Genomic DNA, 60967 nt, shown 5'->3' with positions numbered 1-60967 from the left:
TTCTTTAGCTAAATGCCAAATTGGATCAAAGCAAGGGAGATGGAAGCTTCCCAGGTGGCACCAGTGGTAAAGAATCCACCTGCCAAGGCAGGAGACTTAAGAGATGTGGGTTTGATCCCTGGGTTGGGAAGATCCCCTGGAGGAGGGCATGGCAACCCACTCCAGTATCCTTGCCTGGAGAATCCCATGGACAGGGAAGCCTGGCGGGCTATAGTCCACAGGGTCGCACAGAGTTGGACGCAAGTGAAGCGACTTAGCACGCATTCACGCATGCGTGCAAGGGAGACGGGGGAAGCCCCCACATCGTATAGACTTTTGAAGAGGACTTTCAAACAGAGGTTAAAGTAGGTATCGATGGGCCATGTCTTTGGTTGGCTCCATAGCTGTGGTTCAGCCTGTCCTCTAAGAAAAACCAGTAACACGGGCAACGTGCATGGTCCCCCAAGAGAGGGGCCAGGCAGAGAGGCGCCGGCATCTCCTTTCCCCTCCTCTATTTTTCAGATCAAAGAACTGGGGATAGCCAAAATATAAACTGGAAACAAAACAACAGGAAAACCCATTCATACCTCTCTTTGTTCTCCAAATAATTGTTTGTAAAATCTACAGATGGATTCACTAAACCAGGGTGCAGAGGAAGGGTGATGTGGGGGGCTCTGACTTAAATGAGCCCCGCTGCAGTGTGGGACCCGGACCCCTGAAGCACAGTGAGGGCGCAGGTCAAGCCAACCAGATGGGCCACCCACAACCCTGGCTGGCGGAGCCCCGCCTGAGGACAGGTGAGTGTCCGGTGGGTGACGGAGGATTCAGGACGGCTACTTTGACTTCCTGGCCTTTCCTGTAAGAACCGGGGTCTGCTTTCATGCCGGCATGTGCTTAAGGCCAAGGGATCTCAGAGAACTGTTGGGGTCCAGAGAGTGAGGTTAGAAAGTTTGGACCCAGCTCTCTTCAAAGCTGATAGTTATGCAGATCTTGAGGAAATGGCAACCCACTCCAGTGCGCTGGCCTGGAGAATTCCATGGACAGAGGAGCCTGGCGGGCTGCAGCCCACAGGGTTGCAAAGAGGTGGACACGACTGAGCAACGAAAACTCTCACATTCATGTGCCCTAGAGCCAAACTCTACCTTCCAGCCCATGACCTTCCTTTCCCAGGCCAGGCCCACATGTCCCCAAGAGAGCAGGAGGGAAACCCAGGCCCAGGTGAGGCACTTCCATAGTTCTGTGTCTCCAAGGAAAAGGACATCCACTGGCACAAGCATTGAGTAAAAACCCTTTAATAACAAAATAACATTCACGATGTAGCTACTTCAGTTGTCTGGAAAACTCAGCTTACACTTGATTCAACATATCACTTTCCACAAAGTTTTTTTTTTTTTAAAAAAAAAAAGGACATAAAATGGCATAACAAAATATACCTCGAGTTTCATAAGACAAGTCTTCTTGGCAAATCCTAGTTAATAAGCCAGACCCATGCGTCTCTCGTAATAAAAACTGTTGGGCACACTCATGTCTCAGACACTCCTCTGTTTACTTTGGATTGAAAACACATTTGAACTTCGTAGATTCTACAACACCTGCTTCGAGAGGATTCGTGTGTGGGTTTGTGAGGGTGAGGAGAACTTGACTGAAACATCCATTTGATTTTATGGTAGAAGAACATAGAAAGCTTTCTGGAAGATTAAACACGATTACAATCATAAACGGTCAACAAAAATCGACTTAAAATTCTTGTATCCATTCCTGTCTTTGGCAGATTAATAAGGGAAGAAATCAAGACTATCTATTACAAAACTTTCATTATCACGATCTACTTTATAAGGCCAAATAAAATGTTTCTTGGCATTATTAATGAAAGCACATTTTCAGTATATTCTCATGGACGGTCATATAAATGTGCTACCGTGGGTGATTTCCAACATTTTGCAGAGTGGGCTGTGGCCTTCCCACTGCTGTTTCCTAAGCTGCACTCCTATGCAAAATAAAGTGTGCTTGGCAACTGATTTGGTTTTATGTCAAGCATGTTGATTGGGGGAATAGGTATGAAACTTGAGAATGGGCCTCGGGACCTAAAATAAGAAAGAACGAGTTTGCCCAATCCACTGCAAGTGAAAAATACTTTTTGAGATATATAGGGGCCTCCGATAATTAGGGAGTTTATACAAAGAAGGTTTTACTAAACTAGGTTTCAAAACTTCTTATACCCGCTTTAGGATAGATGCAACATTGTTGGGCAGAAAAGAGTAAGCTAGACTCATCTCTCACTCTAGGGAGGAAAATCCATGATATGGGTGCACAGGTGAAGCTTTGAGGAATGGCCATCTATCTTTGCCCCCCAAAAACTGGAACAGCTGGTGGCGTTGTCCAGGAAAAGGGACAGAGAACCCAGAGAACAATGAATGATACTGACGCCATCTGAACTGCCCTGACAGAATACTCCAGTATTCTTCCAGGAAATTGAGCTCAAAGTGGCCATCTCCAAGCAAAGACCCAGGAGAGGCGAGTCCTGGGTTGATCTGCATCTCCATACAGGTGGCCAGTTATGTCTGAGGTCAGGAACAGAAAGTCAAAAGGACTCTCTTGTGGGAACTTAAGATGCAGAGCTGTTTTTCAGTGCTTGTTTCCAAGCTCCTCTCGCATGGCGTGAGATAGCTGGGTTATGAGAATCTGACTGGGGGACGCGAGGTGGCGAACTCAAACTCGGAATGACCCTTCTCCTCGCACGTGAACTCGATTTAGTCTGACTCGGTTTGAAATCCCAACAGAGGTCAAGGTATTTTCGAGGTGAGACAGCTCCCAAAAAACCAATATTACCACTGTCTGAGGCTGAACTGTGTACATTTTCACAGTTTAATGTATACACAACCGTTCCACAACCGCTAACAATTTGGCGCCCATGCATAAACAAAGTCCATTGAACCAAAGGGGAAGATCTAGTTCAAAATGAAAAACGTTGCTATTTAAGACCACAATGCATCACACTGCTAAATTTTTCGCCTCATGCATAAAATTATAGCACTGATTGGCAGTTGCTAATTATAATACTACACTGTTAACACAGAACAATTAATTGTTCAGACCAAGTAGCACAAATGTAGAAAATAATAAATTTTTTTTTTCAACAGAGCAAATGAACACAGATTGTTTCTTCAGCAAAATATGAAACTGTAAACTTTGGGCTCATTCTGCAACTTTCCCCAATCCAGAATAAATAAAATTCAAAGGGGGGGGAAAACCGTACATTTTTTTTTAAGCTCACCTTTTCGTCTATTACAAAAGCACAACCTAAAACGTATAAAGCTTTTTTTTTTCTTTTTTCTTTTTTTAAATCACAGTTACCAAAAGAAACAGTGAATAATTTATTACATACGCTATAATAACATTACTCTAAACACTATTATCTATGAGGTATATCTGAGAAAATTCGGTAAGGAATTGCGCGGTCTGCATTGCCAACATGCCCAGGTTCATATTAAAGCTTTGGAACCGTGAAGAACTAGAAAAGGGAGAAGAACAGGGGAGGCAGAGGAGAGACAGAGAAAGAACCTTTGGTATTAGTACAAATCTCGTTGTTTGCAGGGTTGCATTGCAAAGCACCACAGTACAATAAGCCCACCAATTTACTGTATGGAGGCCCAGTGGAAGCTGAGGTATTCACAGGAAGGATTAAAAAAAACACACAGAGAAGTCCAGACTGGCTAAATCGTTGCTTTGGTTCAAGCAAGGCACTCGTCCCGTGGTTACATCACACTTTGCAAGTGAAGCATGAGGCTGAGGGGGGAATTGCTGAGGAAGGGTCTGCCAACCGGGGCTGTTTTCTGTGTTCAGGCTGCCATCCGTCTCCCTGCACTCCCTCTTCTAGGGGCTTGGTGGTCGGAAGGCTGGGGAAGGCGGTGTTGGCTTACAGAGTACTTCGCTGCTCAACCACCAGATCGTCTTGGTCTGGGAGAACACCTGTCTCCCGGGTATTCGGAGAATGCTACTTCCAATAGGAATTTGGGAAGAAAACCAAAGCAATTTGCTGTCTGAAAGTCAGGCCTTACACCTTTGCCTGGTATGGGGGGGCAGATGGCGCTTGGAGCCTGTTTGGACCGGAAAGAAGATTCACATGGGTCAGTACGCTGCTTGGAAACTACAGGAAGGGATAACTGAGTGTTCCTTCAAGTCTGTCAGTCTAGCTTCTAATTTCCTCTACTAGCTATACTCACATCAATGCGTGGATTGGAGGAATTGACTGGTCTTTTCCCTCCTTAGCTTCTTTGTGTAAATGGTCATTTAAAAAGCTGAAAGAGAACTACGTTAGTTGAAATGCAAAATACTAGTATCCAATAAACAACCAGACTGGAGGCTGATCTTCACATATGTCTGAAACTCATTTGGTCAACAGTTGAGAATGATTTCACCTTGCTCATGTACAAATCACTCTGGTGACTGAATCTTAGTGGTGAATTAATCAGTTAATTGACTCAAAAGAAACTTAAGACCAATTCACTTCATGAGTAAGAAGGGAAAAGAGAAGTAACTTTAAGCACTTGTTTCCTAAACAGGCAAATTGATTCCTCTGAAATTTTGTGGTCATCTTTTGTTCCTAATGAGTAATGTTTCAGCATCCGATGATACACAGCTTAAACTTCTCTCATAAGTACAGAGGTGCCCTCGAAATGATGTATTGTGTCAAGAGGAAAAGGGAAAAGCTGAACAGCTTAAATGTCACATGTATATGTGGTGATTGAATTCCCCTCTCTGACAAATACTGACAAATGCAAATTTTATGCATTTTTTATTTTTATGCAAATAAAAATATGCATAACAATTCAACTCAGCCGACCAAGAATGAATTTTCTCTTCTCACTGAATCAGAAGCTTGTCTCTACAACACTCTGGAGGCGGGAGGTTCAACAGTGATCTCAATGGAACAGCGTGTACTTCCAGGGCAAACACCCCTCTGTGAGCTCTAATAGATCAAGCCTAACCACATTTACAAGCAACTGATCTCATGTGACTTTATGTTGAGATTCTAGCTAGACAGATACCAAAATACCTGTGCCTATTTCTACCGGGTAAAAATGTCCACGACAAGCTCCAAGCCCTCCTCCTCTTGCCAACGTGTGGCCCGTCTCAGGCAGAGACGCTCAAGGCGCGAACAGTAGTGACCCAGAGGCTTGACTGGGCTTCGCCTCTGGGTCAGTTACTTGCGTTGGGTAACTATTTCACTCCTCTGGGCCTCCAGGGGCTGGACTAAAAACTTCTTAAGGTCCCTTCCAGCTCTACCGTTCAATGATTAGGATTCTTATCATTGGAAATCTCAACTGTGGCAGCTCCAAAGCAGGGGACAGAGGTCGTGGCTGGGACCGAAGGCCACTTTCAACCAGGCTTCTTCATCAATTTGGAATTTCAGGAACCCAATGACGGCAACATCTGAACGTGCATCCTGAACACGCATCCTGAACACGTGGAGGGGACAGCGAACGCATGAAGAAAAACACAGAAAACATCCCTTTCCCGATCAGCAGCCACTGTCGCATAGATTAACTATTTCTTTGGGGTATCTGAGCTGTGGCCATACATGCCATACATCAGAGAGAAGAGTTAAAATTATAAAAGAGCACAAGCAAAATGCAGACCGCACAGAGAAAGAAATCTTTGGTATCTTTGGTGTCATCAACACGATTAAAATTACAAATGGAAAAAGTCAGTGAGGTAGCCTTCTTTGGTTCTCACTAGAAATAGAAAGTTTTTCCTTTTTTTTTTTTCTTTTTTCTGCTTTTTTTTTTTTTCCTTTTTTGTTTGTTGTTTTACACACACACAGAGTTCATTCTTGGAAGCAGCTAGTGTAAGGGTTTCTTTTTGCTGTTCTGATTTTTTTTTTTAATTTATTATTCCAGTTTCTGTACAGAAGCCCCGAAATCCAGGCTGGTGAAGCAGGGTCTCAGCATGCGTTTTCTGAATGCACAGGTTCGGGTTGAATAGTCATTGCTTGTCCACAAACTTTGCTCTGTTGTCCATCTGACAGCAAACAAACTGCAGTGCTTTCTGTTGTTTTAAATAAAAAATATAAACTATATCGTGCACCTTTTGCAGATGCTGAATAAGTTAAATAAATAAGTTACAATATGAAGGCTCTGAGGGCCCCAATAATTAAAAGGTGAAGTTCGCTTGGTACCAGGTGGGGCTGCGAACTTAAATAATTTAATCACTGTTACTTAAACTATTTTCAAAGTTAATTCAAGAAAGAAAAATACCTCATTTTTTTTTTTTTGTAACCTGTATTTCTTCCCTGTCTGTAACAGAATTTCTCTGCTTTATAAAGCAGACCTTCGATTCTAAAAGGGATCGCGCATCTCTGATGCACCATTGGTTTAGGTTCTGATAAATAAGCACAAAGAGTAAAATCAGAGTAAGGAAAGATTAAGTAATTATCAAAATCCTATACATATAGTGTTCTAAAAACTAATTTAAATAAATTAATTACATTAATGGTACTTAGCTTGTTGGATTATAACCCAAAGAGATAACGGGAAAAAAAAGAAGGTTTCTTTTGTCTTCATTTTTCAATGGACAAAACATATAGCCTCTTTCCACAGTCTAAATGAAAATAAAGCAGAAAATTATAACCTCTGAACTTTCTCACATTCAAAAAGACCATTTAAATGTGACAAGCACGAAAAAAAAATCACCATGTCCCTCCCTCTAGCTGACACAGCCCCCCCCACGACCATATCACCATTTTCTCAACCCTGGAAACCAGAGCCCACTTTTTTCTTCATTAGTTCGTACTTTGCTACTTTTTCCTTCCTCTTCCTTTTTTTTTGGGGTGTGTGTTCTTTTTTCAGGTCTTTGGATTTAGCTTTAGTTAATGAAAGATCCAGAATAAAGCTATTCAACCGAAGTCATCAAGCACGTGTGTCGTTCTTACACAGATGATTAAATAAAATGTAAGTTTTCTTGAAAGCTGAGTTTACCTTGGATGTGACCAAATGAGTGGAATTCCAAGTGTAGGGAATGAAGATGCTGGAATGTTTCCCCCCCCTGCATTTTGGTTTTCAATGTTACAATAAATAATAAAAACAGTGTACACTGTAGAAGTACCACATACATGTGAAACGACCATTGAAAATGTATTTATTGTAACGGGGACAGTATGTATGGACATATGGAAGTGTCTGTGCAGTGTGGACACTCACAGGCGATGGGTGTTGCTATAAGATGCCTTTGAGAATACATGGTGAAAGAGGCGTCTAAATCTGTATACATTCAAGCTGAAGATGGTACAAGGATTAGGCAATTGTGTCTACCAAGGTTTATGCGGTGGGAAATATCTCTGCTAAGGCTGGAGCAGAGTGGAAGACTTCTGTGGAATGAACAGATCTGTAGCCATGTGTGTTTTTCCTCCATTAAAAGGGAATGAACTGGTTAATTCCAGGCAACTAAACTCAACACCAGTAAGGAAAGCTTAGACTCCAGCTTTCACTTGCCTCTGGCTGTCAGAGCCTTTTTGGTATCTGAGAACAGGAAGACTTCCGGTCCCCGTGGGGTTCACGGAACAGCCCATCAGCCTCAACTCTAAGTTCAGGGCCTAAGGGAGGCTCTATGTCATTTTAATACATTAAAAATTTTTTATAACCAATTCTGAGACTTTCTAAAACAAATAAACCAACCCTCCCTCCCCTTGGCCCTTGGAAAGAAAAAGAAAATCATAGGTAGAAAATAGGCATTGGGACAGCCATATTTAAAGCCAACGTCATTAACTAGATAAGATTTATACAGTGAACTCCGGTACACTTGCTTCTTTTAGTATGGATTTTGTGGCCTTATTTGAAAACTAGAATCTGCTGTTGCTGTAGAGGCGACTTGGTCTTTGCTAAATGTATAAAAGCTCTCCAACCTTACAAGTAAACATCAGAATGGTATAGGCAAACCAACTGTATCCCTTTTCTGTCTGCCATGTTTCACTTGCTCTTACTGGTCAGGCTGACTAGTCTGAACCAAAAGGCATTGGCAGCAGCAGCAACAAAAAATCAGCTCTGATTGGTTAGGAAGCGTGACGGTTACTGTCATAGTACTTGGGTTTGGGCTTTGGGGTCAACCTTGCTTGACCACATGGATCATCTTTTTCTCTACTTTTTAATATACTCCATTCTTCTTCAATAAGACTGGAACCCAGCCTGCTCTTTTTCTATTTTTAAGACATTCCTATTCCTACTATGCAACCTCCTGAAAATCAGAGTTCACCACAAAGGTCTATTGTCACGATGCTTCAGGAACAGTAATCAATGGACATGTGTATGATTCTACCAGCACTTTCAAGGCTGGGAAAGATTCCCCTGCACCCACGTGGCAGCCCTACCTTTCAAAAAGCTGTTTAGCTTTAATATATCAGCATGAATAGGTGGACACCCAGCATAAAGAAAAATGGCTGATCGTCTAAAAGGCATTTATGTTTGGCTCTGAAATACACTGTCTGACTTAACAAAAATGTGCCTGTGTGTGTATCAGATTTACTCCTAATTTTATTTTAGCTAGAAATGAAAATGAGCTTGAATTTCCAGAGCCCTCAGGAAAAGAGACCCTGCAGAGGCGATTTCTCCCAAGTGTCAGGGTACCTGCCTTATTCCCACCTGTACTGTTAAGTGTTACAACCTACATGCTATTTTACATTTTGGAAAGGCCTTTAAATATTGTGGATGAGTTTTTATTGTTGTTGCTGTTTTCTTTTTCTTTTCTTTTTTTTTTTCAGAAATATATTGGCTCTTTTTAAAATAAAAGTTTCCTGGAATGAAAGAACTACATCCTCAGAACAAAAATCACATTGAAAACAAAAACGGAGGCAAGCCTATTTCCCTAAAGAAATAAAGAATTTTCCAGCCAATAGCTTTTGGATTTCCATTGTCTCAAGAATGTGAATTTGGTTTGGAACTGTCCCTTCACTCTGCCCTGCCCTTTTCATTGCTAATGCCTGGAATTTTTCTTGGATTGAGGAAATGGATCCTAAACTATAACTAAGTCCAAAGAGTTTTTTTTTCTAAAATTGTTAACCTAAAATAAGTTTTTAAATGCTTGAGGAAAGACATAGTGGGTCAAATTCCATTATAATTCAGTTTGCAGGGTTTTTTCTTCTTTCTTTCACATTTTTAACAAATTGAAATTCTGTAGGACTTAACTTTTCAATACACAAATATATAGACACACACATGTATTTATATATGTACGTAAATAATTTTTCAGAAGCAAGCACTTCTCTCTGGTATGGCATTATTTGCTATGAGACATTTATCAAAACCCCGGAGGGAAGTTCTTGCCTTTTTTTTACATTATGATATCTCCCTCTGGTCCCCAGGAACACTGAGGGTGTATGTGTCTACACTTGCTTGGACCAGAGTTGAAATCTCAGGCCACGAAGGCAGCCTCTTTCAGTGTAGACATCTTCAGAGGACACCAGAGACCCAAATGCTGAGACTGGCATGCCAAAGAATCACTAACCAAACCAAGCAGGCTTCGCTCCTCAGCCCAGTCTCGGGAAGAACAAGCATTTCCATTGGCCATGAGTCACAAAGTTTCATTAAGAAATGCCCAAGTTGAAATTTGCTTTTATCAACCCAATAGGAGCACTCCCCTGCTGAAATATGCTCTTTTCTTGGTCATTTGACAAAGGAGACATGGAGAATGAGCAAGAGACAAAGCAACACAGGGCAAAGTCAAGGAACATCCCCGGGTAGGATGAATTATAAAAGCCACGGAAAGTCACTTTCTTTTCATGGCTCCAGGCTGCTGCCTCTGCAAAGGGAGACTGATGTGGAGGGGGCAAGGAGCTGGCACCACAGACAACAGGTCTTCCAAGCAAGAATCGGGGATCCTCCCTACTCCTTGCCTTGTGTTTGCTCTCCAGGACTGAGACACCCCTACCCCCCAACACCTCTGCCTCACCCCAGTGCCAGCCGTGGCTGCACACGGGCTTGTCTAAACAAACTGGTCATTACCACCCTGAGGAAACCTGATGAACCCACTGCAGCAGGAGCTAGACTTTTGCAAGAAGTCCCTTCGGTGGATCTACTCATTGAGGGGCATCTCGAACACCCCAGTGGGACAGGGCTCCTGAAGAAGACGTGTCTGGGCTGGCCTCATCTCTGTAACTGGTGGGAACGGACCACTGAGCTTCCCCAGCAGTTAGAGAAGACGAATACCCACCTCCCTGGCCATGGTGGATGGACGTCACTCACCACCCTGATCATGGCTGAGACAGAGAACAGAGATGACTCGAAATACAAATAACACTCATTTGTCCCATGGACCCATTTATCAACACGTTAAAACATTGAAATGCTTGAACTTGACTTTCAACCTTTCCCAGGAATTTTCACAGAAATCAGAATACTCTAAATCATCCACACTCTGGGATGGCATGAGAAATGAGCAAAGCTCTGAACTGAGTACTTAAGTGATGAAGCACTTGACAAAAACAAGACGTGAATTTGAACAGCAATAACTTTGGGTTATCACCAATGTCAAGTTGAATCTATATATGTATTCATATATTATATATATCTCTTTCTTTAGAAATGCAACTTTACAGCTGATTTTTTAAAAAGCTAATAGAAAAGTAGAAACTGACAATCGTTTTTACATGTCTCCCCCCACCCCCAAATGAAGCCCTGTTAGGATGTAGCAATCACATGAAGATGAGGCTTGTCAATTCCTCTACAAATTCTTTGGTTCTGTGGCTCGGGAGAGGATGCGTCCCCAAGACCCCTACTCCTGACCCTCACTCTCCTTCCCTCCCTTGATGATGAGACTCTGAACACAGAAGGAACCAAGAGTAAGGGAGGGTTAAGCAAAGAACATTCAAGTGACAGTAAGATTCCCCACGCTCTGCTGAGCAGAGAGAACTGCTCAGTACCCCCAACATCTTAAAGTGGAGTTCCATGGAATCTTCTGAGAGATTCCATGTTGGGTAGAAAGCCGTAAAACAAAATGATAGGGAAACAATAAAATCAAATAAATGACCCTTTCCTCTCGTTGCTCAGAAACAAAATTGATTACCTTTACACACAGATCAATGGCGCTATTAGTATTTAAGCCAGGCAAGAGGGGATAATGAACTGAAACAAAGGTGTGAGAAATCCTCATCTTTGGTATTGTAGCTGTTGAGGTTTCTGTTGCTCTGTTCCGTGTTCTTTTGAAAAACTGCATAGGCACAAATTAAAGACAATCTTCACCTTTAAGATTACCGCGTGAGTCGTCGGATGGAGCAGCAGCCACGGAGGCTCTTCCTTATTTCTCTTCCTGTCTCAAACCCTTTTTAAAAATCTGCTTCCAAAAAATGTCCCAAGAGGTCCATTCGAACACAGTGTGTCTTGATGTTTTTTGTTTCTGTTTTTTTTTTCCTTTCTGGCGTGCTTCCATCTTGGTGGTGGTGGATTTTCATGGACGTCCGTTTTTCTTTATTCATTTCAATGGGACAGTTTTGTTTGTTGCAGAAGTAGGTGCAGAAAAAGTTTCTTTGGTTTCGATTAAGTAATTCATAAAAAAAGTCAGTCTCAAGTGTCTGTAAAGCATCATTGCAGCGTTTGGCTTGCTTTGAACACCCCTGTGGTGCCCACCTGGGGCCATTCACTGGTAAATATGCACATGGTGACTGTCGCAATCTCCTGGGGTCCTGTGGGCCCTCCTCCACTTGCTGTGGGAAGGTGACAGCCAGGAACTGGAAAGCCACTTGCTCGGTGGCTTGGCTAACATCCTTGGCGGAGCCGGTCCACTCGGCCCAGGGATGAGCCAAATGCGAGCGCTGAAAGCTATTTGGAGTTGCACAGGTTTTCTGACTTCTAAAAGTAATCACAGTATTTTTTTCAGGCTAGAAAATGGCAAGTAATAAATGTCTTTGGTTTGCAATATTCTGCTTCTTTGGTGTGCTGTGTTTTTCTCCAGATTTATTCAGCTGTTCTGCTAGGATGATTCAACAATGAAAGAGATTCAGGACTAGATGATGGTTATGAGCAACATGTTTGGTGGTTTGAATTCTTTTTTTTCCTTGCTAGGAAACACTGAAAACATCCCTATTGATGGGATGGACAAGGGAACAACCCAAATCTGAAAGCGTGAGAATGTATTATGTGGTGGTCATAATGCACAATAGGAGGAACCAGGTGATGGATAACCAAGAAGGATACATTTATGATCTAAAAAAATCTAGATCTTTTAAAATGCTGCATTTGGTCTGTATACCGTAACAGTTAAATTGGCCTCCTGAGTGTGCGTTTTCATTATGTACAAACAGAATTTGTAGCAAACTGCAAAATGTGCTTGAAGCCATATTCCCAATGATTCCCTCTTGACTTCCCAATTGGTGTCTTGAAAATCCAGATGCAGTGAATCCAGAACCTCCCTCACTTGTCTGTTTATCTTCGTTGTGCTTGATACTTGGCGCTCAAGTGAACTGACTTGGTTTGTTTTATTTTTTGATGGATCTAAGACCACGTGAGATTTCCAGGAGGTAAGGAAAAGAAAACTGTGAACTGGATCAACTTAAAGCTTTCTAAACCATTCAATGAAAACGATGCCTGAGTTGGGAAAAAATAGGTCCTTGGATTTTTTTTTTTGTTTTTAAACTTCCATATTTAAAATTTGTGCTCAGTAATTGTCATTCGGATGGTTTTTTATGTTATGGCTGTGAATGTTGGTGAACTACGGTTTGATGAAGCTAAGCACTTAGAAAGCAAATGAGGTCATTCTTGTTGCTAGATTCTTCTCTTACTGTAGCATCTTGGGAACCCAAACTCAAGAGTCCTTATACAAGCCAGAGTCCTACTATTAACTCATGGGAACGCTGACTGCAAGAGGCTGACGGGATCCAAACTGGGATGCTGACATTCTAAGCAATCCTGATTGGCTGACACTACGCTGGAATGGACTTGCTCTAGGAAGGCCCCATTTGGGTTCCTGGGGTGCTTAGCACGCTCGCTCAGAGGACAATGTCCGGTTCAAAGAGATTAGTTTTCAGCTTGCATGTGGATTCCATAGCCATTAAAAATAAATGAACAAAAAAGAACACCTGGCCTATGATTACAGCTAGAATAGAAAAGTTTCAAGAGAATTGTGCTTTCAAATCACCAGTGAAGGGCCCCAGCTAAGAATCCGGTGTCTCTTTCCTCTGCGTTTTCTTTGGGTATCGGTTGTCCTCGTCGGGAGGCGACTTGTGCCCAGCTGAGAGTCCTTCCGTCACGCTTTGGTGCAAGTGCCGGAGGTGGACGAGGCGCCGCCCGCGCTCAGGTCATCCTGCCACTTCTCCAGGCTGCGGCGCCGGGCGTTCATGAAGAAGTTGCTGACGGTAGTGAGCTCCAGGCCCAGCTGCTGGGAAATGGTGATCTGCATCTCTTTGGATGGGCGCTTGTTCTCCTTGAAGATGGCGAAGAGCGTTCGGCGTTGGAGGTCGGTGAACACCAGGCGGGATTTCTTCTGGGAATTGTTCCTGTCCTTGTTGGGCTCTTGCTCTTTGCGTTTGCACGCTGGAAGGGGGAGAGAAGTAGCAGAGAGTCAGGGTGAGGCTGAGACCCGGCCCTCCCCCCGAGCTGATGCACCAAGAAACAGGGACAGACTCGCAGAGGGGATGTAGACCGTTAAACTTTATTCTGCGAATTGCCTGGCTGTCAGTAACCAGCCTTCCCAGTTCATCTCTGCGTGATGGAGGGCATCTGTTAGTCGGGGGACGGAGAGAGGAGAAAAGAACAGAGCTGTTCTACACACTCGGGTTTTTGAACCAAACGCCTGTTGCTTTCTTTTTCACCCCTGACCGCCCACCCCCACCCTCTTAAAACTCTTCATCTGTGAAATCAGGTATTCTGAAGAAAAGGACCCCTTCCCCTGGGGGAAGCCTGGTTACCCGGTTCCTCTTTCACAGTCTCCCTCTAGAACTGCTGAGAGCTGAGCCACAACGACTTTCTGGAGTCAAAACTTAAAAGTGGTGTCATTTCTCGAAATCAAACCTTCCACCCACATGACTCAAAAAGTTGTGAACAGAATGAAAGGAGTGATGGCATCATCCCAACCCCAAATCCCCTTCCTCTAGACTTTCGAAAAAATTAAAAAAAAAAAAAACACAAACATAAAATCAAACAGGAAGGGGAAGTCCATGAAAAACTTGGTTTAACCAGTTGTAATTTGGCTGGTCTGATGTGAAGCCAGTACATGAAGACCAGGGCTGAGGTTGGCAGAAGAACCCACATTTACAGAGGATCAGATTAGAGCCCTAGATATGTGAATAAGTAGATGGAGCGTGTCTGATTCAGTAGCTAGGTCTCCACAGCTGGGCTGCCAGCACACTTTAATATGTGTCACTGCCTCGCCTTACCCTACACGTTCCTGGAAGGCGGGCATCAGGTCTGTGTGACGCTCCCCACTGGCTTTTTGGAACCACGGACATAACTGAATGCTTGGGATACTGAGGACAAGTGGTGTCTTGACTCTTTCAGGAATGTGCACATTTCACAGACAGAGTGGGTCCCAGAAAAGTAACCTCTAAGAGCTAGTACAGAGCATATAAGTCACAAATTTAAACACGAGAACACGCGCTAAAATCACTGGACAGAAACCTCAGCTCATTCAAGGTTTTTGTGTAGCCTCAAGAGCCGACTCATTGGAAAAGACTGATGCTGGGAAAGATTGACGGCAAAAGCTGAAGAGGGTGGCAGAGGATGAGATGGTTAGATTAGACGGCATCACCGACTCAACAGACGTGAGTTTGAGCAAACTCTGGGAGATAGTGAAGAACAGGGAAGCCTGGTGTGCTGCAGTCCATGGGGTCGCAGAGAGTCGGACACAACTTAGTCTGTCTGAACAACAGACACAGCTGATCCAGGAAAGGTGAGGAGGGAGCAGAAGTCTAGCTTTGAGCATCCTTCTCTGAACCAACTCCTACTGGACATTCTGGCCCCAGCTGAGCTCTCCTTGTACTCTTCTGACGTTCCCCCCAAGGCGAGCTGTCTGGAGTACTGTCTGGAAGCCTTTTCAGACTTCTCAAAGCCCTGATTTGTGAGTCTTGCTTCTGAGCTTTGGGTCAGGCCATTTTTGTCTCTGCATTCTGCAAGGAGAATGAGCTGTAGTGGGGCTGCTGCGGTGTGAGTATCAGGGGAACATCCTTCAAACGGCAGGGTCTTAGGATTTAACCTGAGGACCAACACTCACAGGAAAGATATTCTGGAAGCTGAACACCCCCCGACACAACTGGCCAGCCTCCCTGTTGGATGCCATCAGCCATAAAGGGATCACTCCTGAAACAAGTAAGAAGCTGTAAAAAAGGGCAGGGGCAGGAGAGCCCTCCGTAGAACTGCTGGGCGGCGTCAGCTCTGCTAAACCCTCTCCTCCTCTTTTCCTTCTCTTACTTCCACAAGTAATTGTATTACCTTTGAGAATTAAACACAACACACATATGAAAGTGAAAGGCGCTCAGTTGTGACTCTTTGTGACTCCATGGATACACAGTCCATGAAATTCTCCAGGCCAAAATCCTGGAGTGAGTAGCCTTTCCCTTCTCCAGAGGATGTTCCCCACCCAGAGATGGAACTCAGCTCTCCTGCATTGCAGGCGGATTCTTTACTAGCTGAGCCACCAAGGAAGCCCACATATACACACCTATAAGAAACAATTTGTTTCATTCCAAACCCCGATCTCTTGGAAAGCTTGGATTCTCTCAGATAAAGGGCACTTGCCCTGCAATGGGAACTCAGAAAGGGCTGAAACAGCTTACAGTTACTCTTCTCCCATAGGAACTTCCCAGGTAAGATTTCTTCTTTGATTATCCCTGGGAGGTCACACTTTTGCTGGATTTTGGATATTTACTTTAACTGCATTGGTAAACTTACTCTCTCTAGTGCAATCCTCTACAACCGTGCTTCTGAAGTTCAGAGTGGGGACTTCCCTGGTGGTCCAGTGGTTAAGAACCCACCTGCCAATGCAGGGAACGTGGGTTCGATCCCTGGTCCATAAGTTTCCATATGCTGTAAGTCAACTAAGCCTGTGTGCCACAGTTACTGAAGCCTACACGCCCCAGAGCCTGTGCTCCACACCAAGAGACACCACCTCAGTGAGAAGCCTTCACGTCGCAACTAGAGATCAGCCCCTGCTCGCCACAACTAGAGAAAGCCTGCCTGCAGAAAGCAATGAAGACCCAGCGCAGCCTGAATAAATAGATACTAAAAAAACAAAGCTTAATTGCTCAGGGATTATCTGGAAAGCTTGTTCAAACGCAGGATCTGAGGCGGTCAACCTGGGTGGGGCCCAACAGTCTGCATTTCTAATGAGCTCCCAGGTGATGCGGCTGGTCCATATCCTGCTCCTGCTTGACCACGTCCAGTCTTGATTCACGAACCTAACATTCCAGGTTCCTGTGCAATATTGTTCTTTACAACATTGGCCTTGACTTTCACCATCAGACACACCTCCACGACGTCACTTCTGCTTTGTCCCTGCCACTTCCTTCTCTCTGGAGCTATGAGGAGTTGCCCTCCGCTCTTCCCAAGCAGCATACTGGACACCTGCCAACCCTAGGGGCTCCCTTTCCAGTGTCGTGTCTTTTTGCTTTTTCACACTGCTCATGGGGTTCTCGCAGCAAGAATACTAGAGTGGTTGGCATTCCCTCCTCCAGCAGACCACGTTCTGTCAGAACTCCCCACTGTGACCCGTCCGTGTTGGCTGGCCCTACACGGTATGGCTCATAGCTTCACTGAGTCACGCAAACCACTTCACCACGACAAGGGTGTGACCCATGAAGGGCAACAAGGATCTGTCTGGCTCCCAGAGTCTCAGAGGAGCACCCTGATGGAATGAAATGTTCTGGAACCCAACACCTGGATTCTAATCTGGGCTCCTTCACCTCCAAGACTTGGCATCTCGGTAAATGACATAACCTCCCAGTGCCTGTCTTCCTCATCAGCATAATGGAAGGAAGATGCTCACCTCTGTAGAGGCTTCCATGAGGCAAAGTGTGTGCATGCCACCTTCCCTCTGGCTGGATTACCCCAGGAATCCCAAGGTAGGTAAGTGGAAGAATTATTCTTACTTTAAAATGAATAAGTGGAGACCTGAGGGTGTAAGTGACTGAGTTAAGGTCACATTCCAGGCTGGCTGCAGGCCCAGGGCAGGCGTCCAGACCTTGGGTCTCCCCATCTTCGTCCTCTACAGAGATGGCACTCACGCCCCTGGCCCCTTAAATAGAATCTATCTGCAGGGCAGCCCCGGGGGTCTGTCCCAAGAAATCCTGACTCTCACTATGTGGGGTAGGGTTCTGGAATCTGAGCTTTCACAAACCTCTGAGGGCGCTTCTGAGACATGAAAGCCTGTGTGCTTGACCCCACAACCAATTCAGGTTCCCGGATTGCTGTTCTCACCCCAGCCTCCCGGGACACAGGTGTCAAGCCCACATTTGGAAGATTCTGAGTAAACAGTGGTGTGGGGAAACCGCCTGATAACAAGATCTGGCCACATAGATTCCACTAACATCGGCTGAGACCCTCAGTCAATTCATTCTCTTTGGGTTAATCACACAGTCCTCAGCCTTCATACCAGTATTGATTATTCTTCAGATAATGCTTTATTGGTGCCTTAAAAAAACCCATTAAGAAACTGAAGTGTAGTTAATTTACAATGTTGTGCCAGTTTTAGGTATACAGAAAAGTGATTCAGTTACACACACACACACACACACACGCACATATTCTTTTTCAGGTTTGTCCATTATAGGCTATTACAAGATATTGGATATAGTTCCCTATGCTGTCCAGTAGGTCCCTGTTCTTGATTTTATATAAAGCAATGTGTATATGTTAATCCCAAACTCCTAACTTAGCTCTCCTTCCCCATTCCCTGTTAACCCCTTTGGTAACCGTAAGTTTGTTTTCTGTGTCTGTGAATGTATTTTTGTTTGTAAATAAGTTCACCTGTATCGCTTTTTAGAATCCACACATAAGTAATATCAAATCTTTCTCTTTCTCTTACTTCACTTAATATGATAATCTTTAGGTCCATCCATGTTGCGCAAATGACATTGTTTTGTTCTTTTTTATGGCTGAGTAGCACTCCATTGTGTGTGTAAATGCACATTATGTGTGGCACACGTACACACACACACATACACACACGTGCATCTCACATCTTTATCCATTGATCGGCTGATGGACATCTGCGTCGTCTCCACATCTCGGATGGTAAGCAGTGTTGCTGTGAGCACTGGAGGTGCATCTATCTTTTCAAATTACGGTTCCTCTGGGTATATGCCCAGGAGTGGGATTGCACGCTTACATGGTAACTCTATTTTTAGTTTTTTAAGGAACCTCTATACTGTTCTCCATCACAGATGCACTAATTTACACCCCCACCAACAGTGTGGTAGGGTTCCCTTTTTCCCACGCCCGCTCTAGCATTTACTACCTGTATTAATAGACTTTCTAATGGTGATCATTCTGACTGGTGTGGGGTGTATTTGAGCTTTTAAGAGGGTGCTTAGGCAGTGCTGATGCTGGTCCAAGTTGGCCTGTCAGATTATATTTGAAGATATATCCATATACGAGTTAAGAGACAAAATGTTAAAAGTTTAACGTTCAGCAACCTGCAGAGAAAGAACAGATCAACACATCCTGTGTATTGCTTCCCAAGAGCTTCCCAAAGCCAACAGATCTGATACCAAATAACGCAAAGCTGCAGCCTGTGGTTTGACAATGCATGGCAAGTCCAAAAGCCCAAAAGAATGAGGCAACAAATAAGGAACATGCCCAAAGTCCTGACACTTGGCAGCTGCCACCCCATGATTCCTACAAAAGCAGTTGGTCAGGAGCTGAAGGAAGGTACAAAAAGAGGGCAAACATCTGCTTTGCAAGTCTAAGAAAAAGCAGACAGATCAAATGACATCTGGGAGTTGGCATGAAGGCAGGAACCTCAGAATTTCTCAGACAAGATGTAAAGTCAGCTATGCCCAGGGGCACAGTCAAGAGTGTCAATGGTTTTGGTGTGAGAACATTGCGTGCTACAGTCAAATACCCATCTCATAACAGCTCGGGAAATGCCAAGTAGCTCCCGACAGCCCAGGAACACGTGCTAGAAACCCAACAGACGGTGCTCATCAGCCGTGTGGATGAGCTGAGCTCCTCCCACTCGAGGTAAGCTCTGCTCCTGGAGGATGGGAGGTTAGCTCGGACTCCTGCCAGCGCTGGGGTCTGCTTCTTCTCCTCCCTCTTCCAGGAGAGAAGGGAGGGCGTGCCATGGGGCTGTGTATGTGTGTGTGTGTGTGTGTGTTGCTGGATGGGAGGAGGGAGTCATCCCCCAGCCATTCCCCATCTTCCTTCCTCTCTTGGGAAGTGGTCCCCAAGTGGGCCATGGAAGTTTGAGAGCTCATGTCTATGGCAAAGACAGGAGAAGTCATTTGCGTGCAACGAGGCTGCCTATTGGGGCTACAGAGCTTTTTCTCCCCTTCTGGGGCAGGAACAGTATCAGCTCAGATGGATAACACTACCTGTCTTTTGTGACCCATGACCTGGGACTAGCAGATTACAGAGATGGAGGCATCTGTGTTTAACAACAGAGGTGACAGCTAACTGCCTAAGACACGTGGACAAATGTTTCAGACCACCGGGCTCGCAGGGTGAAATAAGAAGAGGGGAAGTGCTGGTTTGAGGCTCAAGCCCTCCGAGATCCCTGAGATGCCCATTCACCTGTTGGCTGGTGGCCACCCTTCAGAGGGGCAGAACCTGACAAAGAAAGTTCATCTCCAAGCCCGTGCCACTTCCCTGGAGCGGATCTTCCTACACCAGGAGCGAGAGAACTTCCACCACTGGCCCTTTCTCCCTGCGTCCCCCCAACGTCCCCCCAGTGGCCAGGCCACTCCTGGATATCCTCAGAGGCTCAGTTGTCCTCCAGCACCCAGGGCACCTGGCCACAGCGCCGTCCAACACTTGCCCATGTGCAGCCAGGCACATGGCAAGGCTGTACAGCCAGAAGTCATTCCCATCAGGAGTGGATTCAAAGGGAGGCAGGACAGGGTGACGGACAGCATCAGAGACTCGAGAAAAACATGCAGGAGGCGCGACAAGTGAGATGTGTAGCCACGGGCTTGCCTTTCACGCACAGCCGGGTAGGGCGCTCCCCCCAACCCCCACCCCGCCGGCCACAAAGGGCAGAGACCGTGTCATCCCTCTGACGGAAAAGGCTCGTTCTCACCCATCACTGATTTTCCTTGCTGGGACAGAGGTCTCTGGTATTTGCATGCCGTGAGTGAGAAAGTTCAGTGACTTTAGGGCACATAACGCGAGGAGCCGACTCATTTGAAAAGACCCGATGCCGGGAAAGACTGAGGGCGGGAGGAGAAGGTGACGACAGAGGGTGAGGCGGTTGGACGGCATCACCGACTCAACGGACATGGGTTTGAGCGAGCTCCAGGAGATGGTGATGGACAGGGAAGCCTGGTGGGCTGCAGTCCACGGGGTCGCCAAGAGTCGGACATGACCTAGCACCTGAATGACAAAATGAACGTCGGGGCTGACACGTAGGCCTGGAAGCCCCTTCCCCGCCGCTCTCAGTCCCGAGGGGCCCAGCAGCCGCCCTGCTCTGCCAGTTCTGCTCGCTTTGGAGCTGAGACCACCCCCTTCCCCACCCCGCCCCACGCCACGGGGATTCTGCCCCAAGAATGCAGGTCCCTGCTGAGAAAAAGTGCGGGACAGCCTCCTGTCTGTTTCTGGGGAACCCGTCCCACGATCCGCTGCAGAATCTGAGCACCAGAAGGGTCCCGTGGACTCCGGCCTAACCACCCCCGTTGGCAGAAAGGAAAATGTTTCACGGAAATGAATAACAGGCCTACGACTTGAAACAAAAAGACGCTGTAGGTTTGCTTTTCTGGAGGCCACGGACACGGGGAGAAGACCGACACGGCCGCGGGCAGGGCAGGTCCTGCCCCGCCTGAGTCCGGAGCTCTTCCGGTCCCAGCCGGGTGGCCGGGGCGTGGCCGCCGCGCCTCCCTCCCCCTCCCGGGGACTGGACCAAAAAAACTGCTGTCTATCTGTCCGTCCGTCCTCCTGACGATGTGCCTTCCGCCTTCCTCTCCCTCCGCCTGGTGCTGTCTTACCGATCTTCCCAAACCAAATGCAAACGCGGTCTTTCTCCTTGACTTCTCAAGGGGTCCGAAGAATTAAGGACGTCGTCAGCCATTCCCTCCAAGCTGTTACCACACACAGCCCCTTCCACCTCTCGAGTCCCGTGGTGGGCAGGTGCCTCTTTTTGGGGATACTTACCCTACCTGCCTTCGTGGGAAATGGAATCGGGGTGTCTCTTCCCTTCCAGTCTAGAAGCTTCAGTCTCCTTAACCCTTTGGGCCACCTCGCAGGGGTCAGGAACTGTCTGCTGGCGAAGGAGGTCCGAGCAGGCACCACGCGTGAGTTAGTGGGGTCCCTGTGGGTACCACGCGGTCTCTGGGGTCCGGAAACATCAGCCTCCCAATACTTGTGCTCTTAGCTCACATCTTTTAGATTTTTTATTTTTTTCTCTTTTTTTAAAATTAATTTTTATTAGAGTTGTTTTAAATGTTGTGTTTCTGCTGTACAGCAAAGTGAATCAACCATATATATATAAATATGTATATATATGAATGTGTGTGTGTGTGTGTGTGTGTGCGTGCGTGCGTGTGTGCGTGCATGTGTCCAAAAAATCCCCTCCCTTTTGGACTTCCTTCCCATTCAGTCATCACAGAGACTGAGTAGAGTTCCCTGTGCTATAAGGCTTGTTCTCATTAGTTATGTATTTTATACGTAGTATCTAAGGGCGTCCCTGATGGCTCAGTGGGTTAAGAATCCACCTGCAATGCAGGAGACATAGGAGATGCAGGTTTGATCCCTGAGTTGGGAAGATCCCCTGGAGGAGGAAATGGCAACCCACTCCAGTATTCTGGTCTGAAAAATCCCATGGACTGAGGAGCCTGGTGGGCTACAGTCCAAGGGTTGCAATGCGTGTGTGTATATATATGTGTGTGTGTGTGTGTGTCCAAAAAATCCCGTTTGGGACTTCCTTCCCATTCGGTCACCACAGAGACCCAGTAGAGTTCCCTGAGCTGTAAGGCTTGTTCTCATTAGTTACCTGTTTGATGCGTAGTATCTACAGTGTGCATATGTCAATCCCGATCTCCCAATTCTCCACCCCCCATTTTAAACTCCCAGCTTTCCTGCTTCCTCTCCGCGTGCTGGCTTCTTCTCATGAGCTTTCTGGCCCATCCCAGTCCTCCAGGAACCCAGAAGCCCTTTCCAGCTTGGCCTCCCCTCCTGCCCCGTGCCCCCTCCTCCAGGCTGCACTCTCCTCTCCCCTCACTGCCCAGCATCATCTCCCATGTCAACCAGCTGGCCTGGGAGTCCTGCGGAGGTAGACCTTTCCTTCCAAACCTCTTCCCTGGAAACCACAAACACACAAAACAAAGAGAGGTCCTTGCAGAGGCCTGGGGTGGCAGGGGTGGTGGTGAGGGGGCCATGCCCCCACAAAGCAGAGGAACCATGGCCCCACTGGCATAACATGATGCCTGGAGACGCTCAAGGATGGTCAGTGGAGAGCCACCCCTTGCCCCCGCACAGTACCCAGAAGACGCACCGGCCTCAGGTGCAGGCAGAGGAGACTCCTTCTTGGTGTGGTTTCTGCCCCCCTGCTGGCTGATGCTGAAGGCAGCCTGCCTCAGCTTAATCAGGTCAGTGGAAGGCTTAACCCCTGCCAGACTGACTGCATCCCTTTCCCCTGGGAAGAGGGCCACTGAAATCCTGCTTCAAAGTCATCCTGCACAACAGCCCCAGTACAAACAAGAAACAGCTCTGAGGGCAGGCGTGGCGAGGAGGGAGCAGGGCAACTGAGGCTTCTAGGAAGCAGGGGCAGGCCCCGGGGGAAGCAAGGCAGCCCCGCAGAGGGACCAAGGCAGGCAAACTGCGAAACTGGCCCCTGTTCTTCCCCGCCACCATCCCGGCCTCCTGCCGCCACTCTGCAGGGCCTCCCCGCACGAGATGGAGGCGATCTGCTCTTCTTGGATCTGGGCTGGTCTGGCGATTCGCTCTGGCCAGCAGAAGGGACAGCCTACACCTCCAGAAGCCGGGTGACTTGTTCACGTTCCCAGAGCGCTGGATGCCACGTGACAAGCCCAGGCCAGCCTGGGTCTGACCACCCCAGCCGCTGACTGCAGCGGACCCAGCAGAGACCACCCGAGCATGGCCTTGAACAGCAGAACTGCCCAGCTGACCTGTGGACTCCTGAGCAGAAATAAACATCCATGGCTGTATGCCACCGGTTCTGTGGTTCTGTGGCAGGTGGCATCCCTGTGGCTACACAGAGCTGATAAGGAAGCAAAGAACAACTGTCGCCTTCCTGCCCAGGCTGTGAGTGAATGCAGGGTGAAAAAAAACCTCGGCCTGAAGTCCAAGACCTGGTCGCCAGTTTTACGTTGGCCACTTATCAGCTGCATGACCTGGAGCCTCCATCTCCTCATCCGTAAAATGGGGATGGATACTAATGCAAACCTTTCAGACATCAAGGGGTAGTTCAATGCTTGGGGCACAGTTGGCAGTCCGTAAATATCCCTCCTTGCTTCACAGCTGCTGCTGCTGCTGCTAAGTCGCTTCAGTCGTGTCCGACTCTGTGCGACCCCATAGACGGCAGCCCACCAGGCTCCCCCGTCCCTGGGATTCTCCAGGCAAGAACACTGGAGTGGGTTGCCATTTCCTTCTCCAGTGGATGAAAGTGAAAAGTGAAAGTGAAGTCGCTCAGTCATGTTCGACTCCTAGCGACCCCATGGACTGCAGCCTACCAGGCTCCTCCATCCATGGGATTTTCCAGGTAAGAGTACTGGAGTGGGGTGCCACTGCCTTCTCTCCTTGCTTCACAGAGAAAGAAGAAAAAAGGGTGGGGTGGGGTAAGAAAGTGAAGTTAAGAATTTAGAGGCTGAAATGATTTGCCAAGACTTGATCAATTGTAGATGAACTGTCCAGAGGGCTTATGGCAAATAAAAAGTTAAAGAGTTTTGTCTTCCTGGTGGAAGTTGCCTCAGAGCCAGCTCCCAGACTCCTAGGAAAGGTAAGACTGTGATGTGTTTTTATATACGTGTCCAGGGTCCTGATAGGTTTGGGACCCCTGGTGTTTCCTAGCATCACTAATTTATGTCCAAATACATTCTACACGTGATGGGTATTGTGAGCCCCTGATAAATAATGCAGTCGTGCTCTCTTCTCCCCACATTCAGTAAATACTTGCCCTGAGCAGGTCAATGTGATCTTGCTGGGGCACTGGGCGGGGGTGGGGCCGGAAGCCATCGGGATGTGCTTTGACAGAGCAGTCACTTAACCCCCCAGGATACGGGTTTGAAAACAGTGCCCAAGGAAGATGTCTCCAGCTTTCATCTGGAGAGCCTGAAGCCGCCCTCCTCCAAGGGCTGGTGCAGAGAGGGGGCCTAACTGTCTCCAGCAAGGAGGGCACACACACAGGGGCTGCAGCTGGGTTGGGACCATCAACCGAGGTGATCGACTGGGTGATGCAGAAGTCCATTACAGAGGAAGGTCATGTCTGTACCTCCAGCCTCATTCCGAGAAACCTACGGGGTTTTGAGGTCAGAGCAAGGGAAATCAACTCCCTTACTTCTCTGTGTGGCTGTCAGGATGGGAGGAGGGATGGTTGTCCAGGAAGGCCCCCGTTCCTCAGGAGTTAATCTGCATGCTCAAGAGCTTTTGAAATAATAACAGCATGCCTTGCATTCAAATAAGGAAGCAAGAATAGAAGAGTTACGCACTCTGATAGTACATATTTAATGTTCGGGAAGCCGTAATGCTAATAAATCGTAGCAATGAGGACTCCTCCGGCCAACAGGATAGGTCCTGGCATGTTGCTACAGGGACCAGCAGAGGTGGGGTGTGATACCCAGGCCTGGGCTCAGGGTGGCCCGGGGCGCTGATCAGTCCCTGGGGAGGCGGGAGGGCTTGATGCAGGGGGAGGGACTGCCAAGGACAAGATCTCTTCATCATTTATCTTGTGCTAAGATTTGGAAATTATAAATACTTTGCAGTTCAATGCTTTGCAGTTTTCCCTGCTTCTCTGTGACTCCAAACCTTATCATCAAAGGCCACCTTGGTCTAGATGACCATAGAGCAAGTAGGGTAAACTTGACCCCCGAGAACTAAATTCCAACTCCTCTCTCGTTTCTCCAAACGTCCCTGGCCAGAGTCAGGGGGAAACTTAATGGCTTTTTCTCCGGGCTGGGAGCTGACTTTCCTCACAGACTGGCTGCCCATCCACATGGGCAGCAGACCCAGGGGCACCCAGGCCAGTGTCCACTTCAGTGGCCGAGGGCAGAGAAAGGGGGGTTGCGCTTCCCAAACCGACTTGGGGTCATTCTTGGTCGCTGGGGTTTTATCCTCCTTTTGCTCCCTTCTAACTGGCCTTCCTTGGTGAGAAAACCTTCTAAACCATTTCACACATCATCCTCAACAGCCAAGGCACTCTGAACCAAACCACCACGTGCCAGTGAGCAGGCTGCTGCCTGGCTTATCATTTGAGCAAATATTACTGGCGGGAGATGCTGGAGCAGGAGGGAGAGAGGAGAGAGAAAAGAGACGAGGGAGGGAAAGAGAGGGGAGGGGACCACGTGTGTGTGAACACGCACCCTTCATTCTGAAGACCCTGGAAGGGGTCTGGCCCCAAGTGCAGAGAAGCCAGGAGCCCCAGGAAGCCTAGTGTTGCCTGGAATGCTTGAACCCCACCTGGGGCTTCACCTCTGACCTGGGCACATCTCTGCCTACCTGGGAGTCCTGTGGTGCCCGCTTCCTCCCGTCTGGGAAACATGGGTGATAAGTGAGAACTCACTGTGCTTCCCGTAACCCCGCCCCTGCCTTTACCCGGGCTGGGGAATAAGCGGGATACGTGGGTAGGTTTACTTGCTCAGTCGTGTCCAACTCTTGGACCTTGTGGACTCTAGCTCGCCAGGGTCCTCTGTCCATGGGGATTCTCCAGGCAAGAATACTGGAGTGGGATGCCGTTTCCTCCTCCAGGGGATCTTCCCGACCCAGGCATCGAACCTGGGTCTCCTGCATTGCAGGCAGACTGTTTACCAACTGATTCACCAAGGAAACTGGTATAAGCGGTTGGTGGTAACAAGTAACACAGCACCTCCCCCAGGTCTATTCATTGTCGCATGAGTGGCAACGAGCCAGCCACCACCCCGAGCTCCCACGCCTCGAAGGCCTCCTTGGAGGGCAACAGGCTTGATCTCCTCTGCCTGTTTGCCCTGCAACACAAAGTCACTGGAGGGGACTCAGCCAGTGGGGTCCTGGGCTGCCTGACCACTTGCTCAGAGAGAGGCCTGCAAGGCCCCAGAGGCGGGTCTCCAGAGGGGGGGTCTCCAGAGGGCGGGTCCCCAGAGAGGGGTCTCCAGAGGGCAGGTCCGCAGAGGGGGGTCTCCAGAGGGCGGGTCTCCAGAGTGGGGGTCCCCAGAGGGCGAGTCTCCAGAGGGCGGTCTCCAGAGGAGGCGCCGGATCTCTGCATCGTGCTGCCCGCTCTTCCCATGGTCCCTCCAGGTACGTTCTGCCCGAGGGTGGGGCTCAGCTGCCCAGCATGGACGTGCCTTCTCCTCCCCTGCTCCCCTTTCAGCAGAAACTCGGGAGGAAAACAGGGAGCCCCAAGGAACAGGCTTCGAACAGCAGAGGTTCCGGGTCAGCTGGTAAGACCACTGAGTCCTAGACTGGCAGGGCGTTAGAGACCACTTGGTCCTCTCCTTTACTTTAGAGAGATCCAACCAGTCCATCCTAAAGGAAATCAACCCTGAATATTCATTGGAAGGACTGATGCTGAAGCTCCAATTCTTTGGCCACCTGATGCAAAGAGCTGATTCATCGGAAAAGACCCTGATGCTGGGAAAGACTGAAGGCAAAAGAAGAGGGCAGCAGAAGATGAGATGGTTAGATGATATCACTGACACAATGGATGTGAGTTTGAGCAAGCTCTGGGAGATGGTGAAGGACAGAGAAGCCTGGCGTACTGCAGTCCATGGGGTCGCAAAGAATCGGGCATGATTGGTGACTGAATTACAAAGGAGTCCGGGGCTCTCAGGGTTCTTAGAGGTGTCATGATTTGCCTAACACTGACCACAGGAGTCAATGACTGAGGCCTGAAAACCCAGATTACCTCACTGCTAACTCAGTGGGTTTTTTGTTTTTTTTTGTTTTTTTGTTTTTAGTTTTTAACTGACTTTTGCTGTGCCGGGGTTTCATTGCTGTGCAGACTTTTCTCTAGTTGCGGCGAGCCGCAGCTGCTCTCCAGCTGCGATACACGGGCTTCTCTCTGCCGTGGCTTCCTTGCAGCAGACCATGGGCTCTGGGCTTGAGAGCACAGGCTCAGTAGTTGTGGCACACGGGCTTAGTTGCTCTGCGGCTTGTGGGATCTTCCCGGACCAGGGATTGAACCTGCATCTCTTGCATTGGCAGGCGGATTCTTCACCCCTGAGCCACCTGGGAAGCCCCTCAGTGCGCTTTTTATTCTTTCCTTGGCTATTAGAATAAATCTTTAGGGGGCACTCAGCTTTTGGAATCATGATTTCTGGTCATCTATTCTGCCTATGAAGAAGCCTGGCAAAGAGAGATCTTTAGAACTGCTGTGGGCTGCGCTCCTGCAAGCTATCCAGGATGTCGTGAGTTGCTGAAACAAATATTTCATTCTGGACAGAACGCTTCCCTAAAAGTTGGTAGAAGAATCCAGTACAGCCTCGCCTAACTTCCCACTAAAATCATCTTAAAGACCGATTAATAGAATAAAACATAGAACTCACCAAACTGAACACCAAGACCGCCATCAACTTGCATGGGGGACATTTATGAGGAATTTTCACCTAAACACAAGGCTGATGGAACTGGGTAGGAAAAATAACACCTGAGTCCTCCAGCTGTTCAGAAACTCAAATTAAGCAGCGATCACTCAACATGATGGGTGATGCCTTTTGAAACAGCCAGAGTGCTATCCACTCCCTTTTACTAATACCTACTAGAGTTGAGAACTGCAATTCTCAGAAAACACCCAGGAAAAAAAATGAGGGTGGGTGGGTAGAAGAGGGACATCAGTGGTGGCAGAGCGAACCCCAGGAGGTACAGTTTCCCAAGGGTGCTCCAGGTGAGGATAAGGACGAGAGGACGATCGGGCTCATGGCATACCAGGGACTGGGGATTCCTCAGATGGCAAAGAACCCGCCTGCCAATGCAGGAGACGTGGGTTTGATCCCTGGGTCAGGAAGATTCCCTGAGAAGGAAATGGTAACCCACTCCAGTATTCTGGCTTGGAGAATTCCATGGACAGAGAAGTCTGGTGGGATACAGTCCACAGGGTCACACAAGGTTGGACACGACTTAGTGACTCAACAACAATGACATACGGGGAACTGATGCACACACATCATTTGAGCAGCTTGTCAGCAGCCTAGGAATGGACTCAGGTGATGAATCTATGTCAGTCCAGCAGAGCCAAATTACGAGAAAGCTAGTTAAATAGTAGGAGCTGCGTTAGGTGTATTAACTGGCAATTTACTGTAGATCTACAAGGTTGAGCGCACCAACATCCAGGAAGGAGGCTGGGAGGAAAACACACACCCTTTATTAATTCCATCAAGCCTGACTGGGTCTTCCTCCTTTGAGGATGAATAAATAGGACAAAAGGAAAGAGATGGAAAATATTGGAAAACAGAAAAACAGAAGCTACCTGGAATCAGAGAAAATTCATCTAAAAATATCTTATAGAAGCTTAAAAGAACATTGTAGAGAATTATTTGGTATCTCAAGATGATGCAAAAGAGAGCTGGATTCTCTGAAACAGGATCAGAAAATAATTAAGAAGAAAATGAGACACAACTCTATAAATAGTAGTATGTAAAAAAAAAGGAAAGAGGTGAGAAAGAAACTCTTGAAAGAAAATGAGAAATACACAGCATTGGAGGAAATTAAGAGCCAAACAGATGCCACACTTGTTAGGTTAGAATTTATGCAGTTCAGGTGGTCTTTCCTGCAGGGAAGCATTTTCAGTTATATGATGACTCAAAACGTGTATCTGTACACACTTTTTTACAGTTCTAAAAAAACTTTTAATTTTGTACTGGGGTATAGCCGATCAACAACGTCGTGACAGCTTCCATCTGTGTACTCTATGAAGGGAAACTGAAGACATACTTGGAATATAATCAAAATTAAAAGCTCAAGAACATGATATTTTGCTAAAAAGGACTGGCCAGCAGGTCTGCGTGAATATAAATAGTCCTTCATGCAACCCCAGCATCAAAAGGAGTATCATTATGTCAACAAACAGCATCTTTTTGGAAAGACTATATCAATGAATCTTCAGGAACATAGAAGGGTCGATACCTCCTTTTACAGAAAGATTTCAATGATATTTAAAAAGAAATAATTCCATTATTAATGGTTTTCATCATTATGTAAATAGCAGAGTTTGACAAAAGGAAATTCCTCTAAAAAATTACCTTCCTCTAAAAAGTTATCTCCCTCTTGCAGAATTTAACGCAGATTCACAAGTGCAGTTAAAGGGGGTTGAATATATGTCAAATGATGAAAAACAAAACCAAATAACCGTGCCTTTAAAACAACCTAGAAGGAATATTTCACAGTGTTAAGTTTCAGGTGAGGTCTGAAAGCACCACTAAGATTCAGTATTAACACTGGAAAAGTAGCCAGTGCAATTAAATGAGAAAAAAACAAGAAATGGAATTTAGAAAGGAATGACGCTAGTATAATTGATAAAAAAAGTCAGCATAAACTGAGTGTTCATGACTTGATAAGTGTTTTTGAAGTTGCATTAACTCAATTTTTAAGATCAACCTATGAGGTAGTTTACAATTTATTATCCTGAGTCACAGAGGATTAGGTAAATTATTCAAGGTTACACAGAAAAGTAATAGAGGTGGGATTCAAACTCGGGTAGTCAGATTCCAGACTCCTTGTCCTGAACAGCTACCCTATATTGCTTCTCTCGGCAGAAAGCGAACACTCAATGATAAGTTAATATGATTTTTTTAACCTACAAAACATAAGAGCCTCAACACCCAAATTATTAGAACCAATAAGAAAGTTGAGTAAGCTGGTCAATTTTAAGATGAACATACAAACATCAATATGGATTATACATCCATAGAAAATCCAAGATAATACACTGGTAAACTACTAGAATTAATATGAGAATTTAGCAAGGCTCCTAGACTCAATATCCACAGACAAAAATCAACTGTATTTCTACAAAACACAACAAACAGAAAATGAAAAAGACACCATTTACGGTAGGATTAAAACATCAAGTACATAGAAATAAATCTAACATTAGGCATGCAAGAGTTTAGCAAAGAAAATGATATACTCTTAGAGAAATTAAAGTGTACTATAAATGAATTGTAAGACTCAATACTGTAAAAAATGTAATTCTCTCCATATTGATCTATAGATCTTTATGTAAATCTTTAGTAAAAATCTTAGCAGATCTCTCTTGTTCCTTTCCTGTCTTCTTTCTTTCCTTTCAGCTTTTTGGATTTAACAAGCTGATTCTAAAATCTAGGGGAGGATACAAAAAAATCAAAGAACAGTCAAGCCATTCTTGATGATGAAGAAGAATAGATGGGAGGACTTGCTATATTAACTATCAAGACCTCTAATAAGACTCTAACAGTGCAATACCCGGAGAGGATATACAACAAGACCAGTGTAACAGCACAGAAAGCCTACAAACAGATCCACATACATATGGCTGTGCTGTGCTTAGTCCCTCAGTCACGTCTGAGTCTTTGCGACCCCATGGACTGTAGCCCGCCAGGCTCTTCTGTTCATGGGGATTCTCCAGGCAAGAATACTGGAGTGGGTAGCCATGCCCTCCTCCAGGGGATCTTCCCAACCCAGGGATTGAACCCAGGTCTCCTGCATTGCTGGCAGGTTCATTACTATCTAAGCCACCAGGGAAGCCCATGAATACTGGAGTGGGTAGCCTGTTCTTTCTCCAGGGGATCTTCCTGACTCGGGAATTGAACCAGGATCTCCTGCATTGCAGGCAGATTCTTTACCCGCTGAGTTACCAGGGAAGCCCCATATACACATGACACGGGATTTAATAAGACGGGCACTGCAGAACATGAGGAAAGGTAGTCTTTCTAATAATGGAGCTAGGGTAACTAGACAGGCATGGGGGCAGGGCTTGATTCCTGACCCCCTACTTTATGTCATGCACACACAAAAAAGTTCTGTAGGAATCACAGAACTCAGTGTAAATGGCAAAATGATAAAGTTTTATAAAATAATATAGGGTAATATCTTAATAATCTCAAGAAAGATTTCTTAAACAAGACTTAAAAAATACTATAGCAAAGGAAAAAGACTGATATATTACAGCACATTAAAATTGAGAGCTTCTGTATAATAAACGCCACAAATAAGAGAGGAAATAGAGACAGACACAGAGAGGGAGGGAGGGAGATAGCGTGCAAGGAGAGCCATGGATATTTTCAGCGCATGTGACTGACAAAAGGCCTGAATCCAGAATATATGGATATATAAAGTCTTTTGGAAATCAACCAGAAAAAGTCAGACATCCCAATAGGAAAACAGGCAGAGACCTGAACCGGCACTTCACAGAAGAAGAAATCCAGATTTCCAACAATTATATAAAAAGGTACTCAAAATGACTAGCAATCCAGGAATTATACACATAAAACACCCTTACATATCTACAAAATGGCTTAAATGAAAATCTCTCAATCTCAACTACTGGCGAGGAACATGGGAACACTCCCAGACCGCTGATGGCAGTGTAAATTTATGTAACAGGTTAGAAAACTGTCTAGCAGGATTGATATGGTTGAATATGCCCATGTGCTCTGACGCGGAAATTCTGCTCCGAGAGAGACCACCTTGTTGCGGATGATGTCACGGGCTGGCCTGCCCACCCCGTCCCGGGTTTTTGAGGCTGCCGTCCAAGGGACATGAGGACACGCAAACTTTTAATGAAAAGATGTGAGCAGCAGAGGTCTGAGAGTGAACCAGGCTCCCAAAGTCTAGCCCGTGCTCAGCCACATAGCTGTTAAAACGGAGGAAAATCTTGTTTTTGTTATTACTTCCCAACTCCGAGTTCTTGGGGTAGATTTCTCTGAGCACTCTCCTATCTCAGATTCCAGGACAGGCTCACAGAGATGCTCACCTCCCACCGGGAGCTCCGCCCCTCTGCTGCGCTGGACCCCCTCCAGAGGACCCGACCTCGGTGCATCCACAGGGCGGGGGCGAGGGTGCAGCTGCAGCCAGACCCCATCAGAGCCCGCCGGAGACGCGCCTGTGGATTAGAACTAATGGCATTAGGCGATCACTCAGGGAATAGAGCTGCAATTACCCCTTGGATGCTTTCTCCAAGATGACCACATGCAGAGCACCAAGAGGGGAGAGAGTAATGAATCACCCAGCGAATTAACTGGAAGCCGCTCTAATTAGTGTTATAATTTTTCATGAAAACACTAATGAATATGAAATAATGTGGCCATGAAACCGCTAGGACAATTAATGCTTCGGAGTAATTTGGGGTCAGGGAAGGATTCTACAGACTGTTTAAATAGACTTGCATGTTGAGAACTCAGTGGAAGCCCCTGGCTTCAAAATCTTCTATTAGCAGGTAAGTTGTTACCTCAGGAAAAGCAAAGTGTCTGTGGGTTTTCTTTCTTTCTTTTTCATGTTAAGGCTCCTGGCTTTGGGAATAAAGATGATGCCATGAAGAGGACCTCTTCAGGATCAGGGGAACAAGAGAAAAAGGCAAGGTTCGGCCATACTGAAACCAGAAAAGAAGAAACAGTACTTGGCACTTTTAGCCTCAGCACTACCTGGGTGTTGGAGAAAATAGCTTTCTGAAATGACTCCCAAACCTGCGATCATGAAGACAAGCCGAGCATCGGTGGTGGAGCTGCAATTTTTATACGTACAATTGTACAATTCTAGCAAATGCAGAGTTTGTGCTCAACATGTACCACACTTACAGAATGGACCTTATCCCAAAATCAGTCAGTAAGGATGCCAATCAGAACATACTGCATGCATAGCAGATTCCCGGGTTCTAAGCCCACACTTAGCAAAATGCTTATAATTGTTAAGAGTCTTAAAAGGACCTGGGGGTGGGGGAGAGAGGGAGTGTGGCAGGGTAACACTGCTGCGTGTCTGACCAGCTTGCAAGGGGAACACCCAAAGACCAGTGTGGTGTCTGGCCATCTCTCTCATCACAGTTCCACCAGTGAAACTGACATAAATCCTGCCCCTGTGAAACAGGGGATGATCCTGGGTATGCGGGCAGTGCTAAATACTACAGCGTCTCATTTAACCAGCACACCAACTATCAAGTCAGCACCAGCCTTGTCCCCATTCTACAGGGAAAGCAACTGAGGTTCCTCAAGGTTAATGACTTGAGTGAGCTCACACAGCTAACTAAGTGGTATAGCTGGCACTGGATCTGTCTAGCCTCAAAGCTCATGCTCTCAGTGACGACACCAAGCAATACTCCTGATATGTAAAAACGATGGAAGAGTTGGTGACTCAGGCCAAATCTCCTGCTAATGTACAGAGAAGTTACAAAGGTAATATTAATCAACTAATAATAATAATAATGATAGCAACTATATTAGCAAGCATTCACAATGGATCAGCAGTTTTAAGTATCTATATGCCTGAGCTAATTTAAGGCTCACAATAATCTTCTGATATACTCACTATTATTTGAGGCACAGAGACTGCTATAGGCTGAATGCTTGTGTTCCCCACCCCCACTGCCCAAATTCATTTGTTGAAATTCTAACCTCCAAAGATGATGGTAGCAGTAGGTGGGGTCTTTGGGAGGTGCTTACGTCATGAGAGTGGAGCCCTTATGAACAGAATTCAGTTCAGTTCAGTTCAGTCGCTCAGTCGTGTCCGACTCTTTGCGATGCCATGAATCGCAGCACGCCAGGCCTCCCTGTCCATCACCAACTCCCGGAGTTCACTCAGACTCATGTCCATCGAGTCAGAATTAGTGCCCTTCTAAAAGAGGCTCCACAGAGCTCCCTAACCCCTTCCCCCAGGTGAGGATACCATTAAGTCTGCAAGCTTGAAGACAGCCCTCACCAGACCGTGCTGGCATACTGATCTTCTTCTTCCAGAACCATGAGCAATACATTTCTATTTCTGATAAGCTATGCAGTCTGTGGTATTTTGGTACAGTGGACTAAGAGATAAACAAGATAAACTTTGAAAGCTTTGAAGATTCTAATGAATTCTGAAATGTTTAAAGGTTAAGTAACAATGCAACAAAAAGTACATCTTTGGAGCTGTTTTATTTTTTAATACTAAAGCAGTGCCTATGGAATGCGAACGGCATGGCCGTGTCAGGGAGAGGCAGGATAAAAGATGACAAGGGTCTGTTTTTCTTGTGTTCGGTGGTAGAGTGGGTGGAGTTGAGAGGTAAGGACTTTTCCCTGGGCTTTGCGTCCAAAGATGAAACACTGGGAATCATGCCTCGTCCACGGGACGCATCCTCAGACAGTTTACCATATTTGTTTTCAAACGCCATCTGGAATTCTGTCCACCTCTGTTGTGCAAATAAGACTTTCGTATGCCCTGGCTTCCCTGGTAGCTCAGCTGGTAAAAAATCTGCCTGCAATGCAGAAGACCCCAGTTCAATCCCTGGGCTGGGAAGATCCCCTGGAGAAGGGATAGACTACCCACTCCAGGATTCTTGGGCTTCCCTGATGGCTCAGATAGTAAAGAATCTGCCTGCAGTGTGGGAGACCTGGGTTCAAGGAGGATCCCAGGAGGAACCCCTCATACCTGGAGCAGGGTATGACAAGCCAGTCCAATATTCTTGCCTGGAGAATCCCCATGGACAGAGGAGCCTGGTGGGCTACAGTCTAAAGAGCTGGACACAACTGAGCGACGAAGCACACACAGGTGCCCTAAAGGAGGGAAGCAGCCTAGGCTGGACTGTGAGCTTGTAAACAGGAGTACCAGAATTCCAGATCATCCATGAAAGGAGTTACAGATTTTGTTCACAATGCTCAGAATCTGAATAAATCAGCCTAGCAAAAACCACAGACACGAAAACACAAGGACTTTTTGGAATGACAGGGTGAGCAAGTTCAGTAACCAGAGACGGCCTGTTATGAGTAACAGGAGACTACATTTGCCTACAGGGTGTCATTTCTTCACCTCCACGGAAAGTAGAAGCACCAGGCATTGATTCATAGGATGCCATTTCATATGCACGCAGAACAAATCCAGCTAAACAAAGTTATCTGCCCAATGGAACTCGAAAATATTTCTCAATTGAATTTTAAACAGACCTCGATGTGAAGGAAATTTAATTAGGTGAGTAATATAGAACACAATGAAATGTCCATCAAAATTGCTTCCAAAGGTTTAAAATGTTTTCCTTTTCAGACAATGTAGTTAGAGCTGCTGAGATATCTGTGTTAGTACCGTGTCTTGAAAAGTGGGCCTGGGAAATCAATGTGATCACCTCTCTGAATTAAGTATGCTCAAATGAGAGCAACTGAGACCCATATAAATCAGCTCAAGCAGCCCACTGTGCACCAGACCATTAGGGGACAGGCAGGGAAGAAGGAAGATGCAAATAAACACATTATCTGAGGCATACTCACTAATGGAAGGCATCTCTTAACACCCGCATTAAGGACCAAGGCAAAACCCGTAAAGTATTTTTAACACTGCTTCTGATTTAAAAAAATAAAAGCACACCAGAGGTAGAATCTCAGGTTAAAAAAAAACAAAACCCAAAACCAAAACAAACCAAAAAAAAAAAAAACCCGTCAACAAGCCTCTCACATTGTGAGAGTCACAAATGAGTAAATCTCTCCATCTTTCTGATATCACCTCCAAACAGCCCCTATATTCACTGGCAAAATGAATCAAGGGCTTTCATTCTTTGGATTTTGTCCACTCAGAATAATGAACCTCTCGATTGGATGGCTTAACTTCTGTAGGCAGCAGCTTTGGACTTGGTTCCTCAGATATTTGGTGATTATTCCAGTGGGAAAAAAAAAACAGAAAAATTTAAAATGAGGTCTTATAAAATACATGGAGAGCCACATATGGTCATCTAGTGAGACTGGAAGGGACACCCTGCTAGCATGGCAGAGGTGACCCTAGGGGTCACCAGGATTTGCTGAGTGCCAACTATGTGTTAGGCACCGTGCCACACTCAAGGGAAGAGGAAGGAGAGGGATGCTTGGGTCCTGCCTGCTTCTATCCGGAGGGCAAGTCAGGCACAGCTACAGACAGACTCAAACCAAGAAACATGGCTTCTAACAAGCTAGGCATAGCTCGCTATTTGTATGAAAGTTTGCTACTTTTTAATGTCTTTAACAGCCGCGCTGGGTCTTTGCCACTGCCAGCGGACTTTCTCTAGGTGCAGAGAACAGGGGGCTACTCCACCTGGGGGCACGGGCTTCTCCTCACTGTGGCTTCTCCTGTGGAGCATAGGATCTAGGTGTGCTCCTGGGCTCCGCAGATGTGGCTCAAGACCTAGCTGCCCCACAGCACGCGGGACTGCCCGGACCAGGGATCGAACCTGTGTCCCCTGCACCAGAAGGCAGATTCGTAACTGCTGCAACACCAGCAAAGCCCGATAACTGGTTTTGAAATATTTCCACATTTATTTTCCATTTGTTGTCCTTATCCCAACCATGGAAATGGCATACTCCAAGAATGGTAGTGAGCTAAAATATGTGGTAAGAGGTAGATGGCAACACACACACACACACCCCCCAAACCGCTCAAACTCCAACCCACCCTTTCCTGAACCCAGGCACCCTGCTGTGACATCGTCTAGTGTCCCCTGCTCTGTCTGCAGGCTCAGTCACGTGACCTGCTTTTCCCCGGGGAATGTCACGGGGTGTGTCATTGCTGTGCCTTCCTCTTCGCCATTGCTGGGAGGATCTACCCAGGGTACCCCAGAGGTCCCCGGAGGGGAAACATGGAGCAGAGCCAGTCACACACACACGATCAAGCCAGCCAACCCACAGCTGCAAACCCAGCCGGGATCAGCCTAGGTCAGCTGAGCCCTACAGATATGTGAGGAAAAAAATGTTTAGTGCTTTTTTTAAATTCATTTTTTTATTGGAGTACAGTTGATCTATAATGTGTTCATTTCTGCTGTGCAGCCAAGTGGATCAGTTATACATAGACACAGATCCACTCTTTTTTAGATTCTCTTCGCATGTAGGTCATTACAGAGTACTGAGTTCCCTGTGCTACACTGTAGATTCTTATTAGTTATCTATTTTATATGCAGTAATGTGTATGTTAATCTCAATCTTCCAATTTACTCCTCTCCCAAATATCATATGATATTGCTTATACATGGAGTCTGAAAGAAAAAAGGTACAAATGAATCTACATACAAAACCGCAATAGAGTCACAGGTGTAGAAAACAAACTCATGGTTACCCAGGGGAAAGGCAGGGACGGAAAATGTTTATTGTTCAACGCCGCGAGTTTTGGGGTGGTTTGTTACTTACTATTATGGCAATGGGTAACTGATACGTAGCACATTGTAGATGTTCAATAAAATATGGACTTTATTTCTTTTCTCTCCTTCGCCCCAACATGCAAGGCCATCTTGTCCCTTAGGTCATCATTCTAGGCAAGGGTTTCTGTGGAAAGTCCTGAAGACAGCTGATCAGCCTGCTACCTGATAAGTGGTTGTCCAGGCTGTGGTACCCCAACCAGAGGAGAGGACAGCCTCTGACTCGGGGCTCAAGGTGCTTCAGAGAGGCCTCAGAGCTGCCTCCTGCTCTGCCCAACCCCATCTGTCTCTGCCTCCGTGTCAGTGGAAAGCTGGTTTGTCCACCCAAAGCACACAAATGACGGTCACTTAGGCCACTGCTTATCAAGCATATCTGATCACCATGCACCGCTGACTGGGGCTCAGACCGTGACTCCTCATTCCAAACTCAGACTTAGACTGAAGACAGCAGGGAGACCACGAGACCACTCAGGTACGACCTAAATCACATCCCTTATGATTATACAGTGGAAGTGAGAAATAGACTTAAGGGCCTAGATCTGATAGATAGAGTGCCTGATGAACTATGGATGGAGGTTCGTGACAGTGTACAGGAGACAGGGATCAAGACCATTCCCATAGAAAAGAAATGCAAAAAAAGCAAAATGGCTGTCTGGGGAGGCCTAACAAATAGCTGTGAAAAGAAGAGAAGTGAAAAGCAAAGGAGAGAAGGAAAGATATAAGCATCTGAATGCAGAGTTCCAAAGAACAGCAAGAAGAGATAAGAAAGCCTTCCTCAGCAATCCATGCAAAGAAATAGAGGAAAACAACAGAATGGGAAAGACTAGAGATCTCTTCAAGAAAATTAGAGATTCCAAGGGAACATTTCATGCAAAGATGGGCTTGATAAAGGACAGAAATGATATGGACCTAACAGAAGCAGATGATATTAAGAAGAGGTGGCAAGAATACACAGAAAACTGTACAAAAAAGATCTTCATGACCCAGATAATCAGGATGGTGTGATCACTCACCTAGAGCCAGACATCCTGGAATGTGAAGTCAAGTGGGCCTTAGAAAGCATCACTATGAACAAAGCTAGTGGAGGTGATGGAATTGCAGTTGAGCTATTCCAAATCCTTAAAGATGATGCTGTGAAAGTGCTGCACTCAATATGCCAGCAAATTTGGAAAACTCAGCAGTGGCCACAGGACTGGAAAAGGTCAGTTTTCATTCCAATCCCAAAGAAAGGCAATGCCAAAGAATGCTCAAACTACCGCACGATTGCAGTCATCTCACATGCTAGTAAAGTCATGCTCAAAATTCTCAAAGCCAGGCTTCAGCAATATGTGAACTGTGAACTTCCAGATGTTCAAGCTGGTTTTAGAAAAGGGAGAGGAACCAGAGATCAAATTGCCAACATCTGCTGGATCATCAAAAAAGCAAGAGAGTTCCAGAAAAACATCTATTTCTGCTTTATTGACTATGCCAAAGCCTTTGGCTGTGTGGATCACAATAAACTGTGGAAAATTCTGAAAGACATGGGAATACCAGACCACCTGACTTGCCTCTTGAGAAATTTGTATGCAGGTCAGGAAGCAACAGTTAGAACTGGACATGGAACAACAGACTGATTCCAAATAGGAAAAGGAGTATGTCAAGGCTGTATATTGTCAACCTGCTTATTTAACTTATATGCAGAGTACATCATGAGAAACACTGAGCTGGAAGAAGCACAGGCTGGAATCAAGATTGCTGGGAGAAATCTCAATAATCTCAGATATGCAGATGACACCACCCTTATGGCAGAAAGTGAAGAGGAACTCAAAAGCCTCTTGATGAAAGTGAAAGAGGAGAGTGAAAAAGTTGGCTTAAAGCTCAACATTCAGAAAACGAAGATCATGGCATCTGGTCCCATCACTTCATGGGAAATAGATGGGGAAACAGTGGAAACAGTGTCAGACTTTATTTTTTTGGGCTCCAAAATCACTGCAGATGGTGACTGCAGCCATGAAGTTAAAAGACGCTTACTCCTTGGAAGGAAAGTTATGACCAACCTAGATAGCATATTGAAAAGCAGAGACATTACTTTGCCAACAAAGGTCCATCTAGTCAAGGCTATGGTTTTTCCTGTGGTCATGTATGGATGTGAGAGTTGGACTGTGAAGAAAGCTGAGCGCCAAAGAATTGATGCTTTTGAACTGTGGTGTTGGAGAAGACTCTTGAGAGTCCCTTGGACTGCAAGGAGATCCAACTAGTCCATTCTAAAGGAGATCAGTCCTGGGTGTTCATTTGAAGAACTGATGCTGAAGCTGAAATTCCAGTGCTTTGGCCACCTCATGCGAAGAGTTGACTCATTGGGAAAGACTCTGATGCTAGGAGGGATTGGGGGCAGGAGGAGAAGGGGACAACAGAGGATGAGATGGCTGGATGGCATCACTGACTTGATGGACATAAGTTTGAGTGAACTCCAGGAGATGGTGATGGACAGGAAGGCCTGGCGTGCTGCGATTCATGGGGTCGCAAAGAGTCGGACACGAATGAACTGAACTGAACTGCATCACCATGCAGCACAGCAATGCATTCAATCAAAGGCATAAAACAAAGGTCGGGAATGTTTTAAACATTCTGCTCACATATGCATAGTTTTCATAGTTTGTTACTCATGTAATATGAATGTCAAAATGTAACTGCAAAAGGAAAAAAAATATCTCCAGGCAACATATAGTTTCCACAGAAGATACACAGCAAATTATCTTAGTTTCAGTTTATCACCAAAGTTGACACAATGTAATCACTCGATTCTGTAGGGATATTACAGAGAGAAGTGAGGATTTATCCACTCAAATCTTAAAATTCCAGTAAAATCAAGGTGAAAAAAAGCTAGTTTTTCCCTCATGCATAATTACTTAGTTCAGTATTGTGATGGTAGAACCATATATATCCCTGAATGCCTCTGAACAACTAGGTTTCAAAGATCTCAGGTAACTTTATGTACTTCTCTGCCAAGGATCAGGAAATGAGAAAGAAAAAGGATAAACTTATAAAAGTGCTGATCCCTGGCTTTTTTTCCTTTTTAAAATCACTACCTTACTTAGCCTGTGCCAGGCCTCAGTTGCGGCATGCATGACCTTTTGCGGCCACGTGGGAACTCTCAGTGCAGCTTGTAGGACTTAGTTCCCCGACCAGGGACTGAATCCCGCTCCCTGCATGCGGAGCGTGGTGTCTTAGCCCTGTACCACTGGGCAAGTCCCTGGCTTTTTTCTTTACGGGTAAATTTAAGTCAATAACAATCTAAGAATTTACAGTATATTAAGTAATTGCCATTTAAACGCAAACTTGGCCTATAGATAACCGAAATGACTTAGAAGAGGAAAATAGTCCTCCTGATTTGCTGATGTGTTTGCAGGCTCAAATATTCTCAAATGGGTAACATTTTCAGCTTTGTGTGGAAGCAGAACCACCTTTGTTATTTACAAGACATCGTGAGAACTGTTTCCTCTACGCAGGAATCTATTTTTAATTATGTAAGCAAGTATTTCAAGGATTAAAATATTAACAAAAAAGAATACTCCTTTTCAAAGAGCAGAGGCTAGAAAAGAATGCCGGATATAAGCAGACATACAAAACCAATTTCCCCCACCCCCCAACTGAGTGACTGAAATTAGGAGAATCCATAAAAATAGGCAGGAATGCATCAAAATGACTCATCTGAAAAGAAATGACTACTGTGTGTTCCGCCATGGGCCAGCACCTGAGGGAGACACGGGTGTATGGCTTCTCCCCTCCAGAGCCATAGGGAAGGGATACAGAGAGATATAGAGAGTGCTATAAGACTCCAGCTAAGAAGCTGCTTCGTAGTTTGGAAGAGATGACTGCAACCAGAGTTGAGCAAACGGAAAAAAAACAATGGGCTGGAGTTTGTTGTGAATGTTTGGAGTTGGAGGACCCGAGGTGGCCAGGAAGGACGGGGAGGGTCTGGAGAGGAACAGATGAGATGTGACAACCCAGGAAGGAGGAAGAGAGGGTGCGGAGACACGGATGCAGTGAAGAGGGCAGTGTGTGGGCAGGGCGGCAAGAACCACCTGTTTAGCAGGTTCCCTTGGCAGACTCATCCACCGTAACACAGGTCCCTGTATAGTGCTTAGTGATCAGTACTGCACATTCCTCCCCTCGGTGGCGATAGTCTGAAACTTTCGATAGGATTTAACCCCACTTTAAGATTCCCTTTAAAACTCATACACACCTATAGTAACTGAGCTCAGGAGGAAATGTCATTAATGAGAACTTGATACCATGAAACATGAAATACTGCTTTCAAACAATGTACCAATACTGATGATTCTTTTTCAAATGCCATCTACTAACTTGGGAGGGTAAAATGGGCAGAAACAGCATCATATAAAGGCATTCATTAATTTATTCACAGGTGTTTACTAGCTGACTGTCATATGCTATATCCAATCTTTGGTCTCGTAGAACTTACAATCTGGGGAGGGGGAGGCCAGTGACAAGTAAGCAGGTCACACCTATCTGTGTTCTATGTGAAACGGGAGGGGTGGTCCAAGGAGATCTCAATTTAGGAGACCAGAGGAAACTTTCTAGAGGCAAGGACCTTTAAGCCGCCAAGATGTGAAGTTGAGTTGAGTTAGTTGAGGGAGAGAAGACGTGTTCTAGGGTAAAGGAATGGCCTGGAGTGTCTGGGGCACAGAGTGAATGGGTGCGTTGAAGGGAGATGAGACTGGAGGTGGGCAGGGGTCAGTCTATCCTGGAATCTGGACCTTCACCAATGGGCAAAGGGAGCTAACAAAGAGTCTTAAACAGCGGTGTACTGTGGTCAGATGTGGGTTCCAGAAAAACCACTCTGGCTTAAGGCTGGAAAATGGACAGGAGAAGGTAAGTCTGGAGGTGAAGAGACCAGCTTAGAGGTTGTTGAAATCGGCGATGCCTCCAACAGTGACTGACGCTGAAGCGCCAATATTTCAGCCACCTGATGTGAAGAGCCGCATTGTTGGAAAAGACCCTGATGCTGGGAATGATTAAGGGCAGGAGGAGAAGCAGGTGGCAGAGGATGAGATGTTTAGATGGCATCACTGACTCCATGGACATGAATCTGAACAAACTCCGGGAGATAGTGAAGAACAGGGAAGGCTGACGTGCTGCAGTCCACAGGTCTCAAAGAGTCAGACCTAACTCAGCGACTGAATAACCACCACCAAGGGCAGTAGTGGAGGGGATGGAGGCAGATATTTAGGAGGTATGATCAACGTGGCCAGTATGGCTAACTTGGGGGAAAAGGAAAGAATTTTGAGTTAACTTCCTGGTTCCTGGCTTGAGATTCTGTGTACAAGATGATGCTACTGAGAGAGAGAGACTCATATTTGGTGATGAGGGGCAGGGGTTAAGAAAAATGAGTTTACTTTGAGATAGACTGAGTTTGAGGATACTCAGGCAAAGATGTCCAGATGCAAAACGAAATAGAGACCTGCAACTCAGAGCAGATATCAGGGCTGGAAAGAGACCTAGAAGTCCTGAGCAAAGAGAGAAGACAACCTGATGGATGCAGTCTTCGGGGTGAGTATGTTGAGTGAAAATAAAATAGCCTAGGCCTGAATGATGGGCAGAGTCCACAAAGGAGACTGAGAAGGAGGAGCCAGAGTTCCAAAAAGGAAAGTAAGAGAGTACAGTGTTTCAGAAGTCAAGGGCAGAGTGGTCAGGAGACTGTCACAGGCCACGGAGAGGCCAAGGTAAGAACTAAGAAGTAGACACTGGGTTTAGCTACAAAGACCTCAACAGCGACACCGGTAAGAGTGGGTTTAGTAAACAGGAGTGGCCAGAACAAGACAGCAAAGGGCAGACTGAAGGGCAAGTCAGAAGCACACACTGAGCTATAGCAGCTCTTCCCAGAAGTGAAGGGAGGGAAGAGCCCGAGTTAGAACAGGGGTCAGAGGAGCATTAAAAAAAAAGATAAGTGAGTCTGGAGCACAAAAATTCGGATGGGAAAAAGCTAATGAGGTGGGGGGCAGGGAGGAAGGAGAGGGTGGGATGCAGGAAGACAGTAACATGGAAACACACAGGACCATATGCAGAATAGACAGGCACGGGACTCTGCTGCGTGACTCGGGAAGCTCAAACCGGGCTCTGTAATAACCCAGAGGGGCTGGGTGGGGAGGGAGGCGGGGGAGGTGCAAGAGGGAGCGGACACAGGTGAGCCTGTGGCTGATTCATGCTGATGTGTGGCAGAAACCAATACTGTACCAATTATCCTTCAATTAAAGGTAAATAAATAAAGTTAATGAGGAAGAGGTTCTATGCACAGGAAGGGATCGGGTCCTGAGAAGGCAAGAGAGGCAGGGGCCCAGAATGAGGGGAAGGAATGAGTTTTCTTGTTTTCCTCTTCACTTTTTAAATTATGAAACTATGACAACACATTCATAGGAGACTTAGAAGAGACAGGAAAAAGTTACATATAGTTCCAATATATGTTCCAATTATTTTTTAAGTAGATAATATTAAGATTTTTAGTTGGAAGTTTCAATATTAAACTCTCAAAAACTAATAGAATCAATATACAGAGAAGTAGAAGGATATTGTAGACCTGAGAAGCACTATGAATCAGAGGAAGTGTTTTTTTTTCCTTTTTTTTTGTCTTTTTAAAAAATATTTATTTTTAATTGATTGATGATTGGTTTACAATATTGGTTTGATTTCCATCATGCATCAACATGAATTAACCCCAGGTGTACATACGTCCCCTCCCCCCGAACCTCCCTCCCACCTCCCACCTCCTGCCCATTCCCATCTTCTAGGCTACTCCAGAGGCCCTGTGTGAGCTCCCCGAGTCACACAGCAAGTTCCCACTGGCTGTCTGTTTACACACGCTGGTGCACACGCATCCACGCTGCTCTCGCCAAGGATCTCCCCCTCCCCCTCTTCTTCCCCCTCCGTGTCCATAAGTCTCTTCTCTATGTCTACGTCTCCACAGCTGCCGTGTGAATATACCCATCAGTACCATCCTTCCAGATTCCATATACATGTGCTAATATACGCTATTTATTTTTCTCTGACTCACTTCAGTCTGTGTAATAGGCTCTAGGTTCATCCACCTCATTACAATGGACTCAAATGTGTTCCTTTTTATGGCTGAGTAGTGAGAAATTCAGAGAAGGCAATGGCACCCCATTCCAGTACTCTTGCCTGGAAAATCCCATGGACGGAGGAGCCTGGTAGGCTGCAGTCCACGGGGTCGCTACAAGTCAGACATGACTGAGCGACTTCACTTTCACTTTTTAGTTTCATGCATTGGAGAAGGAAAGGGCAACCCACTCCAGTGTTCTTGCCTGGAGAATCCCAGGGATGGGGGAGCCTGGTGGGCTGCCATCTATGGGGTCGCACAGAGTCGGACACGACTGAAGCGACTTAGCAGCAGCAACAGCAGTGAGAAATTGGCTTTCAAAAGGAAGAATGTCTCTTCCTTTTCAGAAGAATGGAAATAAAAAGGGGATCAGAAGGGTTAAACATCAAGAGTGGACTAAAGAATTCACGTTCATGCCTTGAACATGAACTGATATAAACTCTGATATATGTTAGGAGGCATCTGAATCCAAAACTTAAAAAAAAAATCCTTTAGATTTGTGTATCTATCACTCTTTCAGAAAAGCAAAAAGTTCTTTTACTTTTTTTTTTTTTAAGTATTTGGAGTCAAAGAAGACTACAGGAGAGGTCTTGTTTACACTGCAGTCTTATCAAAATAGAATGTCTTTTAAAAACCACATTGAGTTCACTAGAAAGGAAATGCATTTAGTATAAGCCCTGGTGGAGTGGACAGACTTATTTTAATAAGATGCAGTGATGCATATAAAACAGACTAAAAAAAATGACTTTCCGTACTGTCAAATCCATGTTTTACTGGAAAGGGTTTTGGTAGTGTAACCCAGCAACTACTAGGAAACGCATGTCTGCAGATTTGAGGACCATATGACTTGAAGAAACGGCTTTAATCATTGTTTATCAAATAGATTTACAACCAGCTCTTAGATCTAATTCAAATGTGTTCTTGCTCATTTACAGAGCAAAATTTCAGACGCAGAAAATGATTTTTTTCCCAACACTGAGAGTGAATGCTCTACCAGGTTTGTTTTGCTTGGGGTGGATTTTCTTCCCTTCATCCAAGTCACTTGGACTTTAAAGATGAATTGTCACAGAGAAGAAAATCTCATTTATCATACCCCTGACTTTCTTTTAAAGGGGATACACTTGTCTGTTCCTATGCTCCACCTCCCCGAGAACCACTTTAGCAATATATTAGGCTTGAACTCAAGTTCCCTGATATGGAGCAAAAGTTTTACATTTTCATTAGCTTTGGGAAGTCAAGGGCCATTTTACTAGAACTCTAAAGAGATAGGGTCGTGACTAATCACAGACCGAAAGGACCCACCTGCCTCCTTTCTCTGGACTAAAAGATGCAAATAAAGCGGAGCAACTGACTGAAAACGGCCAGAGGCAGGGGTCAATGCCTAACGTCAGCTCTCACCGTGGCCAGGGCCATGAGGACGGAAGTGGTGGAGAGGTCCCTCTTAAAGACTGCCCCATCGAGGAATAATCTCAAGAACTCCAACCTGCCTCACTGGAGGCAGCCAGGCAACATGACTGCTGACATGATGTGAAAATCTTGGTTAATACAATGAAAACTGTGTTTGCAAAAATCATGTGGTGGGGGAAATCCGTTTTTGTGCATTTGTGTTTGGGGCAACCAGACCATAAGCCTTGAAAGGAAACTCTAAATCTGAAATACCATGTTGAGAATAGCAGTCAGTGCCTGCAGAAGCCAGTTCAATTCTCCCCCGGCTCCCTCTCCCCCAACACACAGAGGTAACGCTCTTCCTCTCCGAAAGGAAGGCGTCCTTCAGCATCTTTGATCCTCAGGCCATCACCTCTCTCCCTTTATTACCGCTGACCTCACACAGAGAACCGAACCCGCAGGCTAGAGAGGACAATCGGAGGCCTTGTTCAGACTCGGGCTCCCAGATCAGAGAGCTGGAGCTGCTGATCAGGGAGGGCCCCACCCGGACCTAACCCTGCAGAGGACCCATGCCCCTTCTCTGGGCTGAGATGTAAGTTTGCTCTGCTCAGCGTGGGCGCACGCTGGCTCTTGGGGCACTCCGTGGCGCTGTTCGTGGTGCTGAAGTCTGAGCCTGGGGCGTGCAGGCTGCAACCCACCCACTGGCGCTCCGCTGTCACGGGCGGTGGGCCCGGATCAAGGGGAGGCGAGCCTGGAAACAGCTGCTGCCCACAGAGCCTCAGCCAGCACCCCAATCTGGTTCCAGGTGTAGCTCGGTGGCTTACTTCTTTGCAACTGCAAAATGGCTGGTTCACTTCTTCTCTTCCCAGGGGACTTTCAAGAGCCCACCTTCTGGCTCACTGACCTGGCATGTCCTTCCTGATGCCCCCTCTGCACACACTGATTCTCTCTCACCCACCTCTCCCCGGTACAATATTTTGCCTTTGCAGAGCACCTTATAGTTGGCACGGTGCTCACTGGCACCTTAAACTGAGCCATTTCTCTTACACACATAACATTCCTCTTCTCTCCCACAGATATATATATATATATATTTGCTTTCTCTGCCCCTCTTCTCTTCCCAAGCACTTTCCAACTAAGCAGGAGACTGTTACTTCAATGTGCAGGGTGGGCGAATCACCTTACCCATCACAGCAAAACTGACGATTTCTCCTTAGCAACTTATTAGAACAGGCAGAGGTTAGAGTTCCAAGGGACCAGGAAAAAGCCCTCTAAGAAATTCCTAGGAAAATATGGGTAGTGGTCGGGAGGGTGGGGAATGGAGACACAGATACTAGGAACAAAGTGAAGCAAAGAGTGTGGCCCTTAGGGGCGCAAGGCTTACTGCAGTTAGGAGACTCCCGGCAGGTGGCGCTCTAGCTCAAGGTGCTCTTGGTAGAAGCCTTGTCTGTGCTCCTGGCTCCACCTCAAACCTTCTTTCTGCTAAACAACCCCCTCCCCCAGCCACGTTTGGAGCTCTGTCTTCTTGATTCAAGCACTTATCCAGACTATATTCCTGCTAAAAAGCACCGTTTGCACAATTCTATTTACTGTAACACACAATGAGGAAGGGAACATAAATAAGAGGTCAAGGGAGGATTTTTTTCCTACCATGTGTGTTTGATGGGTCTCAGATCAAAACTGTGTAATCATCAGTAACATGATTCAGCAATTGGGAAATGCAAACAAGTTGTGCAAGTGCTTGTTCTGGGCAGGGCCCTGGAGGGGCCCACGGGGCTGGACCAAGCTTGAAGAGGGCCATGCCAGCAAGGACACCTCCTCCCTCCCACCAGGGCAGAGCTGGCTGTGCCTAGAGCCTGACTGGCGTGACCTTTGGCTTTTGCGACACACACGCGGCTGGGCCGGGGTTAATGGCACTTTGCAGGGAGCTCCAATTGAGTAAACAAAAAATGCCTTGCCCTGTTCTAATGGAGCGCATTATTCTGAGGCCTGAGCCTTCATCCAGGCCGCTGCAGCTGCTCTGCAGGTCAGTGCTGCCAATAAAGCGATTAGCCAATGAGAAAACTCTTCTTCCCTAAGGGGGACTTGGGGGGCTTTGTTGCCATTGCTGTGCTTTTGCTTTGGGTTTTTAAACAAGCAATCCAAGTTGATCTGAGCCTCTTACATCAGACTCCAGGATGAAGACAGTGAAACTGTGTGTTTGCCGAGTGTGATATTTTAAGGAACTGGTCTCTTGTTCAACACAGGCTGGAGAGCTCACAGCTTCCTGTTCAATTAACCTGAACCATAGCTGAACTCTGCCCTTTGAACTCACTCAGCAGATAAATACATTAGCTCACCTAAGGAATCATTAATATTTTCCAATCACATAAAACAAACATGAATGTCTGAACTCAACCCAAGAGACAGCCAATTATGTATACCGCATAGAACATGTTGGAAAAAAAATCACAAATGGATGTTATTTACGGAACAAAAAGGGTCAAGGAAGAAATAAAACAGATCATGCCCACAGTTCTGGAAACAAAGGGGACTTTCATTTTCATCTCTGTAAACATGAGGGGTACCAAGCAATACTTAAGCAATTCCTGTTCCATCTACACTGCTCTAGAAGAAAAAGTGGTTCCTTACTCCTGGTCTGGTTTCTACCCCCTTCCATCAGAAGGCTCCAACCCCTCTCTTCGAAAGTGACTTCAGTGCTCATGCTCAGATACAGAGTCCAAAACATTGCATATCTGGGGACAAATTTTATTCCCAATCTGCTACAAATGAACCAAAAGAATTTCTGTGAAAGTTTAACTGCCTTTAAGGGAACCAGTTTTAATGAAGCAAGCTAGCTGCTTGATTGAAATAATTTCACAGTAGAAAGTGATGTTCCCATGATGTTAGTCTAGCATCTAAACAGATTTTGTTTTGGGGGGAGAGAGGAGGGGAGGGAAGGGACGGGAGAGGGAGAGGAGACACGTTAAATGCATCTATTTTGTTCTTATCCCTGCGTGTCATCTCAGAAGAATGAGTAAAGCATCCCCAACCGAGTCATTACGTGTTTCAGTTTGATTCAGTTTCACTTCCCACCATTCTGCCTCGTGACTCGTCCCCTCCCACCCCCTTTCCATTTCTGTTTGGCTTGGAGTGTGGGCTTAATGCCCAGCTAGCCTAGATGAGGACACTTAAAGGAATATCACAAGCGCGAAGGGTAAATCTATTGAACGAGGGTCTTTAACTATGTGGTTTCCTTAAAGGGAAAGGTTGGATCAATAGGATCAATATGAAAGGTTTCCCTGGCCCTGCATAAAAGGGTAAGGGCTTCTCTTTTCACTGGTTTAACTTTACTCTCTGACAAATGCAAATCAATGGATCTGTGTTTACAACAGATTCCCTAACAGACCCAACTTGGGTACAGCCCAGAGCCTGGGTCTGGGGGGTGGGGCGTCCAGGCTTGTTCTGGGGGATGCTCCAGGCCCTGGAGGTGGGGTGGGCTTGCTGCCCACTGGGATCCTGCAGCTACTGCCCGTGGTCTCTCCAAAGAAAACAGACAGAAATGGAGCAATGGAGCACCCGATTCTTCCAAAGATGCCTCAACGCAAACACAAAGCCGAAATTCCTAGGAGTCCGTCAACCTACTACTAACTTGTCGTACCAATACAGATCTGGCAGGTTGACTACACAGAAGAAGCTGGAGTGAGATACTTACAATTGGAGCAGCCCATATATTTCAGTTTCTAGAATGTTCCTTCCATCCTTTCTTAGGTGGTAACTGGCTCTCTTAGCTATTATGAGGCAAACCACCGAAAAGCTATGGGTTCTCTTCCCCCTCAATTTTACCTTTCCCTTTAAAAATGTGATGCTTTCTGGAGATGACATGACTTCAAGTCAATGCTGGTTACAGAGAAATTATTTTTCTTCCTGCAGGAGAAAGTATATGTATATTTGATTATATGAGCCAAAGTCCAATGCTGATTAAATTACGTTGGAGGTGTGCTTCCAACCCAAACAAAGTCTGCTTTCTACAGAAGAGTAATGGATCTTCAGATGGCGAAAGGGGCACCAAGGTGGAACACAGCGCCTCCCCTCCCTCTGGGACAGTTTGCTTGGGACGGCTTTCTTAACAAATGTCCACAGCTCTGAGGAATCCTCCCACACCGAGACTAGCTCTGTCTGCACAGCCCACGCCCGGCCCATCCACACCCTGCTGTGCATGAGATGGGCTCAGTCACCCAATCGGGCCCCTGCCCCTCCTCCCCTGCCTGCATCCATTTCTCAGAGCCTTAGTCTGGAGATCTGGGGATCATAGAGCTTTCCCCAAAGGCACTGACGTGCATTAGGGGGACGGACGGGGTGCTGGGGGGCCCCCAGCCAACGTGTACAGGCTCCGTACCTGACAGCATGAAGATCCTTCTTGGAATCCCTCATAATGGCCTCCCCCCACCAGGAAAAGCAATTTTCCCAGGTCAGGAAAAGCTGGGGCCTCTGAGCGAGCCGGGGGTGAGGACAGTCCAGGGTCTGTAGATGAAGGTTCAGGCCCCGGGCTCCTCACCATTCACCCTTCTCCCCAGGGCCCTTTATCCAGGCGGCAATCGCTATTTATTCCCTCCTCAGTTCCCTTCCTCTGGCAGGAACCCAGAAATGGAATCTCTCTGCTTTTCCTCTGAGGTTTCCATTCCTCCAGGGACGCCCGACACGACGCCACTTCTCCTCCAGACAGTTTCTGCCAACACCAGCCTCCGCAACAGTGAGAACCCTGCAACCCCTTCCTCCGATCTTTCCTTAGAAAAACAGGTTCTAAAGCCCAGGAAACTAAGGCTCACCCTAAAGCAAGGTTGTGGAATGGAGGCAGAGGCAGCCTCGTTTTCCCCTCCAGGTTCTGGCCTGGAGCTCCAGGAGGTAAACCCCGCCCTGGGCCCCCTGTGATGTCTGGGCAGACCTGTGTCTCTAGGGAGAAGTGGGCCCACTCTCCTCCTGGAGACACGGAGCACCTGGGGGCTCAGTGTCCCTTCGCTCCACCCTCACCATTCCCCAGGAATCCAGCCCTGTTTGAGGATTCTAGGAGCAGATTGAAGATTCTAAGATGGGGGTGACGGAGAGATGAAGAGTCCACCCTCCAAAACCCTGCTCACCTCTCCGAACCGAGGGCCCTTCCCCTGGGGCTTATGGGGAGGGGCCAGCGGCCAGCCTCACCAGGCAGAACCATGCGCCCTTTTCGGTTTCTGTATCCAATCACCAGAGGTGATTCACGTCCATTTTCAGAAGAGGGGCTAGGCATCAAGGAACCGTTTGAAAGCCCCCTTCTTTAAGGAAACCCATTGGTGGGAAGATGACCCCATCTCTGGGGAGAACAGAAAGAAATAACTGCTTCCCCTTGGCCGCCCCTCAAGGCAGAAAAACGCCAGATTTGTTTTTGTCCTCTCTCCTTTCCTTGCTCCTTCTTCTCATCTCCTTCTTAGAGAAAGAAGGAAAACACTCGTTTCTTCCAGGCTGAAATTTTCTCTTGAAGGGAAAGCTTTCGTTTTTCTCAAATTGGAGAACTTACAATTTTAAAAAAATCTGAGCGATTTAGTTCTGATCTCACCTGCACCACTGCCCCAACTTTCTCTTTCTTTCCCTCACCCACCTTGGTGTTCCTTCTGGAAAAGTCAACCACTGGGCCAAGACGGGAAAGGTTGGCAGAGTGGAAGTCTCCCTGAGGAACAGCTTTGAAGTTCTTTCTGTTTCCCCATCAAGGCAGATGTCTCAGAGAAAACTTTCCTACCAGGGGGCCAGGCCTGAGTCTGGGGTCCCAGAAGGGAAGCTCGCCCCAGTCTCCGAGACTGGTAGTCCCCGGGCTGTTTTTTCTCATCATCCTGCCCCCAGTGGGGTAAGAAACAAGATTCTTCCCTCGTTGACCCAATTAGCCCAGAGCAGAGCAGACAATATCGAGGGGTGACGCCTAGGCCACTGTCACTGCGGCCTCGTTTAATTGTCCAAATAATGCGTCGGTGGGAAAGTCTGCGACTGGTAACATTTAACTCGAACGTTCTTTCCTAAGGAAGACAAATCAGGATGGGGGCGGATCAGGAAGCTGCGAGGTTCGCAGGCAGCTTTAGAGACCTCGTTTCTAACGTTCAGCTCGGAGTATCCCGTGTAACGAGGGGTGACCAGATTTCCCGGGTGGTTTCGACGGAGGAGAGAAGTTGCCTGGGCCCTGATGGATCCGATGCGGGCTGCGCAGGGCGGAGGCGAAGGCCCCCGAAGCGCGGGACGGGGAGGCCTCGCTTCCCGTGCGAGCCCTTCGGGAACTCCCGCAGCCCGGGGAGCGCGGGGACGGGGCCAGAGGCCGGCAGCCCGGCGACAGACGAGACCAAGGGTAGGAAGCGCGGGCTGGGGCGGCCGCCAGACCCGAGAGCCCGACTGGAGCTGGGGAGGCGGCGCGGCAGGAGCGCCGGGGAGCCGGGCCGGTGGCGTGCGCTCTGCTGGGAAGAGGGCGCCCGTCGGGTTTACTGGAAACGCGCCGGATCGGATTCCGGATCAATGAAATCTGGGTCCACACGTTTACGTTCTCGTTGCCAGCATTAATGCTCTTTTAATCTTCTAAACATTATCAGCATCGATCTCCCTCCATATACACATTTGTTTGAGAAAAGTGACATACCCGCACGGCGCAAAGCCTGGAAGGAAAATAAAGGCGCTGCCTCTGGCATCCAGGGCGCGCGGCGGCGCGTGGGTTCACTGCTCTCCGCCGCTCCCGCCCACCCCAAAGCAAATTAGGAAGGTGTTCTCGAGGCCACCGGGGACTTGACCAAGATAGGATGGCGGCAAGCTTTCCAATTATTCACCCGACCAGCCGGCACAAGAGAACATGGTATGTGCCTTACCGACAAGGGAGGCAAAACCGTCAGGAAAAACGCGCTGGGACCGACTGGGAGTCAGCGAGGGAGGGGGAAGGTCTCTGCGAATGGGTCCCTGTCCCCAGCCCGAGGCTCACCCCTAGGCTCAGCGTGGCCTCAGGAAGACCCCTCGGCCGGCCCACTGGCCCGCTGCGGGAGACATTCTGGTGGGTTGAGTGAGGGCTCTCCGCCGGAACAGAGTTGGCTCCAGATCGGCCGCCTGGAGCGGGCTAGGTGCCTGTGTGCCGTGGGGACGGGAGACAGGATCCCTGCCGGCCGCCTTGGGAGTCCAGCTCACAGGAGGCCAACCGGCTGGGAGGGTCATCTGGGGGCTCTGCTCTGTCTTCCGCTCTGTCTTCCAGTTGTCGGAGGAAACCAACTCCCGCCATGGGGACCTCGATTTTCCTCCACGAGGTGCCCCTCCACTGTCTTGCCTGCGTTCTCTCTGTCTCTCTAGGTTCGTGTCTGTGCATGGTTCAGAGGCCTCTTGGGCTCAAAGCCAGAGAGAGTTTGTGCTGGAAGCCGCTGGGGAGTTGGCCCCCCCCTTCTTAAGTCTCTTCCCGGGTTAATAAAAACTGCCCTGCAGGAGTCAACCCTGGACACTGGTGTGGTCCCAAACAGTTTCCGCTGTGGCCACCCTTTATGAAGGGAGTCCTGCACTTGGAACCCCTTTCTCTGAAATCTAACCTGAGTTTCCCCGACATATTGTTCCTTCCCCTTTAAAATACTACCTGGGGCTGTGGATCCAATACCCCAGCGGTGGGAAAGGAGGAGAGCCAGGCTCCCTTCTGCTGTGATGGGGTGGGTGCACTCCACCTCCGGGAGAGGGGGGCAGCGCTGGCCGGAACCAGACGTCTTAATTTTTAATTCAGGGTTCCCTCAAACCCCTGTCTGCTTAGGCCTCTGGCAAGACCCAAAATGAGAACAAGAAAGGGAAATTAAGAAGAGACAGAGAAGATAAGAGGACATAGAGAAATTAAGACGAGACTGAGAGAGACTTGGTCTTTGTGAGACGGGGGCCGGGCGCTCTCTGCCAGATTCCAGCACCGGGGTCTGCAGAGTTGCCCTGTGGAGTCACCCGGTTTGCTGAAAGGCCCCCGGAGCCCTCCGCTGCCCTGTGAGTCCGCTGCAAGAGTGGGATGGATACTCCTGGTAGAGAAGGCCTCGGAGTTTCTTCTCCATTTGCTCCCATTTGCTAGCGCTCCTAAGCACATAATACCTACTTACCAGGCCCAGCTTCTGCGGCAGTGTCTGAAGAGACTGATCTACTGACCCCAAGCTGAAAAGACTCCTGTGTAATAATAAGCACTCGACACACTTGTAGTTGCTGATAAAATGGCCAGATAAAAAGGCTAAAGCTCTTGTCCCTTTTCAACTCGGGGTAATAAAACAGACACGCATTTGAATGCTTGAGCAAAGTGGGGTCCCTGGCAGGAGATTTCCACCTGCCGAAAGAGGCTCTTGGTCTCCCACTGAGGGGGCTTTCTGGCTCCTGCTCAGAAAAGCCTCCAGGACTGGCCCCAGGACTCTTTGGTGTTGGGTGATGGGACTGCGGTCTCCCACAGATGCCACACTCTCCCTAACCCCCTGACGCTGTTGCAAAAAGGCTTGAAGCCGGCTGACCAGCAAAGTGTTTCTTTCCACCTCACTTTCAGACAGATGTGGGCAGAAGGCTTGCTTTTTTTAAAAAAGCTCTGTCCTTTTCGGGACAGGCATGAGGGGGCGGCAGTGCTCTGAAATGAGCAGAGTAGATCGCTGTCACCCCGTCTTCACCCTACCCTGGCCTCCCTTCCCCGAGACCGATTGCCAAGTTTCTTCTGCTGCCTGTGCCCAGGAAGCCCGTCCTCGCTAGAACTCTCAGAGAGGGACTAAAGGCATGTTCGGGGGCCTAAGACAAAGGGGGACCACACCGTTTGGAATTGTCAGTAGGCTTCCAGTCCATTTTTCACGGATACTCTTTATTTCCTGCTTAATCTTTTCAAGGGACCAAGAGCAATCAGAGAAAATGGTAGGAGAGGATGAAGAGTAAGCTAGGGGAAAGATAAAGTAGGTTTCGAGTTCCATGCAGAACTATTTGGAGTTCACCGACTTGGGGAAGCTCTGGGGGTGGCGGACCTAGTTTTCATGACCTTTTCGGATGGACACTGAGGGCGGTTACGGACTAGAGACTGGAATCCTCCAACAAGCGAAGGCGGACGGCGGCTGTCAGAGTGGAAACGCCCCCTCCCCACCGCCTGTCACATCCCCCAACCCTGTCCAGCGTCGGTAGAGTGCACCCCATAAGCCAGACTCATTGGTGCGAGGAAAGCCCCAGGGAGCCGGAGAGGAAGCTTGCGCTCTAGCTCCGGAAGCCCGTTGTATGCGGCTCGGAACTTCGGGCTCCCCGCTCCTGTATGTAAATCACCGCCACCGCGAATTGTCCCCCAGACAATCTGACTATCGGGAGAGGTGTCTCAGTCCAAAAGAAGCCGCCCAATCCCGGCCTGCAGTCGGGGGCCGTGCGTCCTCCCCGGAGGGGCGCCTGGACACTTCGCCCCTCCTGGCCCGTGGCAGGGTCCCCGGGGGCGCAGCGCACCCGCCACGCATACCGCGCCAGAGCACAAAAGCGCGCACCCGGGTGCCAGCCGCAGCCCGGGCTGCGCCTTTCTCTTGGCTCCCGCCGCCCACACGGGAGGTTTCTGCGCTCCTAGAACAATAGAGGGCTGTACCTCGCGGCTCGGCCGCTAGAGGAGGCACAAAGAGCCCAAGCCGGCTCCAGAACAATGTAACCGGCGCGCCGACCCGTCCCCTCCCGCCGGCCGCCGGCCCTCCCAGTCGCCGAGCCCTGCGCTCCATCCGCGTCCGCTTAATGCAAAGGCGGAGCTGGGAGCCCAACGCCCAAGAGGCGTTAACTAACCTGCATCTTAATTTCTCAGCACCCTCTTTCCGCGAGCTCCCAGCCTCGTCCCCGGGGTCCAACCACACCTCGGCACATCGCGGCCAGCGCTGGGAGCCGGGCAAAGGGCGGCCGGCCAGTAAGGCAGGACGCTTCCCGCTCCGAGTTTCCTCTCTCCTATCCTCCCAGAGCGGTGAAGGTGGCAGCCCCAACCTCACTGTGGGCAGGGACACGGGCGCTGGCCCCAGCCCGCTCTTTCCATCACAAAGTCCCCGCGCCAATGTCAAGGCCGGAGACCGGCTCCGGAAGCGCGGTTGTATCCCGGCCCCCCACCCCCCACCTCCCCCGGTTCTCCGCGTGGGCAAGGCTGTGCTTCCTGTCAGTGACCGAATAAGTTTGCCCAACATGGTGGGGAGAAAGACAGCAGAGAGCTCTTCCCCCTCTAAAGCCCACTACCTCTCGCCACAAATTGCCTCTATATAGGGAGACCGGGTAGCTGGGAGAAGTGAAATGTATTGTCTGAACAAGAGTTTAAGTGCACAGGGTTCTGAATAAAGGCAACCCCGCCGTCCCCGGGAGTCTGGGAAAGAGAGGGCTCCTAGTGGACACCGCACACCCTCCTCGTGCCTCCCACAACTGCGGAAGGTCCGAAAGAGAGGGCAGAGTTGTTGGTACGGTGAGCAGAGTGCGAACAAAACCGGGACGCGGGTCGCTCAAGAAGCTCGGGAGACAGGGAGGTGAGAAGGGAGAGAAAGAGCAAGGAAGAACAGAGAAAAGAGGAGAGAAAGAGGAAACGGAGAAGGACTGAAGTAGAGAACAAATGGCAAGCGTGGAGGAAGAGGGGCAGGGGACCCGGAGGGGAGGCTCAGTGCCCGCACCCGGGGCCAGGGCAGCCGGCAGCCCGACTCCAGACGACCCTCTGGGCTTACCTGCCAGGCGTAAGGCGGACATGCGCTGGAACTCGGGCTCCTGCAGCCACTTCCACATCCTGCGGAAGGTCTCCCTGCCAGATTTGAGTTTACTCCACGGTTTGGGGTTTCGGAGAAGGTCGGAGAGAGTCCCCTGAGACCGGCACAACACCCTCTGCGCGAAGATCGCCTGTGGGATGCTGTAGCGCTTCAGCTCGGCGGTGATGCGCTGGGCCACCTCTTTGGTGTTGATCTCCTCCAGTTGGCCGGAGGTGGCTACCTGTGACCCCGAAGACGAAGAGGGTGGCCTCTCGCGGCTGGGCGCCAGCACCGGCCCGTGGGACTGAGCGTGGCCCGGGTGGTGCAGGCCGTTGAGGTGCGACATCATGGCCGCGGGCGGGGTGCCCAGGCCGCGGGACAGGTGCTGGTCGCCGCGGGTCAGCATGGCAGTGTGGTGCGCGTCGAAGTTGGGGCTGAGCATCTTGTCGGGGCCCGGGGGCCCGTAGTTGGGCAGGCTCTGCTGCGCGTTGTGGAGGCCGCCCAGGCCGTTGCCCAGCGGTGTGGCGGCCAGCGGGGACAGGCTCTGGCCCATGCCCGGCATCTCCTTGTAGGGGCTGTAGAGGTTGTTCATGGTCGGGAGCCCGCGCTCGTCGCGCAGGAGCGTGAAGCTGCCGCTGACGTTGCCCGAGAGGCGCTGCTGGTGGTGGTGATGGTGGTGGTGGTGGTGCGGGTGGTGGTGCGGATGCGGGTGGTGGAACTTGTCCGACACGGTGGAGATGGGCGGCAGCGGCTGCAGCGGCGTCAGCGTGGTGTAGGTGTTGCTCATGCCCATGCCGGGCGGGGACGAGTCGCAGGACATGCTCATGGCGTGGTGGAGCGGGATGGACAGCTCGGGCCGGTAGTCGCCGCCGTCCAGGATCGAGGCCATGCTAGTGACCATGGCCGAGCGCGACGCCGCCGCCGCCGCGGCCGCGGCCGCCGTGCCCAGCTCCTGGTGCGCCGTTGGCGGCGGCGGTGGGGGCGGCGGCGGAGGGCCCCGCAGCGAGCCGGCGGCGCCGCGGCCCGCGTGGTGGGGGCTGGGGCTGGCCAGCAGCTCCTGCTCATGGCCCGGGCCTCCGCCGCCGCCCCCGCCGCCCCCGCCGCCGCCGCCCCCGCCACTGCCGCCGCCGGCCGGCCCGTGCAAAGTGCCCAGACTTTCCATTGTCAGCTCTGGGTTCATGGCGCAGCCTTCTAGGTCTTTGGTGAGGCATCGATAGGCGGTGTAGGCAGCCTTCATTCAGTCCATCGGGGCCCGGGAGCGGCGGCGGCGGCGGCGGGGGCGGCCGGCGGGCTGGCGAGGCGCGCGTGGCGGAGCTCAGCTGCGGGCGGCGACGGAGGGCGCGGGAGAGCGTGTGTGTGTGTGTGTGTGTGTGTGCGTGTGTGTGTGCGCGGGGGGAGCGCGCGTGCGGGTGTGCGCCCCGGGCTGCGGGCGGGCGCGCCCGGGGCGGCGGCGGGCGAGGCGCGCGTGCGGGAGGCGGGCGGGCTCGGGAGGGTCACCGGGCCCCGCCGCGCGGGCCGGCGCGCTGCCTCGCCATGTCCGAGCCCGCTCCGGCGCCGCCGTCCTCCGTCTGCGCGAACGGGAGCTGTCCAGAAGGGCTCTGCCGCTCGCCGGGGCGGCCAACCTAACCCGCCCGGGCCCGGGGCGGGGCAGCGTCCGATGGGCGTCGCGGGCAGCCACTCGGCGGCCGCGGCTTCCCCGGGAGGGGCGGGCCTCCTGCGCGCCGCCACCAATGGCTGCGGAGGGGGCGGGGCCGCGCGGTTCAGGTTTGGCTGACGGCTCTGTGCCTCTTTTTTTTCCTCCTTGGCGGCTGAAACGAAACGTCAAGGGGAGGGACGGAGGGGAGGGGAGGGTGGTGCGGAGAGAGAGGCGAGAGTGCGGGCGAGGGGGAGAAATCACTGTGGAGATGCCGCTCTGTGTCTCTTCCAAGCTGCCATGACCCGGTCTAAAGGGCTTTGCTTCACCCCAAAGCTTTTCTCGAGGCTAGTAAGCCAACTGCGTACGGCTGTTAAACGCAAACTCACATCTCCTAACAAGCCGCTACCCGAGGGTCACTAGCTGGGAGCCAGTAATGCAGCTTTTTAAAAAACGCAGTTGCCAATGTATTGTAATGCATGGTAAATCCCCGAGACTGGGGAGTGCATAGTCTACGGGGCGAAGGGAACAACCAGCGCCCTCGCCGCCCCCGAACGGGCCGCTGTGATGCATGCAAAGTTAACACGATCACATCATTTAATTACCCGGCGAGCCCATAAATCTCTTAGTTATGAGCCTTCAGAAGGGCCCTGCTAGATTGCAAAACAAAACTGGAACACCAGGAGCTGCGGTTTCAAGGTGACCATATGCTGGCCGCGGGAGCGAGTTGGAAAGGAGTGGGGGGGGGGGGGTGGACAGGGTCGGGGTGGGGGCCGTGTACAGTAGGCTTGTTGCTGGTGCCTGTAGCCAGCAAACTTCGGGGTGCAGGGAGTGTGTAAACCTTCCGGGAGATTACCGATCTTTACACACACACACACACACACACACACACACACACGTCCCTCAAATCCTAGGAGAGGGAAGCCCGGGGTTACGGCTGTGGGTAGAAGACCTAGAGCCCAGATCTGCATATCCAAGCCTTGTTTTTGAAAAGAACAGAGCCCTGGTCAGTTCCAGAACGCTCGCAAGTCGCAGCTTTGAAACGTGCGCCTTCACGTACCCAGGATTTCCGTTGTTGACTAACCCCAGGTCGGCGACTGGGAGTGGAGCGCGCGTAGAGAGAAGGGGCAGATTTCTGCGGCCCGGGGTTGGGGTAGAGGGCTGGTGGAAGGCCGAGAGCCGCTCGGCACGGAAAGCCTTAAAAGTAACTGCTTCTTCCAAAGCAGGTTGCGCTCTGTTTGCCTCCGAAGATTCAAGCTAGCTGAGGTTGCGCAGATGTTGCCTTTGTTTAAAGAGACAGTAATTAAGGATAGGGTGGACATAAGTTTGAGAAGCGTGACCTATTTTCTTTTGATCAGCTGTCAAAAGAAGAGCAGGGGGTCTCCTTAAGACAGCCCCTTCCAACCACTTCCAGCTGTTAAAGAAAACTTGATAAGAAAACAAGGACACACAGTCTGGAATACTGTATGCCTTCCTGGCGCTATAGAAAGGTTTTATTCATTTGGAAAACAGTTCTTAGTCTCAGTCACCTTTTATGGCTGTCCTCCTCTCTAGATACAGAGCCAAAAAAAAAAAAAAAAAAAAAATCCTCCCCCCATCATCCTGTCACATGAATGTACGGTGAAATTATTTACAGATCAACTTTATTGAGTTCTGGCTCAAATCTTGCCAATTATTCTTTCAGATAGCCTCTTCTCTGTGCTATCAAAGCCTGGGCAAGAAAGTGGATGATTCCCTGATTTGCTAGATATACTTTTCTTAGCTGCTCAAATTTTTAATGTCACAGCCCTAGGCAGGTAGCATCCCTCACTTTTCTGTTTCTCTGACTTTTCTCTCTCTCTCACCATCTCCTACCATCTCTCTTCCCACTCTCCACCTTATAGATGGCGACTGGACAATTGGGGATAACTTGAAAGTTAAATGTTTGAAATACACATCGAGTTGAACATAGGTACACAAGAGTGCAATCTCTGGTTGGCCCACGAGTGTTCAGAGACTCAAAGAGGGCAGGAGAGGAATCCGAGTGCCCTAGTACTAAAGGCGGCCTCCCCTCTGTCCTGGCTTCAGGCTCAAGGAGTGGCCCGTGACCCCAGGCTGGGACTTCGGTAGGCACTGTTGCCGTTTCAGAAACCTCTGCATATAAACTGCCATTTAAATAAAATTTCAAAATGATAAACTCATTTATCAGGCTACCAGGATAAATCTGCTCCTGGGTATTGCATCTCCATGTGCCTGGAAGCAGTCACGTGCTGGGGAGCTGAAAGGTGAGTTGCATATTCTGGCCTCTTCCTCACTCTCCCCTCCCTCCCCCACCCCTTCCCTCGATCAATATTGGCGATCTCAGGGAAATCATGAAATCGTATTGGCTTCTTTGTGTATAATTTCATTGGGCTAGATTAAAGCAGATTTTTCACGTTGTTTTTTTGATAGTGGTTTGACATTTTTGTATTTCAACCCCCCAACCCATTGAAAAGAAAAATTAATGTGTGTGTTTAGTCAGCACCCTAATTTTTTTTTCTGAATTACGTTTGCATGTTTTCCTCCTTTCTTTTTAAACAGGAAAAATATTTAGTATCTGCTCGAAGATAATTTTAAGAA

At 48.3% G+C, this 60967-nt stretch overlaps 1 protein-coding gene across 1 annotated transcript; it reads right to left on the bottom strand.

The window, feature by feature from the left end:
- Positions 1-8104: 8104 nt before the first annotated feature.
- Positions 8105-57973, bottom strand: ONECUT2 (one cut homeobox 2). Its single transcript, XM_055559524.1, has 2 exons — positions 56719-57973; positions 8105-13493 (listed from the first exon to the last, which is right to left on the bottom strand). Exons 1-2 carry the CDS (start codon positions 57971-57973, stop codon positions 13207-13209), a joined length of 1542 nt encoding a protein of 513 aa, XP_055415499.1. The 3' UTR covers positions 8105-13206.
- Positions 57974-60967: the final 2994 nt, after the last annotated feature.

The sequence above is a fragment of the Bubalus kerabau genome, chromosome 21, assembly GCF_029407905.1.
Source record: "Bubalus kerabau isolate K-KA32 ecotype Philippines breed swamp buffalo chromosome 21, PCC_UOA_SB_1v2, whole genome shotgun sequence".
Lineage (NCBI taxonomy): Eukaryota > Metazoa > Chordata > Mammalia > Artiodactyla > Bovidae > Bubalus > Bubalus kerabau.
The sequence above is the reverse complement of the archived record's forward strand: the minus strand, read 5'-3'. Positions and strand labels throughout refer to the sequence as shown.

Excerpts from the sequence above, each read along its gene's own strand:
- ONECUT2 (XM_055559524.1), bottom strand. The coding sequence starts at position 57,973 with ATGAAGGCTGCCTACACCGCCTATCGATGCCTCACCAAAGACCTAGAA. Across the intron at positions 13,494-56,718 it reads GTCCGCCTTACGCCTGGCAG|CGTGCAAACGCAAAGAGCAA; the intron begins GTAAGCCCAGAG and ends TCCCCCTTCCAG.